The following is a 62,500-nucleotide window of genomic DNA, read 5'->3' as shown; positions in this document are numbered from 1 at the left end:
CATATATACCATGATGTTATTACAGTTGTGTGTAATGGTAGCTTCTTAGTAATGTGCAGTCCTATTTTATTGATTTAGCTAAAGCATATTCAAGAAGTATGCTAAATCTTATTGTAAAAAACAAAAAGGTTCATGGCTTTTGAAGATATTACTGCTTAAAAAATAATAAATAGAAATAAAATAAATAGATAAATAAAAATAAATAAATAAATAAATAAAAATAGATAAATAAATAAATAAATAAATAAAATAAATAAGTAAAAATAAATAAATGCACACTGTATATACCTATGGCTTATATTTGCTTCTACTGATTCATGATGCTTGGGTTGTATTGAGCAGCACTATTTTATCCCGTAGATGTTGGAAGATTCTCTCTAATGACTACTTTCCAATGTGGTTGCCATTTTCATATATAAACGTGTCTGCAAAAAGGCCATTCAGCTTCACAAGCCAGTTCCTGTTTACCAAGTACCGTCTGCCATACCCATTATAAATTGACGTCTGTGTCTTAATGAGGTGGCTATTTAGTTGGCCACAACAAAATGGCTCCTAAGGCTATTCAACTGCCTTTCTGCTGATGTGCCAACAGTTAGCTTGCACTGCGGAAAACAACATCAGGGTTTGCTTGGCGGGGCTTGAGAGGGCCCTAGTATCTGTTGGGAGGTTAGTTACTTTAGTTTAGGTTAGGTTAATAATTCCTCTACAGGGGGAAGTTCATTCTAATAAAATTTGTTTGTGTTGTATTTACAGTTGAAGGGCATCATTCATGACCAGCCATTTAGCACAAGTGTTGGCTAAATAGTTTTAGGACCTGTTTTGCAATCACTTGCTAAATATCCACAGTTTTTCCTTAAAGTTATCCATTGTATCCATGCCTACTACCTATCTACTCTATGCTCCACTAATATATGCTCCATTAATCTACTTTCCCATTTATAAACCAGTTTCAGCATTTGCTTGTGTGTGGTTGTTGGAGGAGAAAGAAACTGGTCTTGCAACTGGCAGTTTTAGTGTGTGGGCAGTAGAGTATGACAAGGTAGCAGGATGAGCCACAGGCATGAGGCTAAAGGTGTGGGTGAAATGAAGGCAGGGACTGTCATTACTGAGGAGGTAAAGCTATCCTGTGAAATTTCTCATGAGCAAGATCAATTTACTTATTTACTTAATTAGGTACTTATTTTAATTTTATATCATTAAGAGGACTGGTAGTAACCTATACACACCATCTGCTGTGCTCTAACTAGCTTCTCACCAAGGATGTCATAACCAGAGCAAACCAAACCACTCAAAATAGTAACAAATCATTTTAAACAAACTTGTGTAGGAAATAAGATATGGAGTGAGTCACTGTTTGCTAAGGGGGTGGGGGGATTCAGGTGATTGCTGTGGCTGGCCAAGTCTCTAGGTTAGCTTTGCCAAAACTTGTACGTACTGTTTAGATTACATGTGTTTGTAGCAAATGATGCACTGGTGATGACAAAATGTACAGCTTGGATACAGGCATCCTAGAATTGTTCTTGTGTTTAATATTTTTTCCCCATTAGATCAAATGTACAGAAGATGGCATTGTTATTACTATGATTTTATTTGGCTATTTCTTAGCATTCAGGTCTCAGTTTACAGAGAAAGCTTAGTGGAAATAGAATAGAGGCTTTTGTGTAAAGGTCAAAATTATTAAGTAACATTTGTATTGTCTAAGCAGCAGGATGTGTATGTGTGTGTGTGTGTGTGCGTGTGTGCGTGCAGCATGCTTGCTATTCATTCATGAACATCATGCTTGTCACTCAGTTCCCCAAAGGTGCAACACTTCCTCACCCAAGTTCCATTATTGATTTTTAAGCTGGAGTGGAGTCATGATGAAAGTGTTGGGACACTATTTCCATAGCAATGGAGTTTGCTGCTGATGTAATGGCTTTTCACTGCATTCAGTGAATGAATATCATTAAAAATGTTATTAAAGAGAGAAAATTGTAGTGAAAAATTTCTCTAATATCTGGTAGTGAACAGTTTAGTCTGTCACTGCCATGTGGAGGTGACAGGACTTCATCCATTTCCTTGCCTTTCTTCACTTCCTCAACATGGTATTAGAGAAGCTCCAAAAGCCCATATGAGGAGGAAGGAAAGACTGTGAAGCCATTGAAGAGTGTGTAGCTGAGAGGAGCCATATAGGACTGGGAGGGAGGAGAGAGAGCAAGAATTTGTTGTCGTTGCTTACTTCTTAATCCAGGTCTGAACAGCTTAAAGTAAAGGACAACATTGTAGTCAGAAATGCCGCTTTATATCTCTAAATACAACCATAAGAAGATAAAGGAGAAATTAGATACTGAAGAAGGAACATCTCTGAATGAAAATAATATGAACAATGAGGATAATCATTGTGACGATTTTCAGAATGACAAGAAACAAGCTAAAGGGGAAGAGGAGAGCAAGGAACATGGAGATGTCTCACCTGAAATGTTGATCAAGCATCCACTGCAGAACACTTGGACTCTGTGGTTCTTTAAGATTGAAAACAACCGAACCTGGGAGGACTGTCAGATGGAGATTGCAAGCTTCAACACTGTGGAGGACTTCTGGGCGTAAGTGTTTTATACTCCATTTCTGAAAGCACGAGGTAATATTGAAGGCTGGGACAAAAGGCCTTAATGCAAAACTGAACTAGGTAGATTATATGAATATTGAAAAGCAGTGCTGCACTATTAAACTCACATGTTGCAGGTTGTATATATGAACAAGAAATGAATCATTAATAAAGGACACTTTTACAGATTGTATAATCATATTGAGCCAGCATCACATTTGAAGGTGGGATGTGATTACTCCATGTTCAAGCAGGGCATTAAACCCATGTGGGAGGATGAGCACAATTGCCGAGGAGGACGCTGGCTTATCAACCTCAACAAGCAGCAGCGAGCCACTGAACTGGACAACTTTTGGTTGGAAGTGGTAAGTGTTGGTCTGGTTCAAGTTTTCAGTAGTTAGGATTATTTTCAGTTCATAAGAGGAAGATTATTGTGATATCAAATTAACCCTTTGTTTCTTTACAGCTTCTTTTGATGATTGGTGAAGCTTTTGCTGAGCACAGTGATGAGGTGTGTGGTGCTGTAGTCAATGTACGCAGCAAGGGAGACAAGATTGGAGTGTGGACAGCAGATGTCAAGAAGGCTGAAAGCATCCTCAAAATTGGGTGAGTTTTGCAATATTGAACTGTTTTATGCCTAAAAGAAATTATGCTTTATGAATTTTCTTTCCACCTCAGTATTTTATGTTATTCCACCAGGAGCCGATAGTACTAAGAGTATGAATGATGTGTGTGTGTGTGTGAGTGTGTGGTGGTTTGTCTGGGCCACCCCATGTGGGATTGCCAGTCTGGTAAATAGATAGATAGATTTTATATGTAAATAAATGTAGTTATTTTCTTTGGGAATCTATACAATGCATAAACATATAGATAGACATATACATTTTCATGAGTTCCTCTACAGGGATTCTTTTTACTTCTCTTCTCAGACATGTCCTCAAGGAGCGCCTTAACATCCCCCGACACGTAACCATTGGGTTCCAGGCACACAAGGACACCATGGTTAAGTCTGGCTCCACTGCCAAAAACAGGTTCACTGTCTGACACCAGCAGTGTTCCGTAGCCTCCAGTCTTGTACAGGTTTTACAGGCCTAGACACCAGCATCTTCCAGTCCTGGTTCACACAAACTCCCATGCCCGAGGAGAGATTTTTTTTAATCATTATCATTTGTTTAAACAGGAGGTAGCTCTCTCTCTCTCTCTCTCTCTCTCTCTCTCTCTCTCTCTCTCTCTCTCTCTCTCTCTCTCTCTCTCTCTCTCTCTCTCTCTCTCTCTCTCTCTCTCTCTCTCTCCAGATATTCACAGTTTTCTAGTATCAGAGAACAAGGCTTATTGCTGCATAGGGTAATTGTCACAGCACTAGAAAAAGGAAATTGGTGTACAGTATATAGAGGTAAACCTTTTTGCTAAAAACACTTCACAGTTTATATACCATATGTCTTACTGACATTAGAAATGCACGTAGATCAGGTGAACAAGGAAAGATTTATCATTGCTTTCAGGGAAGCTTTAGTTTCTTTACTTTGGTCTTCTCTCATAGGCAAAAGAGAATGTCAATGCAATTTTGAAAATGATTATAACAATTACATAAATATATCTTCACCTGGATTGTGTTTTAGTTGAAAGGGAAGCTGGGACAGGGCCACATATATATTATTCCTGTCATGAGTGATGTATTGAGAAATAGTTTCCCCTTGGTTCGGTAATGGCATAATGAAAATGAAAGCTTCAAAGTCAAGGGTTCTATTAACTGTAACTTACATTGATAATTAATTCAAGATTCATATAATATATATATATATATATATATATATATATATATATATATATATATATATATATATATATATATATATATATATATATATATTTGCATTCTTCAGGGACTGAATGAATGTGTTTGGTAGAACATAGAAAGGCCATCATAGTTATGCATTTCATCAGTTATATATTATGCAATCCTAAGATGTTTCTAATATGTCAAATGCAGGATATTTTCATAATGTACCTGTGTTGTAACATGTACTCCTGTAGTGAACCTGAGAGTGGTGACTGCTGGAACTGAGGGGAATGTTCTTTATGGAGAGGCATGAAAGTTGTGGTGTGTGGTGTGTGAGGGATCCACAGTGGTTGGTAGTGCTCCTGGTATGAGTGTCAAACAAATTACTGTGGGTCAAGATTGATTTAGCAATACCATGGTAGGAATAATAGATGGGAATTTGCTTATTATTATTATTATTTTTTTATTTTTAATCACATAATTGAGATGTATGAGAATGGTCTGTCTGTCCTGTGTACCACATATGTAATGTGATTGCTCCACGGTTGGCTTCTCAGATAACTTTGTTACCTTGTAACCTAGACTTTGTAGGGAAATGCATTTTGGCACGACTACTGCCAAAATCATTACTCTAGAACCTGTCCTGTCGCACCGAACCTTTAATTGATACATTGTCTTGTTATGTTGTTTGGAAGTGCTAATGCTGTTTGTTGCAAGTGTCCAAGCAGTGTTGAATGTGGGTGACCACAGTGTACAGAGACACTGATATCAAGAGCAAGATTTATACCTTGTTGCTTTTCTTTGGATATTAAGTGATCTTGGATCTTCATGTAATTCAGAAATTGAGCAGCCTTATATGAGGGACTTTCATTGGAGCCAAACTTGGGGTAGGTCACTGTGAATGATGCAGTGTGTAAATGCAGCACCAAATTAGGTCCAAGGAAATAAAACCTGTATGGAATGCACTATTGCAAATTGTTCATTACTAAGTGAGTGGCTCTGCTTCTATACTGGTTTCATTTCCTTCACTTTGGTGTCTCGTTATATAAACTGTTAAATTCTGTGATAGACCTTAATATTATTACATGTAAATAAGAAAGTTAATCAAGTTTGCTCTTGGGAGTCAACTAGAAGGCAGAAGCTTTTAGTTTCCTATATTTATATTTCTGCTTGTTTGCAAGCATTTGAGTTCAATGTTTTCACTAATTTTGTAATCATGCAGCTACTGTGTTTTCTATGAGCACATTTTCAAAAGACCGAAAATGTTTGTGGAGGTGCATGAGTCCTGTCCTGGAAGCATTTTATCAAACCTCTCTTCATTTTGCCTACAGTAGTACAGGAATGTAATGTCCTTTATATACGACACTGTACTATAGATCTGTAGACATGATGAATATGGAGTTGCATAATTGACTTTGAAGTGGATTACTTTCAAAGTGTTTGCTTAATAATGTGCAATTAAAACCCCCTGGCTAATTTGGTTTTGACTTTAGATTGAACTTGGTTGATAGAAGGAAACTTTTTGCTTATCTTTGATATGTGTGTGATAACTGGCTTCTAATATACCAACAGAATAAGCAAGTCACAGGCTCCATTTTCAAGCTTTACCATAGAACCTCTGTACCTTGTGATCTGAGCAGGTAGCTACCTCACTGTCCTGTAACGCTCCTGCTGCGGCGACTGTGGGGCAGCTAGTAAATCTGATCCAAATATGATGACCTGTTTTTCAGGGAGTCTCATAGAGAAACTAGAGGTGATCTTTTCCCAAGCCTTATTCAGTGTGACTTGGAAAAAGATGAAAAGATCATTTTTGACTTTTGAAATTTCAGAAGGTACTGCTATTTCATATAAAAATTGAAAATTGGAAAAAAATGTGTAGTCATAGATATCCTTTTGTAATAAACCTAGGTGTTATAAAATGTGTCTTATTAAACTTTTTTTTTTTTTTTTTTTTTTTTGTCAATCAAACTCATCACATGCAATACTTAGCTATCTTACATACTGTTATACTTGCTGACATATCCCTAAGAGTAGCCAAAAAGCAGGTACAGAAGCACGGACATGCACCTAATCACACCCTTAAGTATTTCCTTGCATCATGGCATGCAGAGATTCCCCGTAGCAGGCCACAGACCATGGCTCAGGGCTGCAGGCCACAAGCAATTTGGCGATGTGTGCAGCAGCAGCAAAAATAGTCATACATAGAAATAGTCGCAGTAGTAGCTATGCTGGTGGTTCTTGTTGTAGTAGTAGCATCATCATATTAGTAACATCAGAACAGGTAATATTGGCCTACCTACAGAGAATTATCAGAAGAGAGAGAGAGAGAGGAGGGGAGGAGGGGTTAAGAAGTCAGGACTGGCAGAGTGGCAGAAACAAACGGGATAAAAAAGTTGGACCTTCGAACTTCACTGGACGGGAGAAGTAGCGCGCTCTTCTATTCCTGTAACACGCTCCTTCACTCCTGCAATGTTCTCTAACCGCGCACCGGGTCTAATCCAGACACCAGATAAAAAGAAAAAAAAAAAAAAAACTTGGAAAACTGCACGGAAGGAAAGTAAGCGGGTTTAAGAAGCAGTGACGTTTGATGTGAGGAACAGCAGCACGGAATAGTTATTCATGGAAGAGCAGACCCGTAGCCTTTAGGAAACGCGAGATACAATTAGTAGGGAGCGTAGAACAGCAGCATACCTACTGGCCCTTACGAGGCTGTCAGTGATGAGATACACTACTTGATTTAAAGAGAGGTGTAATGGGCCGTAGGTTGGGGAGGCGGTGTTTTGAGATGCTTAGGACACTCGTGAGGACTACTTCCAAATACCACGGGGAGGTTTAGTCGAGTTCTCTTATGTTTTCCTCAACGGTGGTGCAGAAGCCTTGCTCATATATAAAAAAGAGTTCCTCGTATATAAGAAAGAGTTCCTGGGTTAGTAAAAGAGAAAAGAGGAGGAGGACGTGTAGCGCAATGTCCCTCCAACCACTCCAATCCACGCGTTTCTCTTACACCCTCAGTGGAAATTACCGTGATGCATATTCCTTTCTGGCGTAAATGCAAATATATGACTGCAACTGCCATGGCTGTAAACTGTGGAAGGAGTAAATTCCCCGTGCCAACATCGAGACTCGCAAGGGCCACAGCGCCACGTGCATGAGTGGCCCCTGGCTCACCCAAGGCTCAGTCACCCTCGAGCACCAGGAGGAGAAGGAAGTACCGTGCCCTGCTCCTCACGTATTTCTAATTCAACTCGCACGAATCGCAGGAACTCAGAATTTCGCACTGACAGTTTCATGATTATTTACAAGTCCTCGAAACACATGATGGTCGCGGGGTGCTGTGCCTGACTCCATGACTGTGTGACCTCGAGGTGCTTTCAGTGACCTAACTTAACCCTGGTGTGGTGGGTGAAAAGCGTCGCCACGCCCCTGCACCAGTGAGTGATGTTACGACGAGGGACGAGACTCGGGATTCCTCACTTCCTCTTACTGATACTACTGGGGGCGGCCACTGGTGAGAGAGAGAGAGAGAGAGAGAGAGAGAGAGAGAGAGAGAGAGAGAGAGAGAGAGAGAGAGAGAGAGAGAGAGAGAGAGAGAGAGAGAGAGAGAGAGAGAGAGAGATTCTATCTAACAATATCCATTGCTAACTTTTCTAGTCAACAACATCCATTACTAACAACATTTACGTGTAATAACATCTATTTTTCACAACATGCCCTATACAACACCCACTCCTAACAACATCCATCTTCTAACATTCAATCGAAATAATATCCATTCGTAAAAAATATATTTATCTAACATCATTTTCTACCCCCGCACTCTTGACGTTTTTTTTTTTTTTCTTCAAAGAAAAAAAAGTTTCCAACAATAATGGAATTCGTGGAAGAGGATACTGTGAGAACATTTGTGGAATTCGTGGTTTAACGAAGCTGAAGTGGACTCAATTCACACAAGGATTTTCTAGTTTCATGCTGTGACTGTTGAAATGTACTGCCACGCAACGTGCGTGTGTGTGTGTGTGTGTGTGTGTGTGTGTGTGTGTGTGTGTGTGTGTATGTGTGTCGTGACAGAAATCTGCATAGTTTTTTTCCCCTTTGTGAAATTTGTGATGCTTGCTTTTTTTTTAAACTAAACTGGCGGAGTAATGGAATAGCTATGCAAAACACACACACACACACACACACACACACACACACACACACACACACACACACACATCACAAAAAAAAAAAAAAATTACACTGACGACAAATCCTCCTCATTCTGATCCTCCTCCATCTGCGCCTCCTTCAGGGTGCTTGGGGCTGAGGGTGGACAGGGTGGAGGTGCCCCCGCTGGTGGTGGAGGGCGGGGAGGCGCAGCTGGAGTGCGAGTATGACGTGGAGGGCGAGCAACTGTACTCCGTCAAGTGGTACAAGGATGACAGGGAGTTCTTCAGATTCATACCTGCAGACACACCGTCCATACAGGTGTTCCGCCTTCCTGGGGTGAATGTGGATGTGAGTATACCTGTAGAAGTAGTAGTAGTAGTAGTAGGAGGAGGAGGAGGAGAAGGAGGAAGCAGAGGAGGGTTTTAATTTGAGTTGCCTTTTTGACTGACTGACTGACTGACTGACTGACTGACTGACTGACTGACTGACGTAGTAGTAGTAGTAGTAGTAGTGGTAGTAGTAGTAGTAGTAGTAGTGGTGGTGGTGGTGGTGATGTTTACAATTGCTTCAATTACGTTCTGGTTGCTGGAGAGAGAGAGAGAGAGAGAGAGAGAGAGAGAGAGAGAGAGAGAGAGAGAGAGAGAGAGAGAGAGAGAGAGAGAGAGAGAGAGAGAGAGAATAATTATGGCCTGGAAGTGAGAGATAGACGAAAGCATATTTGTCATTCATTCTGGCTCTTCAAGTGTGACCCTAAAAAAAGTGACCTAAAAGTGTGAACCGAAGAGTGACTTTTAAGTGTGATTCTGAAGTGTGACCCTGCGTGTGATTCTAGTGTGACCTTTAACCGTGACTCTCAAGTGTGACCCTCAAGTGTGACCTTCCCTGACCCTCAAGTGTGACCTCAAATGTGACCGATAGTGTAATTTTCAAGTGCGACTTTTAAGAGAGTGAGAGAAAGAGAGAAAAGTAGTGTTGTGTTTCGCTCACTTGTTTTGTTTTAATGATTTATGTCTGTCTCTCTCTCTCTCTCTTCTCTCTCTCTCTCTCTCTCTCTCTCTCTCTCTCTCTCTCTCTCTCTCTCTCTCTCTCTCTCTCTCTCGTGTACATAATGTTCCCTGTTCATCTTCCTTATCTTTCTATCTCTCCCTTTCCCTCTCTCTTTTTTCTCTCTCTCTTTCTCTGTGTTCATGCAATTTTCCATCTTTCTAACTCTATTCCATGTCACATATGTTTCCTCCCCCCCTTCTCTCCTTCCCTCCCTCACCCCCTCTACCCTTCTTTCACCTTGTCTCCGTCCCTCTCACCCTTCATCTCTTCCGCCCTTCCTGTCACCGCGGCTCTTTCTCCCCCCCCCCCTCCCGTTCCTCCTTCCCTCCCTTCCATCTTACCCTTCGTTTAACTTTTGTCTCCATCCCTTCCTCTCTTTCTTTCTTTCTTTCTCTCTATCTCTCTTTCTCACTGTTCTTTTTTTTCTTTTTTTTTCTTTTTCGTTACCTCCTTTCCGTGATTCTTCCCATCTTTCTTGTACCTTCCCTCCGTTGCTCTCTCTCTCTCTCTCTCTCTCTCTCTCTCTCTCTCTCTCTCTCTCTCTCTCTCTCTCTCTCTCTCTCTCTCTCTCTCTCTCTCCCTCCATTCTCCCTTCCCCTCTCCTGCAATTGCATTCCATCCTCTTTTCCTTCCTCATTCTTTACACCTCCTCCTTCTTCCTTTCCTCTCCCCTCCTACTACATTCCACCCTCATTCCCTCCCTCTCACTCCCTTCCCTTTCTCTCTCTCTCTCTCTCTCTCTCTCTCTCTCTCTCTCTCTCTCTCTCTCTCTCTCTCTCTCTCTCTCTCTCTCTCTCTCCTTCCTTTCTTTCTTTCATCGCATCTTCCTCGTCCCTTTAACAAATTTCTTCTTCTCTCTGTTCTCTCTGTTATTTTTCTTGCTCTCTCTCCTATTCACGACTTTCTCTCCCTATCTTACCTTTGAACCTATCCTCCTCTTCCTCTTCCTCTTCCTCTTCTTCTTCCTCCTTCTCTAACCTATTCAATCTCTCCTTCCTGCATTTTTTATCTCCTCCCTCACCTATTTCCTCTGTCCTTTCTCCATTTTTCTCCCTCCCTTACCTCTCTCTCTCTCTCTCTCTCTCTCTCTCTCTCTCTCTCTCTCTCTCTCTCTCTCTCTCTCTCTCTCTCTCTCTCTCTCTCTCTCTCTTGCAGAAGTCTAGGAGCAACAACAACCGTGTGGTCCTTCATCGCGTGTCCCTAAGGTCCTCTGGGAAGTACAGGTGTGAGGTGTCGGCAGAGGCGCCCCTATTCAACACTGATGCAGGGGGCGGCCGGCTGCTGGTCGTGTGTGAGTATGCGAGCACGCTACTGACGAAGGCGCTGTAGGAGGGGTGCTGATGGACGCGCAGTGAGTGAATGACGGAGGGATAGACTGATGGAACATGTAGATGGATAAAAGAACAGAAGGAAAGAGACAGGGGGAATGCAAGAGACAGGGAGACACAAGACAGGACAGAGGTTGACAGAGAAGATAGATAGATAGAAGAGATAAGAACAGGATAGAGACAGGGGGGAATGCAAGAGACAGGGAGACACAAGACAGGACAGAGGTTGACATAGAGAGGATAGATAGATAGAAGAGATAAGAATACGAGGAAAGGTGTTGGAGATTGAGAAAGTCGATGAATAAAGAAACAGAAAGGTAGAAATTGGAGAATAAAGGGACAGGGGGACACAAGACAGAAGGACAGAAGGTTGAGAAACAGAGAGGATAGATAGACAGAAGAGATAAGAAAAGGACAGAAAGTTGGAAAAACAAAGATGACAGAATAATCAGAGAGAGAGAGAGAGAGAGAGAGAGAGAGAGAGAGAGAGAGAGAGAGAGAGAGAGAGAGAGAGAGAGAGTTACTATGTTGCAATTAAGAAAGGAATCGTTGTATGGAAGAGGAAGGGAATTAAGGGAGGAAAAAAAAATGAGTAGAAGAGAGGGAGAGGGAGAGGGAGAGAGAGAGAGGGAAAGGGAGAGAGAAGTGATGCTGTGGTTATGTAAAATAAAGTATGCAGGGAGTGAGGGAGGGAGAGGGAGAGAAACGACAGTAAGAGGAGGAGGAGGAGGAGGAGGAGGAGGAGGAGGAGGAGGAGGAAGTGGAGGTGGAGGTGGAGGCAGTGGTGGTGGTGGTGGTGGTGGTGGTGGTGGTGGTGGTGAAGGGAAGAAAAGGGTGGTTGTGTGGAAGTTCTAAAGGAGAGAGAGAGAGAGAGAGAGAGAGAGAGAGAGAGAGAGAGAGAGAGAGAGAGAGAGAGAGAGAGAGAGAGAGAGAGAGAGAGAGAGAGAGAGAGAGAGAGAGATGGACACAAAGAACGATGGATGAAAAGACGGGAAATAAGAGAGAGAGAGAGAGAGAGAGAGAGAGAGAGAGAGAGAGAGAGAGAGAGAGAGAGAGAGAGAGAGAGAGAGAGAGAGAGAGAGAGAGAGGATATGCGTTAATGTAGAAGGGAGGGAAGAAGCGAAATAAGATAGACAGATAAACACATGAGGAGAGAGAGAGAGAGAGAGAGAGAGAGAGAGAGAGAGAGAGAGAGAGAGAGAGAGAGAGAGAGAGAGAGAGAGAGAGAGAGAGAGAGAGAAAGGAAAAACACAAAAGTCAAAACAGAAAGGGAGGTGAAGGAGAAAAACGGAGGAAAGACGAGAGAGAGAGAGAGAGAGAGAGAGAGAGAGAGAGAGAGAGAGAGAGAGAGAGAGAGAGAGAGAGAGAGAGAGAGAGAGAGAAAATGGAGGAAGAGGAGAGAATGGAGAGAGAGAAAAAATAGTAGAGAAAACATGAGAAACCGAGTAAGTGAAAGAGGGAGGGAGAGAGGGAGGGAGGGAGGGAAGAGAGGGAGGGAGAGAGGGAGGGAGGGAGGGAAGAGGAGAAGGAGGGAGGGTTTTCGTGGAGGAGACAGAGAGGAAGAAATGAAGGGGAGGAGGAGGAGGAGGAGGAGTGGAGAGAGTAAGGGAGACGGCAGAGAGGAGGAAATTGAAAGAGGGAAAGGAGGTAGAAAAAAAAAATAAAGGGAGGAGGAGGAGGAGGAGGAGAAGGAGGAGGAGGAGGAGGAGGAGGAGGATATAGTGGTGAAGGTGGTGGTGGTAAGAGTGACGTGAGAGAGAGAGAGAGAGAGAGAGAGAGAGAGAGAGAGAGAGAGAGAGAGAGAGAGAGAGAGAGAGAGAGAGAGAGAGGTCAGAACCATGTCACTATTTTAATTTCTTGACACACGGAATAATGAAAAAAAAAAAAGAATATTAAGACCAAGATATAATTATGATGAATACGATAAAGAAAACAAGACTAATAGAAAAAAAGGAAGAGATAAACAAGTAAATAAATCATAAGAAGGAAGAAAATAACTTGATAAATAGAAGAATAAAAAAAAAATAAAAAACTGCATTAAGTAAAGTATGAATGAATGAATAAAGAAAGAAAAAAAGGAAAACAAGAAAGAAAGTAAGACAAAGTAAACAAACAGAATACGTACATTACTAAATATTAGATAGATAAATAACAAAGATAAACCAGACAGACAGATAGACAGACAGACAAACAGGCAGACAGACAAACAGACGGACAGACAGACAGTTAAAACAGCATCGTGGCCACAAATTCAAAACAGTATTAGTTCTCCAGTTAATTATTCACATCGCATCTCTATCTCCCATCTTCCCCTTCCTCCCTTCCTCTAAAAATGGCTACTCAATCTCCTCTCTCACCTCCTCCTCCTCCTCTTCCTCCTCCTCCTCCTTCTCCTCTTCTCCTCACCATTCCCTCCATTTCCCTCCCTTCCCTTCATCTCTCATCACAACTACACCACCACCTCCTACTTCTTTTCTTCCTCCTCCTTTTCCTCCTTTTCCTCTTGTTGTTCTTCGTTTTCTGTTCCTTAGTCCTCCTTCTCTTCATCATTTTGTTGTTGTTGTTGTTGTTCTTCTCTTCCTCCTCTTCCTGCTCGTCTTCTTCTTTCCAGACACTCTTAAACTCTTAATATCCGAACACTTTACCCCCCCCCCTCCTCCTCCTCCTCCTCCTCCTCCTCCTCCTCCTCTTCCTTCTCTTCTCCAAAAGCCTTTCCATCATTTTTTTCTCCCCTCACCCCATCCTTCAGTCCACCCCTTTACGAGTCTCCCCATAACTTCTCTCGCCTCCCCTCAGTCTTCTCCCTTTTGTCTCCCCTCGTATGTTAAAATGACCATCGCTTCTGTTAATTGATTTTTTTTTTCTTTCTTCCTTTTTTCTTAAGTGTTCGTTAAAAGCTTGTCTTATTTTCCTTTTTTCCTTTTTTTTTTGGCTCCTTTTCCTCTTTCACTTTTCCCAGACAGGTGTTAAAAAGGTATTATTTCTCGGTTTAATTAATTTCTCTTCTTTTTTCAAACTATTCCCATCGAAGCTTTTCTTTATTTTATTTTTTTCCTTTTCCTTGTCCTTCTCTCCCTCTTCTTTTTTTTCTCAAACACCTTTATTTCCTTTTTTTTTCACTCCTCTCCTCTCTCTCTCTGACATTCTTCCTTACTTACTCTTTTCATTAACCTTTTCTCCCTTCCCACAATACTCATCTTCCCTTTCATTTACCCCTTCCTCTTTCCCTCTCCCCCATACTTACTGAAACTGTTCTTTATTTCCCTTTTATTCATCCTTTCTCTTTCTTTCTCTCCCAAACTCCCATGAAAACCTCCCCTCAACATACTCCCCTCTCCTTCTCCCCTCCCTTCAACACACTCCCCCTCTCCCTTCTCCCCTTCCTTCACCACACTCCCCTCTCCCTTCTTCCCTCCCTTCACCACACTCCCCTCTCCCTTCTCCCCTCCCTTCACCACACTGCCCCTCTCCCCTCCCTTCAACACACATCCCCTCTCCCCCCCCCTCCCTCCCTTCAACACACTCCCCTCTCCCCCTCTCACCTCCCTTCGCCACACTCCCCCTCTCCCCCTCTCCCCTCTCACCAAGACGCCGCGACACTCACCTCTCCCTCCCTCCCCCTCCATCACTCTTCCCCCTTTCTCCTTCCCCCTAAACGACCTTTCATTCTCCCATCACTCCGCTCTCCCTCCCCCAGACGCCCCTAGGAGTGACCCATCCATCTCAGGGGTCCACCGCAGGTACGCCGTCGGGGCCACGGTGCACGCCAACTGTACCGCCTCCCCGTCCCAGCCCGCGGCCGCCCTCACCTGGCTCATCAACGACAGGGAGGTGAGGCAGCTGCTTCTAGGTAAGGCCCGTGTTCAGAAACGCTTCGCTCTCTCACCACGACTATTTTCAAAGGCCACAGAGATATTAGCTGGGTTCTCAAGAGTGCTTTTGGTAATGTAGATGTTGTTCTCTCACTAGATTCGTGAAAATAGCTTTAAATACCCGTGTAGCTTCTGCTTATAGAGGCTTCTGAAAGTAGTGGAGGTGTGGCGCAGAAGTGTTTCAGAATATGGTCCTAAATGACGCACAGGTGAATTCCCTCAACGTAGATTTCTTCATGTAAATTGCACTTTAAAATTACACTTTAAAATCATCTTTTTAGAGTAAAAATCTTCTCATCTTGTGACATAACCTAACTTGACCTGGCCTAACGTAATATAGTCTAACTTAAAATAACACGACCTAACTTTACCTGACGTAGCAAAATAAAACCTGACATAACCTAACCTAACCCAACCTAAAATGACCTAACGCAATATGACCTACATTAACTTAACCCGACCTAACTTGGCCTGACCTACCCTGCTTTAACCAACTTAACCAAACTTTGCCCAACTTTACGTAATTTGACCTAACATGACCTAACGTAACCTTACCTAAGAGAACATAATTAATCACGGTGGGGAATATAACAGAGGGAAAGACAGACACAAGAATAAATAGATAAATAGATGGATAGATGGATGAATAGATAAACACACAGATAAGTAGATACACAGATAGATATTTATTGACACCAATTAAAACAAAGCAGAATAGATAACTGAAATAAAATAGATAAGATTACACTAATAACACCAATAAAACAACTGCAGGCCAACAGGGAAGGGAAAAAAAGGGGAAAGAAAAAGGGAAGAGGTACATTTGAAGACAGAAAGGGAAAGAGGAAAATGGGGACGAAAGAGTAAAAAAAAAAATGTAGACAGTAATGGAAAGAGGAAAAGGTAAAAGAAGAAGAAAAAGAAGACAAGTGAAGAAGCATGTATAAAGTAAGAGGAGGAAAGGGAAGGAAAGGGGAGATAGATCTATGGTATGAAAGAAAGGGGACGGCTGGTACATGTAGGGAGGAATATGGGAGAGAGAGTGAGGGGTGAAGACTGGAGGGAGAGTGTATGTGTACTTATGTATGGGTGGAGGGAAGGGATACGGACGGCAGGTGTGTGTGTGTGTGCGTGTGTGTGTTAGCATAGCCAGGGAGTACATTTTCTTTCATGCAGAGAAGGCAACCGCAACTTTAGTATTAATTTTTCATTTTCGTTGCGCGTTTTCTGTTTACCCTACAGCTCTCTATTCACGGCAGCCTCAAAGAAACCCTGGCAGTGCTGTAGTTGTCGCTGCTTGATTTTTTTTTATTTATTTTTTTTTACCCTTGTCTAGAGATGAATAGAGGAGTAACTGGAGAACTAAGTAACTAATTAACCAGCCAACTAACTCATTAACTAACTAATGAACTAATTGACCAACCAACCAGCAACCAATTAACTAACAAACTAACAAGTCAACTAACTAATTAACCAACTGGGTAAATAACGACTTCACTAATTAACCAATCAACCAGCCAGCCAATTAACCAGCTAGGTAACTAACTACTCCACTAATTAACCAGCAAACTAATTAATAAACCAGTCAACTAATTAATTAACTAACTAAATAACTAACTATCTAAATTAAATAAATAAAATAAAAAAAATATCCACAATAAGGATAACAACAAAGACAAAATGGACGAACAGAACGCTAAAATAAACATTATAAAATAGAAACAAACAAACAAACAAACAAACAACACAACACAACACAACACAACATTACAACCAAAGCCAACCAGACGAGCACCAAGATGGCGATCTCTTACCTCCACCTCCACGCACCACACAAAACACCAGACAACGGAACACCACCACCTTTACACCCACAACCACCTTAACCCTTCACTCTGAGCCACACCTGTATACCCTTCTCTCCCCCGTAAGGCTGAGGCGTCATCATTGGTGCATTACGCCGCTAACACCACCAGTGAGGGCCTGCACACCGCCATATTGGGACTCCACTTCCGCACGGTACCTGCCCACTTCCGCTACGGGGAGCTGAGGTTACGCTGCGTGGCCACGGTTGCAGCTGGCCATCGAAGACATACAACGGTGTACGTGCGGCATGGCCTACCTCAGTCACGCCCCAGCTGCGGGCTAACGGCCAGCTGTGACGGTGAGTCTGAGGGAACGGGAAGCGGAGTGTTTGTGGGAAGGGGAGGAGTATTAGAAGTTCGAGAGGACAAAGGATGTGTTAAATTGCCAGGGAATAAAGGGAGTGTGAAGGAAGGATTAAAGGAGTATTGAAGGTCAAGATTATAAATAAGGGGAGTGTGAGGAAAAAGGAAGGAAGCGCGTTGAACTGCAAGGACGCGGATGACTAGGGATGTTATGGAAAGGAGGGATGAGGGAGTGAGTGAGGGAGTCTGAGGGAAGGAGTGAAGGAGTGGAGAGGAATCAGAATAAGAATGAGGGGAGATGAGCAATGGAGTTTGTAGACTTATTAACAGTGTAAGCAGTGTTGGAGGACAAGGGAGTGAGTGAGGCAGGAGTAAAGGAGTGAAGGTGGGTGATAATGAGAGAGTGATCGAATGAGTACAATTAATAACAGTGAGGAAGACTTGAGTAACAAACAAAGGACTGTAGTGAATGAGTGTGAGGATGAGTGAGTGAGCGAGTAAAGTGAAGTGAGGGAGATGAGGCGATGAGTGAACAAGTGAATGAGTGATGAGTAAAGTGCATGAGAGAGAGAGAGAGAGAGAGAGAGAGAGAGAGAGAGAGAGAGAGAGAGAGAGAGAGAGAGAGAGGAGAGAGAGAGAGAGAGAGAGAGAGAATCAGTATAGCTATAAGTATTGTACACATACACCTCAATAACAAAGAACCCTGCCTTTTCATCATAAATTCCCTGAGGCAGTGACAGATCATTGCAGCAGCTACTAAGTTACCCGGTGGCTGCCCTGGGCCAGGTAATAAGCAAGGGCAGGGGGGCGTGTGTGGATCTGAATGGGAGTTTGAGCGAAGAGGCAATAGATGAGGGCACCACTTCGTCAGGTAATGCATTCTCGTCTTTTGCATATACCGGCAGAGGCGCCCTCCATCCACATCGGGTCGCAGTCTGGCCGTCTACTGTTTGTGTGTGAGTATATACTGACGAAGGCGCTGTAGGAGGAAGGAACATGCAGATGAGCAGCGGAGAGAGAAGGAGAGATATACAGATGAACAGAAGGAACAAAAATAGACAAAGGAATAAAAGGAACAGGACTAAGGACAGAAAGGGACAGGAAACTTGAAAAAACAGAACAGAAAGGACACATAGACAAAGGAAGAGAGAGACAGAATGGACAGATAACGGAGAAAGACAAAGAGAACAGATGAACAGAGGACACAGTAACAGAACCATAGAGGGGCAGAGAGACAGAGAAACAGAGTGGACAGAGGAATAAAGAGACATAAGGATAAAGGGAAGAGACAAACAGGAAGGACAGAGGAAGAACTTATTGTGTGCGTTAGTGCTAAGACAGGAATGATTGGTGTGGGGGAGGGGGGGGGAATTAAGGAAGAAAAATGAGAGTAAGGGAGGTGTGAGGGAGGGGACGCTGGGAGAAAGAAAACAGAGGCTATGATAAACAAAACTATGCAGGGAGGGAGATAGGGAGAGAAAGAGAAGGGAGAAGAGGAGGGAAGAAGTGGGTGGCTGTGTGTGAGGGAGAGAAAGAGACGTGTGTGTGTGTGTGTGCGTGTGTGTGTTGAGTTTATGACGGAAAACGCCACCTCTTCACGATAAATTCCTGAGACACGGTGACAGATCCTTGAAACTGTTACCCGGTGACTGCACAGGGCCCGGTAAAAAGGCCAGGGGGCGTGAGTGGGTGTGTGGAATGGGAGTTTGAATGGAGTGGCAATGGATGGGTTGCGCCATTCCCTCAGGTAATGCATTCTCGTCTTTTTTACCTGTAACTTTTCTAACTTCTCTTTTTTCTTTAACCCTTTCTTTCTTCATCTCTTTCCCTTTCTTGTAGAGTTTCTAGGCAAAATTCCTTGTAAACTTTCAAATTTTGTGTCTATAGTGAGAAATTAGGGTAGTTATAGTTACAGTAGTAGTTAACAGCAGCAGCAGCAGCAGTAGCATGTAGTAGTAGTAGTAGTAGTAGTATTAGCAGCAAGTAGTAGTAGTAGTAGTAGTAGTAGTAGTAGTAGTAGTAGTAGTAGTAGTAGTAGTAGTAGTAGTAGTAGTAGTGTAAAGGGGAAGAACAAACTGCAGCAGATCTGTTGGCCCTTACGAGTCTGTTTGTGATCACTCGCACTGTTTAAAAAATATATGTAAGGTAATAAAGGTGAAAAAGTAGTAGTAGTAGTAGTAGTAGTAGTAGTAGTAGTAGTAGTAGTAGTTACTGTTATCATTATGAATATAACTACTATTATCATTATCTTCTTCTTCTTCTTCTTCTTCTTATTATTATTATTATTATTATTATTATTATTATTATTACTATTATTTTTTCCCTCCAGGTACTATGGGATCGGTAGCTGTGATGGTGATGACCCTGCTGGTATAACACACACACACACACACACACACACACACACACACACACACACACACACACACACACACACACACACACACCACCTCAAGACGCCTCACCTTCCAAAGCAAGATGTAAAAAAAAAAGAAAAAAAATAATGCTTAAAACCTTACAGCAAACCGACAAAGAAAAAATTTAATTAACAACAACAAACTTCTCAAAAATAATCAAACTTCAAACCACGTACATTCTCTCTCTCTCTCTCTCTCTCTCTCTCTCTCTCTCTCTCTCTGTGTGTGTGTGTGTGTGTGTGTGTGTGTGTGTGTGTGTGTGTGTGTGTGTGTGTGTGTGTGTGTGTGTGTGTGTGTGTGTGTGTGTATGTGTGTATGTATGTGTGTGTGTGTGTGTGTGTGTGTGTGTGTGTGTGTGTGTGTGTGTGTGTGTTTGTCCTTCGATGAGAGAGAGAGAGAGAGAGAGAGAGAGAGAGAGAGAGAGAGAGAGAGAGAGAGAGAGAGAGAGAGAGAGAAATACACTAAAACCAAAACATAAAACCTGTTATTGAATTATTGATATATTTTTTTTTGTTTCTGTAAATCAGTGATAATTTAGAACATTAATTTCCATATACATAAACTGTCAATTTGTCTACTGATAGCTATGTATGTCTGTATGTCTGTCTGTTAGCCTGTCTGTCTATCTGTCTGTCTGTCCGTCGTGTCACGTAGAGCCCTTCAAACATTATAACGTTTTATCGATCCTTCCCCAAAAAGTTTCAAACGCACACCTGTATATTCCAAGTTGATTAAACCGCCACGAGCCGAGTCACCTGTGTTTACCTGATCTCATAAGCAACGGATTACCTGCCACTCGATCGCTTCCCTACACCTGGCAAACTAATGACGCAATCCCAGCCTAATTATTCCTCAGCTATTAATTCCCACGAGCTTACCTTGAAACTCCCGCCAACACAAAAAATGGGTACAATGCTTAAAAAGAATGAAAAAGAAAACGTAAGCGTAAAAAACGGGGAACATTAACTAAAATAGGTCATAAATTTTAACCTCCCCTCCCCTCCCTCGAGTCCTTTCCCCTCCTCCTTCTTGGCCATTTTTCTTGGATGACACATTCTCTCTCTCTCTCTCTCTCTCTCTCTCTCTCTCTCCTCTCTCTCTCTCTCTCTCTCTCTCTCCCTCTCCCTCTCTCTCTCTGTCAGCGAGGTGATACACGACCTCGAAACAGTCAAGAACTTCTGCAGTAAGTCTTATATTAGTGATTCCGGCCCGCTCGTAACTCTGACTAGTTAGAGAGAGAGAGAGAGAGGAGAGAGAGAGAGGAGAGAGAGAGAGAGAGAGAGAGAGAGAGAGAGAGAGAGAGAGAGAGAGAGAGAGAGAGAGAGATTCTTTAGATATATAGCCTTCCTCCAGCAACCAAGACATGAGGCGCAGGGAAGAAACATATTTTTGCTTAATGTCCTATGAGGATGGGGAGGAAGAGGAAGAGGAGGAGGAGGAAGGGAGAAGGAGGAAGAGGAAAAATATTTCCTGGAGTGTAATATTCGTCTATATGCACACTTAGTACGTGCCAACGCATTCATTGTCTATAAACAATACATAAAATTGATTATTCAAAAGATAAAAAGGTAGATAGCACACACACACACACACACACACACACACACACACACACACACACACACGATTGATTCTACAGTCCTAGGCTCTGTCGTATTCTGAAACGGTTTGCTCTCTCGCCGAGACTATTTTCAAAGGCTACAAAGATCGTTAGCCGGCTTCTCAATAGTATTTATCCTGTTAATACTGTAGAGATCTTGATAATCTGTCACTAGAGCCATAAAACATCCTTCAAAACCCGCATAATTTCAACTACAGCCTTTTGAATGTGGATATGCGGCGCAAGTTTTTCAGATTATGTCCCAAACTGTTCACTTCCATTCCCCGTCCTCCGTTTTCTTCCACTTGTACTATACATGGCAAATCTAATCTATAAATAATGCAGTCTTATATACCTGGAAGATGATACACTTAATATCTGTTAGTCATTACATTAAATAAGACTGCGAACATAATGATAACTAGTTGTTTAAACTGTTAAAATGAAACGTAGTCCCTGGGTTTAGTACTTTTTTTTCTCTTAATTGTGATATAATGAAATTCTTAAAATATAGTACTACATTTGATTACCTCAGGAAGAGAGAGAGAGAGAGAGAGAGAGAGAGAGAGAGAGAGAGAGAGAGAGAGAGTGTGTGTGTGTGTGTGTGTGTGTTCTCAAACATTTCATCTTATCTCGAGAGGCTCCAGTGGAAGTTCTTGGTGTTTACAAGAGTGCTTTAATGTTATAGTTTAACATAAAATCTGCAACAAGAAAAAATACCCATGAGAACCTGACCAATCTATAGGTAGTCCTTCTAAGAACCCAAAATGTAAGAATGGAAGCCAAAGACACTCTCTCTGGTCTGTAATAAATAAATAAATAAAATAAAATAAAATAATAAGGAAAATAAACAACCTTGAAAACTCCTACAAACAGAAATTATATAAAGAAACTGAGAACAGCACGCCCTTCTGGTCTCAAAGGTTCCTCGCGCGTCCTTATTTCCTCGAAGTATCTCCTCGAGTACCTTTCTTTCTTATCTTAGTCTTTTTCTTCGCAATCCAATCACCTTCATATCCATTCATGGCTTCCCTTGCAATTTGCGACTCTTCATTTCTCCTCCGACAACAAAACCATTCTAAATTCTTGCCTTCTGACTTTCTTAAAAACTGCCACGACTTTTAAGGAGCCCATGATGTACTCATTTCTCACCCTGTCCTTTCTTGGCGGTCCGCTCATCACTTACGAACCAAGAGAATCAGTAATGGAAGGAAAGGAGAGGATGAAGAAAGACTAACAAGACTTCCACTGGTCTATTCTCTTGTTTATATACGACACAACTCACTACTCACCTCTCTATGGGCCTTGCGTGAGATCTGAAGCTTTACTTGAATTCCAGATGCAGGATATTCACCAACGTATGTGCACAATTCGAGGTCACGGAAGAACACGTGCACTGGTAGGCTTGTGTTTACTTGCTCCTGATGACGTAACGATGCGCTGTTGCTGAGAGCCTTTGATCCTTTCATTGCTATCTGGCGCATCCATCCTTATCATTAACTACTCTGAGACAATTTTACTCTAATCTCCAATCCATTATGCTGGCTAGAAATTGCATAATCTATTTTTATTATTATTATTATTTTTTTTTCTTGTAGATGCTAATAGGGATGTCGCATATTGCTCTTGAACTGTTGTATATTGCAGTAAAAAAGTTTTGAGAATTGTTATTAGTTTATTTATCCATTTTGTTATTATTATTATCATTATTATTATTGTTATTATTATTATTATTATTATTTATTTTCACGTACATGATCATTTGTTTATTTGTTAATGCTTATTGTAGCTTTATGTAGTTTGGATATAACTATCACGCTACCTTGTTAACTTATTATCTTTGAATAGCTGTTTTTACCTTCTTTCAGACAAGAGGGGAGGTACAGTGCATTACCACAAGACGTAATGTTTAAAGAAAAAAATGTATAGGCCAAGACTTTTACATGATATGCACCTACAACAATGGAACTTTTAAAATATACACACAATGAAAGGATAATCTTAAATATTCATATATATATTCTCCTTTCACTCATATCCATTCTTTTATCGAATGATTTCTTATCATTTTCTAATTTGCAAGATAAGAAAAGCTTACCGATTTTGCAGCAGACAGGCTACTGTCTATCTGACCTGATATGTTGCATTAGCATACTTCTGTCATAGTTTAGGCTACTAACACATTAATTAAGCAATACTTTCATATTCCTGCTATTTTCTTCATACATCTATGCCTCCATGTACTCTTGTGGACATAAAAAGAATAAATAAATAAATAAAAATAAAATAAAGTATGTATTTGGCTTTACAAGTCAGATAAGGTAACTATTTTAGCTTCCCAACTCTATTCTATTCATAAAAAAAAGATAAATAAAATGAAACAAATAAGTCAATAGATAAAAGGCTTGACGGATTACAAATATCCACAAAACACTCATCTCATTAAAATAAGGAATGTACAACGATGGCATTTATGACAATGCAGGGCTCTCAGAGGGATGATTAAGAATGCATTAACAAAAAAATACTTTATTGAAATAGATTAAGACATTTATTCTACGCACTCACTACTACTGAGCTCTAAAGGTTTTCCTTCATTTGAAACTCTGGTGAATAATGAGTGAAGAGACTTACAAAGAAGAGTGAGGTGATGGTGATACACTTGCCTCTCCCTCCCCTCCCTGTTACAGGGCCTCCACCCTAAACCATCCAACTAAACATCTAATTGTCCTCACATTATAATCCTTGTCACACTCAGCTTCCCTAATGCTGATAAAAGTACATATTATTTTATCAAAGACCAATCTGAGGTTCCCAGCAATCCAAGCCACCTCAACTGGTTTAACACAATGGAAAAGCACTCTTTACCATTATGAGGCATTGGCACCTTTTCTGATTGACCCTCATCCTGCTGTGGTCTGTTTAGTAGCTAATTCAACACAAGTATTATTTACATATATTCACACGCAAAAAAACTAGGTCGTGAAGTTTCCATTGTACCCAGCTTTGAAATTTTCACTTCTGATTTTGCATTTCTTATTAATTTTACACAATTATTCCAAATTATGTCCTCAAAAGAGAAGGCAGACAATACATCAGAATCCAGCTTTTCGAGTCAGGAAAAATGTGCAATTATTTGTGCTCCTCTCCTACAGCTAAATTTTAAGAGGTACAATCAAAAGTTCTAAACTATTTCTGCTGCAAATGAGCTAACAGTAACATTCATGAACCTGCAAGCTGAGTGGCATCTTGCAGTCATCATAGGAACCTGGGCTGCACATTTTTGTGATCAAATTCACAGAATCACTTCCCATGACTTATTTGCCAGATCTGGCACCCTGCAAAGTTCTCCTCTTCTTAAGGTAAAATTCAGGATGAAAGTTTGATGTTTTGACACCATGGAAAAAAAGATCCAGTGCAAATAGTAGACAGTGCTTGACAAATTAAAAGAAGAGAATTCCTAGGTAGCATTCCAAGTGTAGCAGAAGTGCTGAGAGTGACAAGTTGAATAATTTGAAGGATCTAGGCACAAGTTTCAATCAGGTACGGTCTTTGCTTTTCACAGATGTAAAATTTCCTAACTTTTTGATCGCACCTCATAAGCAAAGCTGTGCCTTCCCTGGGCTTCAGGGGTGATGGGGAGGAGCAAGCTCTCCACTCAGGTACACCAAACATGCCTGATGGAGAAGATCTATTGTAACACTCAAGTTTCTTTAATGTGAATTGTGACACAAAAATTCACCCATAATAAAGTATTGGCAAAGTATTACATGTTAAAATGGATACTCTTGGTCTTGGATGATGTTGAATTAAGTAAAATATCACATTTGTTCTCTGCTTTTTCTACAATACTTGAAATTGGTGTCCATTCAATTCCAGAATATTCTTCAGGTTGTCTTTCCTTTCCATCTCAGTGGGAGAGGTAACACTATCTCATGATCCTTAACTTCATAAATCGTTATTGGGGTGCCATGACTCATTCAGTTAACAAATACATCTGACTGTTTCATATTCTGATTGTTAGGAACCTTTTTCTTCTTGCAAACTTTGAAATCTATGTACCTATTGTGACCAATTTTTGGGAGTAATTGCCTTCCTAATATTATTCTTTACAATGGCTTGGTGCTCCAACACTTTCACCTTAGTGAGTACACAAAACACTTGACATCCAAAAAAGACAGATTCCTATGCTGCCATAAAGGCTGACCCAAGACCTGTACTAATGCAATCCAGTGGGTCGATGTGACCACCATGCTGTGTGCTAGTGTTCACATCAACTCCTGTGGCCAAACTTCACAACAAAACCTCGGGCAGAAGCTGTGTACAGGAATTGTGGCTAGACCATTGCTATGATGCTGCTACACTTCCTGAGGGGGTATAAAATGGACAGGTTCTTTTCTGTTAAACTGCTCAATATTCTTCCTCCTTGCCTCAACAGCTTACCATGTCACAAAAGGTGCATCCCAGTCTCAATCTATGCTCAGAGTAGCAAGCAAAGAGCTGGAAAGGTTTATATTCATTTATTCATTTATATGAGAATATGCACCACTCAAACTGCAGTCCTTAAGTGCAATCATATAAATAAAATTGAAACCCCACAGGGCATCACAAACTACAGAAGAATATTACACATAGATGAATGGCAAAAATCCAAGCCATGAGCTAGCCAACCCACACATTCTTCCTTTCCCACATTCTCAAAACAGACACATGTAGATGTCAACTCAAGACAACACCAATTCCTCTAGTAACATGATGTGCTCATCTGTGTGAGCTTGCTGTTCTCTCCTTCCACAAATGCTGGCCAATATCACTCTCTTTCTTAAGCTTTCAATCAAGTTTTACAGGGAAGAGGAGAGATGCAATGACACACAGGGAGCTTGAGTGTGTGTGTGTGTGTGTGTGTGTGTGTGTGTGTGTGTGTGTGTGTGTGTGTGTGTGTGTGTGTGTGTGTGTGTGTGTGTGTGTGTGTGTGTGTGTGTGTGTGTTTGCACATGCATAAACCATTTTCCGGAATGGATGTATGCACTTAAAACTGGAAAAAACTGGAGTAAGGTGGAGGTGGAGAGGGAGATGCCTAAGATATATATGTACATGAATGGTTCTGTGGCAGAGCAGCAGGTCATGACAGGCAGTGGTGGTGAGTGCAGCATCATCCTCTGCTGAAGATACATGAAGCATCTGTTCTGCTGGCTCTGCTACTTGTGGCAGCAAGGATTTGGAAATGTTTTGTTTAAAACTGAGGACTTCTGTATGTGTGGTGTTGGGGTGACAAAGGTGTGTGATGGTGGTGACTTCTTAGGAGGTCTGGGCTTCAAAGGTCCCTCAGGCTGGCTGGTGTGTTAGCAGTACACACTGGGCTACAAGAATAAGCCAGGACTAGGAAGAGAAATTACAGAAAAGGGAAGTTAGAAAGAGTTACCTGGTTATTCTACCTTTGCACGACAAATTATTTCCCCTGATAAACTTCAAAGCTGTACTGTTAAGTGAAGAATTCTGAGCAAGTTGAAGATTCTGCCTTTATAATAGTAGCAGTTCTTACTACATGATCTCAGGAAAACAATAGTGTTTCAAGCAAATAATGCTGCAACTTTACACATTGCATCATCAGTTTGATTAATTTTGGAAAGTTATAAAAAAAAGTACACATTCTGTGTACTGTATGTATGACCAAACTAGAGAGAGAGAGAGAGAGAGAGAGAGAGAGAGAGAGAGAGAGAGAGAGAGAGAGAGAGAGAGAGAGAGAGAGAGAGAGAGAGAGAGAGAGAGAGAGAGAGAGAGAGAGAGAGAGAGAGAGAAATATAGACACACCAGAAAGCACCACCATTACTGCCCTCATTGCCATCACTACCCCACCCCACCACCACCTCAACCACCTACAGTCCCCCTGGGTGTTAGCTCCTCAACAGGGACACAGGGCTGAGGTCAGCTCCCGTATCTGGCATGTCCTCATCATCTCCTTTGGATCCCTCATGTAGCAGGATGTACTCACGGGAACTGTACCCAAACTTGACCACATCCTTCTCCAGCAGCTCCACGAACTTCTTGGAGTCAATTCTGCGGTTGTTGACAAAGGTCCCATTGGCTGAGCCCAGGTCCAGGATGTACGGCTTGACTGTGCGACCTGTGGAGTGGAGGGGGAATAGGGATGAGGATAACAGTTAATCTCAGAGCAGCATTGGGTGGTCCATGGAAAGACGAGATAAAATAAGATAAAAACAACATAAGCGCAATGTGATGTAAAAAATAAATAAATAAAATAATCAGTGAATAAAAATAAGCATGGCAAGCATCCCTGCAGGTCAAGATAGAGCAATCCTTTCTACTAGTTAAATACCTTATGTCCCAGGGGGTGACAGGCCTCTCCCAGCACCAGTGAAACAGAAAGTTCCACTTCCCCCAACATGTCCCCAAACTGAAGCACTCAACCAACAAATTCCACATGCTTTAGGAAATAATCAAACAGTCACCACAACAACATACTCCATGGGATATTATGTATGCATATATTATTAGACCTGTCCTTAGACAGATCCCTATTTCTTTTTGGTGCCCTTGCAAATGCATATTAGATAAAAGATGAACAGTCTTGACTGCACATTTCTCATATCTTTACAGTGGCTGTGCAAGCTAATCTATAAAGGTGAAAACAATGAGACAATGGAAAATATGTTATGTGTTTCACAATCAAGCTGAGTTACAAAGCCTATGAAGGGAAGGATTGTGGGTGCTAGCTTATTTACAAAAAAGAACAAAGGAGATAGCAACAAGATACAACTAAAAACCATATAAAGTTACATTACACATGAATCCTAACCTGCCTTACCTTTTGTCCCATCTTCCCTGTTGTAGGAGACAAGTCTGTACTGGAGGACGGCGTGTTGCTTGGAGCAGGACGGGTGGTCAGTGGGGATGTCAGCCACCTTTCGGTCCCTTCCAATGAGGTAGGCACTCTGGCGGTGCAATGGGAGAAAGGGCAGCTCCTCATCCCCCTTGAAGATGTACCTGTAGGAAGGGTGCAGGAGACAGTGGTCATGGGCTTCAGAACAATAAAGAGACAGACTGAGGGACGGACGAATGTGATGCATGGGGAGTGGAGACGTGATGGAATGGTAATGAATAAAAAGACATGAGTGATCTGAAGATTTAATGGTAAAGAGTGAAGGAAACTGAGTGGTGAGGGGCATGACGACACTTGATATCTTGGAAAATAGTATATCCACGTGTACATTCACTATTGTCAGTATCAAGACACACACACAACCACACAGCCTCACCATCGCCACCGTCGCTTGGGCTTCCTGGCCTCGGAGGGCTGTGAGTACTTGATCACCACTCCATTATACATGTTGGTGTCCTCTGCAAGCTTCCCTGTCACTGAAAGGTTGGGCTTCTGTCGCTCCTCCTCTCCCCCTTCAAAATTATCATTACCACCACCATCACCACCACCAGCACCACCATCACCACCTGGCCCCCAAGTAGTCCTACAGGATATTGGAGAAAAAGAAAGAATATTACTTGGTGTTGCATTCATATTAAGGAAAATTATATCATAAGAGGACTGCACGAAGAAGCAGATTAACAATATTCTTACATAATTCAAATGAAAGGTTTACCTAAAATGACTAGTAATATATGGAGTTTTAAACCGACATAGAAGAAGAGATACTAAACATACATGCTACATCCACTCAATCACAGTAATGTAAAACAGAAATTTCACTGGGTAAGGAATATAAGCTTTGGCTCTTCCTTCTGTCTTCTTCCATCATTTATTCAAGCATTTCTGGTATGAGTGCCTGACGATAATGATAAAACTAGCAATGATGACAGTGGTTACAAGCATGATGCTGCCCATTACAGTGAGAGACACTACTTCTTCCCATGCACCTCACCTTCCATTTTCTGAATTTGCAGTACTATTAGAGTTGTCCCAGGATGACCTGCTTCCCGTCTCCTCCTTCACTCTCTGGGTGGGGCGCACACTCTCTTCCGCGTGTTGCCGCCGCCGCTGCTGTTGGTGCTTCTGTTTCCTCCCCCTGCTGTTGCTCTCCTCATACTCCCCATTCCACCCCTCGCTATCCTCCTTCTCCAGGCCGGGCTCTACCTTGATCCGCCGGTTGATGTCAGAGGAAAGGGAATCGTCCTCGTCATCCCATTTGCTCTTCACCGGCCTGCTGGGAGGATGATTGTGCCAGGGAGAGAACAAAAAATATACTATAAGGATATAAGAACAATGTGGTTAACTATGGATTGAAAAGCTATCAGTTTCTGTCAAAAAAAAAAAAAAAAAAAAAAAAAAAAAAAAAAAAAAAGGAAATTTATGTAGGTTTATTTAATAATGGTTATCCTAAGGGAACTGCAGTTTACTCAAAATTAATGCTTCAAAAGTATCCAACAAATTATATGATAAAGCAACACTTCTATGTAGAGGCAATGATGAGACCAGAGGTGGTTATGTCTTCCTGAAAATAATGGATGGCATCAATAATTGTATATATATATTTACATCAGAATCTGGCCAGTACTCACCTAGCATCATTCCTTCCCTTTTCTCTACTCCTCTTCTCCTCTTTCCTGTCCTTCCTCTCCTCTCTAGGGGGCCGTCGCTCCCTCTCTGGCTCTAACCTCTCCCTGGCTCTTCTCTCGTCTACTTCTCTTCCTTTTCTTCCGTCCAGGGGGCGCTCCAGGTTCCTCCCGTCACCACCCCGGCTGCCGCGCTCCTCACTGTGGTGGCGCCGGTGACGTCGGTGTTTGTGTTTGTGCTTGCGATGGTGGTGATGGTGATGGTGCTTCTTCCTCCGGCTTCCTGAGCTTCCACGATGCCTCCACTCGTCAGGGTGTTCTTCCACTGTGTGCCTTGCCCTCTTCCGCTTCTGTTGCTGCTAATAAAGGCAAACGTTATGACCTTTTTTCTATTCTGTAATTTGTTCCACTCAGAATGTTCATGTAACACTGTATATTATTTATAACTAAGATAAATATAAAGCAGATTAGCTCACCTCTTCTTCATCTTCATCTTCACTAGAGTTTGCCCTCTTGCTCCTCTTTTCTCGTTTTACTTTTGAACTTTTCCTTTTGACGTGCCGCCTCTGGCGCCGCTCCTCTTCACTGTTGCTACTGTCCCTGCTGCTGCTGTTGCTGGAAGATGGGGAGTCGCTGGAGCTGGATGAAGCATCATCATCTTCACTAGATGGAGCACTGTCATACCCTGTGTGGTACTCCACCTCCTCTCGGTAGTCTTTTTTGCTCTGCTGGAAAAAGATACAGTGAGGTACTCAGCATATGACATCAACATGCTACCCAACCAAAAATAATATTTATTTCTTTCACTTTGCTTACAACAGCTAACTTAGCAAACAAGTAACTCATCACTTAGGTGAGTACAAAATTTATGTGTATTTTGAAATTTTACTGGTACCACTGTTAATGGTACACACTTTGCTATGCACTGTAGGGTAAAAGGCACTGTTTATAAGTGTTTTACTTCATTTTCATGTGACCAAGAAATAATAATAAATAAACAAATAAATAAATAAATAAATAAATAAATAAATAAATAAATAAACAAATAAATAAATCTTTGGGATTTTAAGAATAAGAGAATAAAGGCTTGTTATGTGATTGCTTTTTGCTTCCAACTGCAATTTTGGAATTGATTAAGGCCAAAAGACAGGTTCATGTGGGTTATTCAGTAATACTTGAATATATACTTAGACAACCGGATGTCTTACTAGCCAGGGAACAAAGCTTACACAATGCCAAGACACACGCAGGCACATGTGTTAACACCACAGCTACCATCTCCACTCTCTGATGTGTTATGCGGGATGTTACGTTAAATTTTAAAAAGGCCCTTGAACGTCTGCCTCTAAGAGATTGGTACGGGACAATATTGAAACTGATAATATGCAATGTGAATGTCATTGTAGTGATGGTAGTACACTGCATGCTATTTAGGATAAATGTGGTATTCTGAGGGGAAGAACCATTCTCTTTTCTTAGGAGAGAGAAAGAAGAAGAAAAAAAAAAAAAAGACAAGAAACCGTCTTTGATGCAATTCAAACTACATCAAATCCAAATCTATCATCTTTGATGTAATTCAAAAAAATATAAAATCCAAATAAATCATTAAAAATTTCATGATGAAGTTATCTGGATGTAATCAAGTAACAGTTAACCAGCACTTGTAGCAAGGAGCCCACTTTTCACCTCCCAGCCAGCACGCAGTGACGTGTGGGGAGGGGCACGGGGATGCCTGACAGCCACACCACCACCCGGAAGGGACCTTGAACTGGCCTCTGTGGAGAAATCATTCTTCCCATCTATATACTTGTGAGCTACTTCGTGCTTCTACCTCCCTCACTAGGAGCAGTGCCTGGAGCCCCTGGACAACCCGTCCAGCCCAAGGCATACAGAGGGCCAGCAGCACACACACCTCGGCAGGCACCTGGCACACCAAGCCTGGCTGCTCGTCCCTACTTTCCCCTTTCCTTGCACAGCAAACCTGCACCCAGGCACGTATTCAGTGTTTGAATACATCCTGCCGCGTTATCAAAAAGAGCCAAGATACATTACCTTGCCCATCTTGACGCCGGATACCTCACACAAACACACACTGTTACCCCCATCAGCCTGCCATGTAAACAATGTGTACACCTTTGGCATCTCGTATTTACCTATTGTGTTTTGAAAAAAAATCAAACAATCAAAAATACAAAACATATAAGGAATAAAGCAATATTTAATTAAAACATGTAGTAATAGAACAAACAATTTGGTGAGATTAATAAAAAAAAAATTTCATATATGTCGATTTCATAACATATTTGAGACGCAGATGTACAGTTTGTTCGATGATCATATGAAATAGTACATTATCATTAAAATTTTCCAGTATATAGTTTTGTATCAGGAAAACAAGCATAGCTAAAGTTTAGAAAATAGTTTAGCCCTGCGGTCTTTACCTTGCACCACAACAAGGCATAACCCACAGGCGCTCTCTTCGCTGAGCCACGTGCATGCTGTGGCTAACCCTTACACTGCTGGATCATGTTTCCTGCAATCACATAGAAGTTTTCACACACACATTTTGTACCACAGTGTCTTAAGTAGTTCTGACAAAATTAATCTCATATCTTTTTTCATCGTATCCTGGTGGTAAAGTTTCTTTTATTTTTTTTTTTTTTACAGCGCTCTAAATGCAAAGAAAAGCTGACCGGAGGAGTAAAATGCTTATGTACAGACCATCTCACCTCAAGCAACGTTGTCAGGAAACACCAGAAGGAAAGGCAATGCAATATTTCATTCAACTGTCCGTAAAGTTGAAGATGTAATTCACCATTTTAAGTGGGGAGACAAAGATACTTATTGAGAATTCACGGACAGACTATGAAGACAAAAAAGCATTGTGGACTTTACCGTGTAATTTTTTAATGCACCTCTTATATTGCTAAAGGCACACATTATTAGGCGACCCCCGTTTAGAAATGGGACTAGCTGAGGAGAAGACAGACATTAAAGCTGGGAAAGTATTTGATCTCTCTAACCTGTCCGTATTTTAATGTCATACAGTGTTTTTCTCATATACTTGTAGTGTTCTGTAAGTCTCCCGTTTAAAAGTGCTGATGTATCAACCCCAGAGCAGAGAAAATTATGCAATAGATACAAATATTTTTAGAAAATCTAATCTCAACACAAGTTGCTCTTATTCCCACTAAAGGTGCAGAGTAGTTTTTTGTTGCCCTTGCTCTGTATAGGGAACACGCACACACACACACACACACTCTGCGAAGAACATACATATTTTTTTAGATAATGAGAGAGAGAGAGAGAGAGAGAGAGAGAGAGAGAGAGAGAGAGAGAGAGAGAGAGAGAGAGAGAGAGAGAGAGAGAGAGAGAGAGAGAGAGAAACGTAGGACTTAATTAACTTTCAAAACATTTATTTATTTATTTATTTATTTATTTATTTATTTTTTTTTCTGCAGCGTAAGGGAAGTGGACGGAGAATGAAAGGGTCCTCACAGGTAAATCGTTATTATGAAGCTCCACAGCTTTAGAAAAACGAGGCTAAGTAATTAAGAGGAGCCATTTACGTCTACCTGTGAAGCGCCAGGTGCCGCCCGACGGGAAAAAGTACTGTATTGGCCTTGGCAGTATTACTATTATTATTGTTGTTGTTGTTGTTGTTGTTGTTGTTGTTGTTGTAGTAATACTATTGCTACTACTACTACTACTACTACTACTATTACTACTACTACTACTATTATCTTATCACTTGCCTGGTTAAGGTTCACGTTTCGATTAAGTTGCAAAGGTTTTCTGTTGTGATCGAGTAATATTTGCTGCTTCAGTTGAGCAAGAGTGTGTGGCGTGTGAAATGTTGTGTCCTTCTCATACGTAGATTAGGGTACATGATGTCCAAGTGTTCTCCAAGAGGGTATAACTGGCAATCTTGAGTTCAGTGCGTGCTATTCAGAAATTACACACACACACACACACACACACACACACACACACATTAAGAAATCACGTCCTTCGAAAACAACATGTAAAAGAAAACAGTGGTAGTAAATAAAATGAGTAAATAAATAAACAAAACTAAGAAATAAATAAACACTTCTTTAAAATCGTATACCAAATGACTAAATTGAAAAAAAAAAGTTCTTACGATATTATATCAAATGAATAAACAAACAAAAATATATGAAGAAAAGACTTCTTAAAACCTTCTATTAGACCTACACACATACATTGCGTCATTTCCCAGAACTAATCAAGTTCATCAGTTCGTCATAACACCATTTGGATTTCAACAGGACGAGTTAAGTACAAGAACACACGTAGTAATGTACCTGATGTCTGTGGCGTGGGGATAAACACACCTGTGTATTATATCATAACAAGGGGAGGGTACAGACCGTGCAGTACAAGATAGAGAAGAACCATCTCACCTGCCCAGTTCCCACACCATCGTCTTACCATGAGGACCTTCGCGTGCCTTCTCCTGTCCCTCCTGGTGGCTTCCTGCTGCCTCCTGACGTACGGTAAGTCCTGCAGGAGCCTTTAATTGCTGCACCGTCAGTAAATAAAAGGATGCTCACTGGTGTTTACTTAATTTCCTGGTATGGCTTTTCAACCTTAGAGCAGTGGTTCTCAAACTCTGGCCCATATTCTGAGACGCTTTGCTCTCTTCACGACTATTTTCAAAAAGCACAGAGATGATTAGCCGGGTTCTCTAGAGTGTTTCTCCTGTTAATAATGAGGAAATTTTGGTAATCCCTCACTAGAATCGCAAAACACCTTTAGAAACCCGTGTAACTTCAACTATAGGCTTTGAAATGTAGTGGAGGTGCCACGATGAAGTGTTTCAGAATCCGGGCCTTTGTTGTTTGGTGGCGCAGCAATCTCGGACCGTGACTGCGCATCAGTCCAGTAGTCAGTGTAGTGCAGGCTTACTGAAAGGAATAAATTGAAGAACACATATCTGGCTAGGAATATTTAGGCTGTGTATAGTTTGCGAGTCACTAGTTTAAAGTATAGTACTGAAAACAGGGAAAATAAATTAATGAAACACCACTTACATGTATAGCAAATAGAACGATTTTGCAATTAAAGCGTTTTAGTGTTTGCAGTATCAGTCTATTCAGTACTTAACTATACGCTCGCTCAAATAACTGGTATTGTGTTATCATTTGCTGTCAAAGGAATAATGAGGATTTTTTCAGTTCTACTTTTTTTATATATATATATATATATATATATATATATATATATATATATATATATATATATATATATATATATATATATATATATATATATATATATATATATTTTATCTTAGCATGATATTTTATTGCATATAAGTTGTTTGTATTATGACGCACTTTAGTTTTTCATTTCTTATTTCTGTTTACATGAATGGTTGAATACTTTTGATATGAATAAGTTTTAGGAGAGAAAAGAAGAAAAGGAGGAAAGATGAGATAGATAGATAGATAGATAGATAGATAGAGAGAGAGAGAGAGAGAGAGAGAGAGAGAGAGAGAGAGAGAGAGAGAGAGAGAGAGAGAGAGAGAGACAATACAGTAAAATCCCTCTTATCCGGCATCAACGGGACGGCCGACATGCCGGATACTTGAATATTGCCGGATACTTGAATAGAAGTGAAATTATGTCCACAATCACCACCTACACTCACGCATCTTACCATAACAAAAAAAAAAAATATAGATACATCCCTAAGGTTTCCGATTTCATTTGAGAGCTACAGGTGTGACGAGGACTGGCAGATGAGATTAATAACGGCAGGTGTGAGCTATTTTTGGCTGTTTTCCTGCTCAGGGTCAAGTCTTCATAAGCCTGCGAAATGCGACTCAAGTGTTGGTGTTATTTTGGATGGTAAGCGAGTTTCAGTCCCTTAACTAATGGGATTCAATTTGATGGTCATATTATTATTTTTTCTTTTTTTCCTGCCTGGGTTTATTTATACTCTTGCAGATTGTTGGAGGATGTTTTGATTAAATTTTGAAGAATTGAAAGTCAGTGCGGGGGTGGAGGTTAAGAGAGAGGAACAAGTTTTGTAAGGAAAGCTTATTCTAGCCTAGCTTTTACTTATGGCTTCATCAGAGAAACGGTTATGAGAAGTCAATTTGCCTTACTATAGCTGCGTCTCTCTCTCTCTCTCTCTCTCTCTCTCTCTCTCTCTCTCTCTCTCTCTCTCTCTCTCTCTCTCTCTCTCTCTCTCACTTCTTCCCCGAACTTGTCTGAATGTTTCTTCCAGATTAGTTTAGCTTTCGAGTTCTTCAGAAAAAAAAAACTGTTATTTTGGGGAAGTTTATTCCAAACCAACTTCGCTTTTGGCTTTTTCAGAGCGAACTATAATGAAATAGGTTTATTCCCGAATAGTTTCGTTTTTGTGTTTTTTTTTTCGGGGAAACTGTTAAGGGAAGAGTTTATTGCAGACTAGTTTCGCTTTCGTTTCCTTCTAGAGACTGACATCTTAGTGGGCCGTTTTCATGAATTTTTAAAGCGCTTGGCTTGTACCTCTCTTGCATGATGAGAGAGAGAGAGAGAGAGAGAGAGAGAGAGAGAGAGAGAGAGAGAGAGAGAGAGAGAGAGAGAGAGAGAGAGAGAGAGAGAGAGAGAGAGAGAAGTTGCAGAGAAAAGGGGAAAAGAGAAAAGCGGAAAGGTTGTAGGGAAAAAGGAAAAGAGAAGTTGCAGAGGAAAAAAAGAGCGAAAAGGCAAAAAAGTTGCTAGGAAAGGAGGAAAAGCTGCAAAAAAAGAGAAAAAAAGGAAAAAGTTGCAAAGAAAAGAGAAATAAAAACGAAAAAGTTGCAGAGAAAATAGGAAAAAAGATAAAACCTACAGAGAAAAAGAAAAAAACGAAAAAAAAGTTAGAAGAGAGAGAGAGAGAGAGAGAGAGAGAGAGAGAGAGAGAGAGAGAGAGAGAGAGAGAGAGAGAGAGAGAGAGAGAGAGAGAGAGAGTAAGAGACGAAAAAGATACAGAAAAAAAGAAAAACAAAAGAAGAAAGAAAATAGGACACAAAATTTTAGGAAAGCACACCTTCATGTCGCGCCGTTGGTCAGCAGCAGCAAGCCTAACTGCCCCTTCTTCTCCCCAGCCCAAGAGCCTCTCATTCCGGTCCTGACCACCGACACCGCGGCACCAGTTGGAGCTTTATGACCATGACCTTGTGTAAATTTTACTTAAACGCGTGGCTGCTGACAGTGTGCAGGCGGAGAGGATCTGGAGTGCGGGGGAAAAAAAGACGTTTCCTTTTAAAACCGCGTCTCTCTTTCGCCTAAAATTCCATTGGGAGTAAGAGAAAGGTTATTATTGGTGAGGAAAACTATTGAACTTCATCCTCGTTCCTCTTCCAGGTTAAGCTGAGTTTGATAATAGAACTTTAGGATAAGAAGAGGATTGTCACTAGTGGGGAAATGATGGTAAATATTCGGTGACTGAAAGGAAAGTGTGGTGAATGAAAGTAAGGGGAAAAAAAAATATGGAAAAGAAAAATCATTTTCAAGGTATTTTTTCATTCTTATTACTAGTACTGCTACTGCTACTGCTGCTGCTGCTACTACTACTACTACTACTACTACTACTTCTACTACTACTACTACTACTACTACTACTACTACTGCTGCTGCTGCTGCTGTTGCTGCTGCTACTACTACAACTACTACTATTCTACAACCCTCTTCCTTCCTCACTATTACTTCTACAATAACAATAGCAACAACAACAACAACAACAACAACAACAACAACAACAACAACAAACCACTACCACCACCACCACCACCACCACTGCTACTACCACTACCAACTCTCCTCTTATCCTCTCTCATCCCTCCCTTAACTATTCACGTAGAGGTGGCACAGAGGGAACATGAAGATGGCTAGACGTGTCCTTTGTAACTGGTAACGGAAGCTGACACGCATTACCGCGGCTGTTACTGAGAGGAGAGGAGAGGAGAAGAGAGGAGGAGAGGGAAGCGTGAGAGGAAAAGGAAGCATGAAAGCAGCATACCTATTGACCCTCACAAGGCTGATAAACAACACTATAATCTTACGCAAGAGATGTGAGATAGTGAAGACGAAGGGAAGGGAAGGGAAGGGATGGAAGGAAGGGGAGAAATGCATGAGAAAGGAGGGTTATGAGAAAAAAGAAGGGATGTAGGGGAAGGAAGAGATGCAGAGAAAGAGACGACTGCAAAGAAGGGAGGGATGGAAGGGAAGAGAAGGGAAGAGAACGAAGAAATAAGGACTAAGAAGGAAAGAAGAGATGTTTAAAGGGAGGGATACAAGGGAAGGAAGGATTACAAAAGAAGGGAGGGTCGGAAGGGAAGGGATGGCTGGTAGGGAAGGAATGACTGCTTGGAATGATAACTAGAAGGGTGGGAATGATTCTAAGCGAAGGAAGAGCTGGGAGGGAAGGGATGGAGGGAATGCAAGGGAAGGAAGGGCTGCCAGCTGACCTTTCTGTTGAGACTGGCGCTTCAGTGGTCTTTTTTTTTTTATTTTTGTTTTTGCTGGTTTTGTTGCTATTGGCCAGTGCCCCCTCTCGCATAAAAAAAGCTTGACCTCTAATTTCCTCGAGGCGAGTTTAAATAAGATATGCCTGAGAGATTTCCCACATTGTTCGCTTAGATAAAGCACAACACGCAGAGAGAGAGAGAGAGAGAGAGAGAGAGAGAGAGAGAGAGAGAGAGAGAGAGAGAGAGAGAGAGAGAGAGAGAGAGAGAGAGTCCTTTTCATTTAAATCTGAAGTCAATATAGAAAAGAACGTGTCGGAAAGAATACAAGTAATACGAATACGTTGTTAGGTTTGTCTGGGAGTGTTGTGAAAATGAACAAATATAGGAATAATTATAATTCAATATCGATTTTCGTTGCTGGTGTTTGTTGTTGTTGTTGTTGTTGTTGTTGTTGTTGTTGTTGTTGTTGCTGCTGTTGTTGTTGTTGCTGCTGTTGTTGTTGTTGTTGTTGTTATAATAATAATAATAATAATAATAATAATAATAATAATAATAATAATAATAATAATAACTACCACTACTACTACTACTACTACTACTACTACTACTACTACTGCTGCTACAACAGCAACAACAGCAACAACAACAACAACAACAACAACAACCACAATGCAAGGGGTCAGCTGAAAACAGGCGAGTGGAGGAGGAGGGAAGAAAGGAAGGAAGGCAGGAAAGGCGAACAATAACATGAGAAACGATATATTATTAAGGAATGGTGTGTCCCTGGTGCGGCTTCCAAGTCAGAGAGAGAGAGAGAGAGAGAGAGAGAGAGAGAGAGAGAGAGAGAGAGACGATCCTATTCTGAAACGACTCGACTACTTTCATAAAGCTCCAGTTGAAGTGACACGGGTTTTTAAGGCTGTTTTTACTGTTCTAGTGACAGATCAACAAATTTTTTACGCTATTAACAGGAAAAACACTCTTGAGAACCTGGTAAATCAACTCTGTGACATTGAAAAGCGGTCGTGATGAGAGAGCGGAGCGTATGAACACGGGCCGGAGGAGTGTGGGGAGGTGGGGGGAGGGATGGTGTTGCGCAATGAAAGATAAGAGTGAGAGCTTCCTAAGATGTTCCACGCACTGAGTCTCCTGACGCGCACTTTGAAGCTGCAAGATGAACGGATGCGCATATTAATTAATGAAGGGCAGCAAGAAATGACAAGTTTTGGGAGTGAGATGAAATAGATAAGCAAAATAAATAAATGAATAAATAAACAAATAAATGAAAAAAAATAATAATGATAATGATAGCAAAATAACGAAATAATCAGATACGTAAATAGATTAGATCAATAAATAATATCAATGAAAATAAAATAAACAAATGAATAGATATATGGATAAATATATAAGTGAATAAAGTATAATAAGATAAATGAATAAAATAACTAAATAAATCAACAAATAAAATAAACAGATAAATAAATAAAATCGTATTACTACGAGAGAGGGAATAGAAGTTAAATCTTAAGGAAAAAAATAACAAAACCTGATAGAAAAAAAAATAAAGAAATATATACCTGTACGTACATCTAAATGAAGAGAATATATATATAAAAAGAAACAAAGAAACAAAAAACCTTGGACAAATACACAAGGGAAATTTCAAAGGAAAGAAAATAAAGTGAAAGTTGCAGAAGATTGAGACCCGTTGGAAATGCAGAATTCTCGGAGATGCAGCCAGGTCAGGAAGTATTTACTGGGGCAGATGACGTCAAAGAAGGTGACTTATAGGATATTGTGCACGAATACGAACGCAATACGCACTTTAGGAACAAAGGAATAGGAAGCCACAGTAAATGGTTCGTTCTTAAAAGAAAAGTAATAGTAGGATCTAAAGATGATTACTCAGAAGTCTTGCAGGTTCAGGATAACGTCTTGATTTAATGTTTTCTTGCTTTCTTTCTCTCTTTTCCTTTTTTTTTTACCTGTGTAGAAAAGGAAGATAATTTGCTTCTCTTTTAAATATCAGGAATGGAGTTCTCCTTGAAGAAACGAGGGATAAAAAAAGAAGAATGAAATGAAAAGAAAAGGAGAAAATGTATGAATAATTGTAAGGACAGATAGATAGATAGATAGATAGATAGATAGATAGATAGATTGATAGATAGATAGACAGATAGATAGATAGATAGATAGATAGATAGATAGATAGATAGATAGATGGATAGATAAATGGGAACATAGGTAGATAAGTAGATAGATAGACAGATAGACAGATAAACATACAGATAGGTAAATTGATAAATAGATAGACCGCTAAATAGATGAATGAACAGAGACAGACAGATAAAGAGATCTACGTAAAGGGGGACAAAAATGTAAAAAGAAATATGACCGAAGGGAACTTTAGCAACACAAGATTACCTGAAACTGATCTTTACATACACACACACACACACACACACACACACACACACACACACACGACATTATACACATAACTCAGTAACATTACAAAAAGAAAATACTTTGAAGAAAACAATTGAAAAGCACATGCACTGAAGTCCATTGCATATATTCTATCTTAATGTTCTCTCCTTCCCTGTGCGTCTGTGTGTGTGCAGGTCAAATTCCCAGGCGTTTGGTGACCAAGACCTTGACACTGAGCAATGGCCTGGACTGGGGCAACATGGGGCCTCTAGAATACTGCCCTGAAGGAAGCTGGGCGGCCTACATGCAGGGGAAGGTGAGAGAGAGAGAGAGAGAGAGAGAGAGAGAGAGAGAGAGAGAGAGAGAGAGAGAGAGAGAGAGAGAGAGAGAGAGAGAGAATAGTGAGTCATAATAATAATAATAATAATAATAATAATAATAATAATAATAATAATAATTAAGATGATGCCTGTTTTCATAATTAAAGTAGCGTTCTTGATTATTTCTAGAGCAATTTTCTTTATGGTAAGGCTTTTAACTTAATTGTGACTAAGCTTTCTAATTTTTCTCCTCCACCTTATTCTTTATCTCTCATTTCTCTCTTTATGTTTCTACTTCCCCTCTGTTACCACTACTACCACTACTACTACTACCACTACTACTACTACTACTACTACTACTACTACTACTCTTGAAACCACCGTCTCCGCAACCACGACCACCACCGCCACCACTACTACTGCTACTACTATTACTTCACCTCCTACAGTTCGAGGAATACTCCTTTTTGGAGACTGACGAGACCGCCTTCAACGCCCTCAGGCTGTACTGCATCACCCACGAGGAAGCCTTGACTGGTTTTATTGTATCGACAGAAGGCGAAAAGGGAGAGTGGCAGGGTGAGTAGCAGAGAGAAAGAGAGAGAGAGAGAGAGAGAGAGAGAGAGAGAGAGAGAGAGAGAGAGAGAGAGAGAGAGAGAGAGAGAGAGAGAGAATGGGGGAAGGAAAGAAACAGTCGTGAAAACAAAATAATACAGAAAAAGAGGGAGAAAATGAAGAGAAGGAGGAGAAGAAGAAGGAGGAGGAGGAGAAGGAGGAGGAGGAGGAGGAGGAGGAGGAGGAGGAGGAGGAGGAGGAGGAGGAGGAGAAGCAAGGACGTAAATAAAAGAGCAAAGAAAATAAGAATTTATAAAAAAAATCCTCAATTTTGTCTACATTTTCTCTGTAATATCGAAGGAATCTGAAGTTTTTTTTACCTCTGGACAAAACATGCTGACGAAGGGACCTGGAAGAGGAAGGAGGGAAGACGGAGGAGGGAAGAAGGGGAGGAGGAGGAAGGAGAGCAGAATGGTCGAGGCAGATGTGTACGGACGAGATGCGTTTCTTAGGGAATAACAAGAAGGGAAGCAGGAGATAGAGGAAGAGGAAGAGAAGGAGAAGAAGGAAACAGATGAAAACGAATAAGAAGAAGAGGAGGAAGAGGAGGAGGGAGGCAAAGAGAAGCACGACTAATAACACAAAATGAAGAGGAAAAACATTAGATGTGTGAGGAGGAGGAGAGGATGGATGGAGGAGTAATTTAACGGAGTAATGAAAGGATATGAAAGTATAAGGAGCCATGATGATGATGCTGGTAATGGTGGTGCACGGTGATAGTAGTGGAGAGAGAGAGAGAGAGAGAGAGAGAGAGAGAGAGAGAGAGAGAGAGAGAGAGAGAGAGAGAGAGAGAGAGAGAGAGAGAGAGAGAGAGAGAGAGAGAGAGAGAGAGAGACTATAAACATGAGGTTTTTAAGTCTCCATTATTTTTTTTTTTTCAGTTCAGTTAAGTAAACAAATCAGATTAATCACTGTTACACTGTTGTGGGAAAGAACACAAGGCAGTGCAAAAGAGTGAAGAGCGTGACTGAGTTCTGATTTCAGCTGCACGTAGATGAAAGCGTAGTTGTGACAAGTGAAGGAACACAACCAACACCTTTGCTACCTCTGATACCTCTGCTCACCAACAACTGACGGATCAACCCTACAGTTTGGCGAGGCCCTGAATTATGACTCGAAACAATACAATACATGAAGCTTTTTACACACACACACACACACACACACACACACACTTTACATATCTGAAAAATCACAGCAGTACATTTGAAGCACACACAACAGAAAGACGATAGCTAAGTAACCGTACTCCTGCAGAAATGAGATCATGTCACGATAGCTTCCTGACATCCATGCGGGCGAGGGTGCTGCCGCCGCAGGGAGCTCTGGCTGACGATGTAGCGGTGCAGAACATGCAGCTGGAATGTAACTACGGCCAGGAGATCTTGACAGTTATAGACGGTGCCTACGCCAAGGTGAGAGAGAGAGAGAGAGAGAGAGAGAGAGAGAGAGAGAGAGAGAGAGAGAGAGAGAGAGAGAGAGAGAGAGAGAGAGAGTGCGTCATAACCAATGTTCGTTTTTCTTTAGTTTATGTGATTTTTACTCTCTCTCTCTCTCTCTCTCTCTCTCTCTCTCTCTCTCTGTTTTATGTCAAGTCAGTTGGTAAAGAAATATGGAGGGAGGGACACGTGCTCTTTGTTTGTGTATTATTTTAGTCTGAGGTTAATAAGATAGTGTGAAAAAACAGCACTGGGGACGGGGGAAAAATTGGCTTTGTGGTCGCTTTTCACCTTGCTCTTCTTCTCCTACTTTGTGGCCGTGTTTGTACTGAGAGCCACTGGGTAAAGAAAATAAATAAAATAGCAAGGGTCAGGATGAGCCAAGAAATTTTGAGTTTGAATTTAGTTAACGTCAATTTTGTTTATATGAGCTTAGTTTAATCAGTGCAGTGATTGTGAAGAAATGACTATATTGGGTTTGGCCTATACCGCGTGATGCTGTGAAGTTATGCTGTGACGTGTTGCTGTGCTTATGTGATGCTGTGATGCTGTGATGATGTGATGTGATATCATAATGCTGTGATGTAATGCTGTGAGATTATGATTATGTGAAGTGATGTGTTTCAAATTAGCTTTAGTTCAGGTGCTATGATCCTGTACTATGCTGTGGTGCTGTAATGCTGTGACGTGTTTCAGATTCCCCTGGGTAATTGGGGAGAGTGGTCAGCGTGTCCCAAAGACTCTGCCATCTGCGGGATCCAGGTTTGTGTCTCCTCTTGTTACTACCTGCGTGTTGAATATTAACAGTGTCATCTCATACCTTGACTTACCATTGCATTGTTAATCCCCCCTCTCCCTCTCTCTCTCTCTCTCTCTCTCTCTCTCTCTCTCTCTTGCTTTTGCTTTGTTTAATTCATGCCATTTGTATTCTTATCACAAAACTCGCTCATCTCCTTTTTAATCCTTTTAATCGAGCAACCTTTTCTCTATTTCTGTCCTCTCGTCCATTTTCATCTATTCATTCTTCTGTTTCTTTAAAATTTGTTTTTCTGTGGTTTTATGTAATATCTTAATTTTAATTTTTCATCATATTCTTTTTGTCTTCTCTTTTCCATTTCCCTCTCTTCATTCCCCCTAACCAGCTGCTTTTTAATAGTTTTTTTTTAGTGTTGTTTTCATTTACAATTTTCGCCTAGTTTTCCTTTGTTGTCTTCTCATTTGCTCCCTATCATATGGCTCTTTATGGTTTCATGTGCTTTCCGTTTTCTACCTCACAGACCCGATACAACAAACCTACGATCGCTGTGGATGATGCAGGCGTGTCTGACATGCTCTTGTTCTGCTGTGCCCTCAACGAAACCGCCACCATCACCAACTAACAAGTGACCTGCTTATTTACTATACCTACAAGTGTTACATGCCCTCGTTACGACGCTTAAAATATCATTAAATTTATAATATTGCAAATCTTATAGGAGAACTTCAGTAAATAATTGCTATGTAATTTCTCCAGCCAATAAATCTTAGACATACGTTTTAAGTTAAGGAAAGGTGTATTGTGTAGCCTAAGAACTTTCTCTACTATGCATTCTTTATTATCAGGAAGGTAGATAATGGATTCCTGGCGAGTTGTGTACAGAGAGAGAGAGATAAATAAATATATATATATATATATATATATATATATATATATATATATATATATATATATATATATATATATATATATATATATATATATATATATATATATAAGTTCTATAGAGACGAGAAATAGAAGAAAGAAGAGAAAAGAAAAAAAAAACACGTTTCATGAGCGCTCAAAGCCATGACAGACATTCGGAGAAGTGTATCCAATTGCCATATCATCCTTGCTCTCAGCAATACTTTGTAAAACCAGAAGGGAGTGGGCGTCTGTTCCCGTAAGTGAGCAAAGGAGGATCTGATTCTATTTTCCTGTTGGTGAACCGGCTTCCCTCAATCATTCAGTTTGGCCGCGAAAGCCTCTTGGAGTTACGCGTGCAAGCCTATAGAAATGCTCTGTAAGTTCCCAACGGGGACATAAAAAGAGTGCTGTCATCCGAAGATACTGTTGTACCAGCTGCGTTTGAAGCGTTCCGAGAATAAAAGTTTCAGAAATGTTGGTGCATAAATTACGTCAGTTTTCCAGAGTTTATAGATCCAGAAAGATGGGAATACGTAGGCACCCCGAGCTCTCTCTCTCTCTCTCTCTCTCTCTCTCTCTCTCTCTCTCTCTCTCTCTCTCTCTCTCTCTCTCATGAATACCACCACATAACCTGAAGCACTCCCCATAAAGCAGGTCCATCAACACACGGTTCGCCTTCGCATCGTAACGGTTCAAAGGAATTTTAGTGTCTATCTTCGAGATAATTCGGCGAGGCTACACACTCGCAACTCCAGCTGGAAATATGTACCTTGTTTATATATGGGTTTGTTTATAATTTTTTTTTATGACTTTGTACATTGTAAGGTTTATGGGGGAATCAAGATACACACGTCTGTAAATGTGCTCTTGAAGACAGGATATATTTTTTGCTTCATGTTTTAGTTTCTCATTTACCGAAAACAATAGCTAGAATAAATATAACGAGAATGCATCGCAGATCTAGCCTAAAATCATCGAAGAAGCTGTGTTGTATTATAATACATACAGTACTATAAATAAAAAAAAAGCGTATCTTTATTCAGCAACAAAATAATCCTTATAACAACAACAACAAAAGTTCTTTACATAGTTAAGCAGAGTATATTAATAATTAAAACAAAATAAACTCAAATATAAAATAATTAAAACAGCAAAAGAAAAAAGTATTTTAGATGAAAAAAAAAGAAGAATGCCGAACTAGAGCAATACGAAAGCACCACAAACCCATAGACTGCCAGTGTCACGTGTAGGATGAGTGAGTGAGGGGGTGGCAGCCATATTTATGGTCCCCTTGGCCCCAATAGGAACACCTGGGCCTGGGTGAAAATACCGGCGCAGCATGGATAGCAGGAGTTGGTAAGTAGGTCACTATAGATGGGGTATAGGCAGGGTATGAAGGACTATGAATGATGGGCTGGTTAGGCTGTGGTAGGAAGGCTTGGCAATTATTTTATTTATTCATTTATTTGTATTCTTAGTTGTTTGTGAAGTACCTGAAGGAGTGTTTCTTGCACTGGAATACTGTTTTTTTTTTTTTTTTTTTTGATAAGGTATGGATGGAAAGAGTGAATTGTGAAAGTTAAGGTTATAATGTGTAACTTTCTCTCTCTCTCTCTCTCTCTCTCTCTCTCTCTCTCTCTCTCTCTCTCTCTCTCTCTCTCTCTCTCTCTCTCTCTCTCTCTCTCTTACTGATAGATTTAGACATGTTTTGAATATTCTGATGACTGTTTATTGGCAAAGAAGAGTGTTATTTTTTCTTCGTGGAGGTTGAGAGACGGGGCGTGAGAACTTCGTCAACAAATCGTATCACGGGAGAAAATAATATCAGGATTGAGGGTGGAAGCCGTCTGTGTTAGATTGTATGTATAATATGTACGTATGTGGGAAAAAAAAAGTTTGTATGGAAGGTACGTATGTGTAGAGTGTGTGTATGTGAAAGAAAGTTGAATGTACTGTGGTGTATGTATGTATGTATGTATGTATGTAGGATGCAGATACTGTATTATGTTTGAAAATTATATAGATGTGTATTTTTTTGTGAAAGGAAAGTAGGTATGTGAATGACAAGAATGCATACAGTGCGTGGAAAAAAATATACGAGGAAGGCATGTATACAGAAATTGTAATAACATTCAGGAAGACATGTATATAAAAATTGTGATTGACGTTCAAATGAAGGCAAAGTTATGAGTAGCCTATACATCATTATTTCGAAAGTTATGTATGTTTTCTCACCCCGTTGCCTGTGGGACTGCTAAAATTACAGCATCGAACGGAAAAATAGTGTTGAATATTCATATTTTTAGGGAGTGGAACAACAATAACCCAGCAACGATATTGTGTTATTGGAGCTATTAATTAATATTTTCGTGGATCGGCTTTGTGTTAATCGTGAATTGTTTATGTGCAGGGTGAGTGAACTACCTACAGCTGGCGGAAAAAAAAAAAAAAAACTAAAAGTATGTTTATTATTACTACCATTCTCTCTCTCTCTCTCTCTCTCTCTCTCTCTCTCTCTCTCTCTCTCTCTCTCTCTCTCTCTCTCTCTCTCTCATCACATACACAAAACATCATCATTAATACTCTTAGTTCTTGAAATTAATGAACTGAACATTCGGGTTGTATGAAGGTACTTATGAATTGCAGTGTGCACGGCCTACGCGTTTGTTTGGTAATGAAAAGAATATGCCCGTAACTTTATGCTGAGAGAATTTACCCAAAGTCCAATAAGAAATTCTTTTGCAGTTTTTGAAAGAATATCTATAGCCTAGTGAAAAAAAAAAAAGAAATACTCTTAGCCTTGGAAGAAATTATTTAGTCCATAGCCTTCTCAGTAAAGAAATAATTCATCTGCTGTAGTCTAGCCATGGAAAGAAGAAGAAGAAGAAGAAGAAGAAGAAGAAGAAAGTCCACATCTCATTTGTGAAAGGAAGTTAGTTTTTTTTTCTTTAAATTTAATTCAGGTTCTTTCCAATCAAGTAGACAAGCATCATCACCAATAGGTTCTTTTGGTTCAAGAGAGTAAACAACACTGACAAGCCTCATGTGTGCAGCAAAACAGACAGCATTTGGCAGGCGTTTGATGTGCAGCCTAGTGAAAAGGAGAGAGAAAAAAAAAAGTCAGAAAGAAAGAAAGAAAGAAAAAATAACTGCATTGACAATTCTCAGATCTGTAGCTTGGTAAAGAAAAAAAAATATTGATATCACTGACTCACTTTTTGTTTCCTTTCGCTTTTTAAATAGGCAGACAAACAGGGCATGATTAGACATTTGTGTTCTTTATACGCTGAGTACGGATTCGACAGCCAACGGGAAAAATGGTATTAGTCTTTTCTTAACTTTTCATTGGTACTTCTAGTATGAGAAACCATTTCTTTTCAAAGGATAGTACTTCGTTATTGATTGTTTTGTTGTACTGGTAATTAACTGAGTGTGAGTAGGCCTAGTCAACAGGTTATTATAATATGTATCGTTTTGACTGATATTTACAGTACAATTCATTTACGAATAGAATTAGTCTTTTGTCATTGATTGTTTTGTTATACATGCATAGGTAACTAACCGAGTGTGAGTAGTCATGTTTATTATAAAATGTATCTTTTTGACTGATACATTACAACAGCCCATTTACGAGTGACATTGCTCTTGTGTTATTGCTCCCCAGTACTGCACACAGGAAGTAATTACCTTGATTGTCTCATGGAGGTTTTACCGGAAGCAAACTCAGGCAGGTGACACAGCCAGATGAAAGGGAAAAGTTAAATACTGACCCATTCATTACTTAACTCCGGTCTCATCATAGCTAGCAGGTTTATCATAATGTATGCACAGCCTCTCACACATGACTTGACGTATAATTCAACGCCAACAGCCTTTCGTAAATACATAATCTCGTATTTATTTATGTATATATATATATATTTTTTAGATCGGATACACATCGAGTTGATTTTTTTTTTCCTTCTAACATCCACGTTGAAGAGATTTAATTTTCAGCATGTAAAGAATCCGGCGCACTTCGGTAACAGGTTCGTACTCAGGTTCTGACACAGTAGTTTATTTACAAGCAGTGTGTGTGCACCTACGTAATCCGGTGTAGACACGAGTCATGTGTATATTTACCCAACGCGTGACTTGTGTACGTTTTCTGTTGATATCGCTTACACTATTGTTTGGATGCGGTCCCGTGTGTACACCAACCTTGGGTACTGTGTGTGTGTGTTAGAGAGAGAGAGAGAGAGAGAGAGAGAGAGAGAGAGAGAGAGAGAGAGAGAGAGAGAGAGAGAGAGAGAGAGAGAGAGAGAGAGAGAAATGCAACTGATTGAAGCTGTCATTATTAACCTATTATTATTATTGTTGTTGTTGTTGTTGTTGTTGTTGTTGTTGTTGTTGTTGTTGTTGTTGTTATCATTATTATTATTATCATCATCATTATTATTATTATTATTATTATTATTATTATTATTATTATTATTATTATTATTATTATTATTATTGTTATTATTATTATTGTTATTATTATTATTATTATTATTATTGTTATTGCTGTTGTTGTTGTTGTTGTTGTTGTTGTTGTTGTTGTTGTTGTTGTTGTTGTTGTTGTTGTTACTATTACTATTATCATTGTTGTTCATACTCAGAATTACAGAATTGTTCTCTCTCTCTCTCTCTCTCTCTCTCTCTCTCTCTCTCTCTCTCTCTCTCTCTCATACATCAAAGTACAGTAAAATCCCTCTTATCCGGCATCAACGGGACCGCCGACATGCCGGATACTTGAATAGAAGTGAAATTATGTCCACAATCACCACCCTACACTCACGCATCTTACCATAACAAAGATCAGCTGATCTAAATCAGCAGCTGATCTTAATCAGCAACTGATCTGATCAGCTGCTTAAGTGTAAGCACAACACGCTTCCTCTTTTCTACAACTTTAGGCATGATGAAGGCGTCAGGCGATAAACTGCACACGCGGGACTGTGTCATTGAGTAAACACAGTGCAGTGGGCCGCGGGTAGCGAGGAGCAGTGCGCTCTGGTGGCGAGGGGACAAAGTATGCCTCGCGCGGGAATTTTAATCGATTTTATGAGTACACATCGATTTTTTATTGATTTTAAGGCTCGGGGAAGAATGTGCCGGATACTTGAAGCTGCCGGATACTCGAATGCCGGATGAGAGGGATTTTACTGTATTCCATGCTACCTCTCTTTACTTGTTTATTTATTTTTATATTATTTTATTTTCATGCCTCCAACACAACAGAAATTCTTCCCACTGCCTGTCAATTTTCTCACACTTCACGTCACACACACACACACACACACACACACACACACACACACACACACACACACACACACACACACACACACACACACACACACACACACACACACACACAGCTTATCTGACATCGGTAGCTCATTGTCGGAGTGGATGCCGTTTCGTCACTATTTTAACTTTATCCCCCCCATGAAAGTTTAGGGGAAAAGGTTGGATTGCATTGAAGACATTTAATCATCTATATTTTCCTCGGGGTAAGAGTACGTGGAGTCAGTTTTGTTGTTTTTTGAAAGTTCTGATTCTTTCTTTATTTTCTATTGCTAGGAGTGGGTTCTTACCTCAGTGTCTCCCTGGTAAGTGAATGTCGGCGTACGTGGGTCGTTGTTAATTAAAAGCTGTCGTGCATAAACAAGGAAAAATATGTTGTAGTCTGTCACTCTGTTAGATTGAAAGTAGCTTGTTGTAGAAGTGGAAAAGACTCGTACGTACATTAATAGTTAGTGTGGAAAACGTATAAGCTAAGGGAAACGTACTTTAAGTGAAAATATCTCGTAGATTAAAAGAAAATACAAAAAACGAGAAAAAGTTGTTCGTACATTAATAGTTACTGTGAAAAATACATAAACGAAAGAAAACGCAGTGTAGCATAGACTCATAAGTAAGAGAGTCTGTAGGTGTAGTCATCCACTCTGTTACACTGAAAATATCCCATTGTATATTAAGAAGAACACAAGAAGAAGACGAAAAATCTATCATACATTAGCAGTTAGTGAGAAAAACGCTTAAACTAAATAAAACAAACCGTAACCACGCACTCCATTACGCTGCAAATGTCTTAAAATTTCCCCCACCCTCTCTCGTGTTAATGATGCCAGGAAAACAAGAGAGACAGGAACTTGCAAATCGTAGAAATCTTGGCAGACATGAAAGGAACCAGGAAGAGAGCTTGTTGAGGAAACGTTGATCATATTAGCTGATGCCCTCGTGTGCTTTGTATTTTTCCAGTTGCTGTGTCCCTTCATCCCAGAGCTTATGTTCTGAGTGGTGCAGTAATGAGGGAGATGCAAACCACGAGTGTCGGCCAGGCGTCTTGCAATGAGAGGTGTTCCAGGATGTCTCTGCGGGATGAGTGCAAGGAAGGAAAGCACGGGATGAATAGGACCTCAGGGGCTTAGGGTAAAGGTGTCCTGCTGCATTGATGTATTTGTCGGTACTCGTGTGTGTTTGTCTGTGTTTTCTCTCTTCGTTCATTTCCTCCCTGTGTTTCGAATGAGGTTAAGCTGTGGGTCATTTGGCTGAACATATTTTTCGAGACGTGATGAATCGAATCTGTGTATTTTGTGTATGATTTCTTTTCGTGCATGGTATATAATTTGTTTTCTCTTCTGTCCGTCCATATCCTCTTTGTTTTTTGAATGCGGGAAGTGTGAGCCATTTCGCTACACCTGCTCTTCGTGAGGCGAGTCCAATGTATAGTGTTTACTCTGTGTTGCCGCCGCCGCCTCCGCCTCCGCCACCAGTTCGGCGCCCCGCAGACAGCCTGTGTAAACAAACTTGCCAACAAACACTCGGTATCGCGCGACCTGAGCTGCTTCCATGAGGTTGCTTGACAAAATAGCGGCAGAAACGAGACCAGAAAAGAGGGAAGAGTGGCCCCAGTGATGAAAAAACTGACCCACAAGTTTATGAGTTTGTTGGTTCTTGTGTTTTATCTTTAATCCAACTTAAAGACAACGTAAGAGAGAGAGAGAGAGAGAGAGAGAGAGAGAGAGAGAGAGAGAGAGAGAGAGAGAGAGAGAGAGAGAGAGAGAGAGAGAGAGAGAGAGAGAGAGAGAGAGAGACGGACATTTGTGAGTGGAGCACCGCCCCCTCCTCTCCCTCCGACACACAAATGAGACACTCCACACACGAGGGCGGATATGACAAGACTCTTACAGGGTTAATAAACAGAAAGAGAGAGAGAGAAAAAAAAAATAGGAAATAAACATCTCTGACTTAGAACACCCGATTTTTAGCGAGAGGAATCATACGTAAAATTCCCAGTGTTTTAAAGGACAGGTTAGAAATCAAACAATTTTTTTTTATATATATATGAGGGATACTGGCCAAGGACAAAAAAAAAAAAAGCCCACTGAGATGCTAGTCCTATAAAAGAATATAGAGCGGTAGTCAAAAATGGTGAACTGTATTATGGTATAGGAGTTCTCTTTATTAGCGAGACTTGAACTGAGCCTCTGTGCTGAAGGGAACATCCGTAATTATTGTGTATGTTTGCATTTCGAAAGGTTATTTGTGGAAGGCTTGTATGTGTGTTAATGTATACTGTGCGTGTGACCTTCAAAACACCACGAGGATTTAGAAGTATTTTAGCTTGGGTTTCGCAGTGTCTAGCCATGTTAAGAAGTGGTACATAGGGACCCCTTGTTGCGGCGCCAAAAATAATCACGGGGCCGCTACCCACAGTACTTCAGGCTGCCTTCTGTGTGGGAGTCTTATTTTGGTTCGCACTCTGTTTGTGGTCTTAGCGATCTTGAGAAGCGGCGACACGACCTTGCTGTAGCGGTGCCAAAATAATCAGCCAGTCAGTCATCTATAGTGGTCTTTTATACTGGTGTTTTATGTTGTGTGTGTGCTTTTTAAGGGTTGGGGGGACGGGTTACGATCTTAGGAAGCGGTATAGTGTATGGTTTGTTGTTGTGGAGTTAAGGGTTATCAGTAAATCATTCGGTCAGTCAGTCAGGCAGTCAGTTCTCCTTGGGGTATTTTAATTTTTGCTTGTAGTGTTTAAGTTTTAGGGTCTTGAAAAGCAGCGTTATATTATCCCGTTGTTGCCTTGTTGAAATGGTCAGTTAGTCAATCAGTCAGTCAATCAGTCAGTCAATGAATTAGTCACTCATCTTTTAATGACTTCCCGTTCGAACTATTGCAGTGTTTTAGGTTTATATATATAGAACCAACAGCTTATACGATTAGTGACCATGCACAGTGGCGCCGTGAGTGAGGGAAGGCATTGCTCACACACACACACACACACACACACACACACACACACACACACACACACACACACACTGAAAACACCTTACGTCTCATCACCTTAATCCTGCAGGTGAACGAACCACGGGGGAAGGAAGGAACAGCATAGTTAATTACCTACAACATCACTCGCCAGTCTTCCTGCCTTGCTTTCATCATACTGTTTTCAAGAGTAGCTATTTTTTTTTTTTTTTTTTTTTACCTGCCAACTTTCTTGTTAATATGCAGATTTTTGGGGACAGGTTAATTTGGCAGGTATTGTTGTAGAGTTGGATTCTTATGTACCTTCGTTTTCTTTCATTAACTGGCTGTCTGTATACTCTCACACTATATTGTAATGTTTCTTATGTTGTCTATCCCTTATTTTATATTATTTTTTGGGGAGCAACGAGTTAATGTGGCAGGTATTGTCGGAGGCTCAAATTCTTACCTTTATCTTCTTCCTTTAGCTGGCTGTCTCCATTCTGTCACGCCCTGTTGCAATTTTGTTTGTCATGTTATCTATTACTGTTTCTTCCCTTATAATTTCTTTTATTTCATTTTTCCTCTATTGTTACAGCTCCTCTGAACTTGATAAATGCAGGCTTTCCCCATCCTGCTGACAGCCTACTTTGTCCTATTCTGTCTACCTCACCAATGCAAATGCTATTGTGTCTTTAGTCTCTTATCCTTTCACTGGTAAACGCTGGAACCCTCTGCCTGTTTCTATACGTACGTGTTGTGATATTCAGGTCTGATTTAATCTTTGCCTTGCTTACTGCCTCTCCTTGCTACTTTAGTCCTTCATATTGAATAGCATCGCCCTCTCTGCTATCGCTCCTGTTTGTTCAGTGCCAGCCGCAGCGCTGCTCTTGCTACCAGTGGAGGATAACACACACACACACACACACACACACACACACACACACACACACACACACACACACACACACACACACACACACACACACACACATACACACGCAAAATACCAAGCTTATGTAAAGTGGAGGCGGAGGAGGAACGAAAAAAAAAAAATATGAAAAAGATAAGTGGAAATATATCATGAATGAGAAATACAGTATGGAAACACACACACACACACACACACACACACACACACACACACACACACACACACACACACACACCGTCGTCCTATCCTGTTGTCGCTGCCGCCCACACTGATCCCCGTGTCCTGTGCGGGATTTCCCTGAGGCACGCCGTCCCTCCCTCTCTCTCCCCGCTTCCAGGAGCCGCTTTTGTTTGTTTATCTCAGTTCATGTCTAGCCGGCGGGTATTATGGCCTGTGCGTATGTGCACACACACACACACACACACACACACACACACACACACACACACACACACACACGACCTGCCCCATCTGGTCTATACCCCGTGTGTTCCTCCCCTCCCTACCCCTCACCACCATCACCAGCACCTCTCTTTCTCCTCCCTTCCAGCAAGTACCTCCTCCTCCTCCTATCACTTTTTAAGTAGTATTTCTGATATTACCTCCTCTGACCCCTCTTCCTTCTCCTCCCTCCAGCTCTTCTTTCTTTCCTTCCACCACCTCCTCCTCCTCCACCTCCCCCTTCGTCCCCACGACTGCCATCACAGTGCCTATCAATCCCTGCCCCTCCCCTCTCCCTCTCCCAACCACCCACCATGTAGGTATATACGGCCATTGGTGATGATGACAAGTTTGCCGCCTACGCTACATTCCCCAAATATTTTTGTAATTAGGACGAACTAGAACTCGCGGGAAACTATGAATGGTAGCACACCCACACATTCCCTGTGCCTCCCCGTGCCTCCCCGTGCCTCCCCCTTCTTTCCTTCCCTCACTCTCCTCTTCCCGTTGCCCTCGCCCCCCTTACTCCCCGCCACCCACACTCCCAACCTCTCGTGCACATCCTCTTGCGCCATTAATTGTTGCAAAAGCGAAAAAAAAAAGAATAAAAGCGTGAACATGCTTTCGGTTCTGAAATATATACATATTTCAGTCAGTCTTGGAAATTTATAGCGAAATATGGAAAGATTCAGGGCTGACCTCGTATACACACACACACACACACACACTGACACAGACGAATTCAGTTATTACTGTTAAAGGCTTCTGTATTTCCACCTTCCTATGACTTGAATTCTTTTAAAAAGGGGGTTTCAAGACACTTATCCTTCAATTTTTGACTACCGCTTTGGACCCTTTTATGGGACTGGCATCTCAGTGGGCATTTTGTCTTTTATTAGATTTTTGTTCCCCTTGGCCAGTGTTCCTCCTACGTAAAAAGGAAAAAAAAAGATTAATTGATAAGTGATGTGTAGGACGTCCGGAAATGTGTGTGTGTGTGTGTGTGTGTGTGTGTGTGTGTGTGTGTGTGTGTGTGTGTGTGTGTGTGTGTGTGTGTATTAGCTGCAGTGCCACAGGAATCAGCATCTTCGTTTTGGATAATTGATTAAATTAAAATGGTAATTTCGTCTCAAGCCTTGCATTAGGTAACAGAGAGAGAGAGAGAGAGAGAGAGAGAGAGAGAGAGAGAGAGAGAGAGAGAGAGAGAGAGAGAGAGAGAGAGACCGACCGACCGACCGACCCAGATTTCCTACTTCTGACGAGGCCACATCAGGAGCATAACCTTGAAAGACACTTAAGGGCCACTCTCAACCTTGACTCAGTGGAGGAGGAGGAGGAGGAGGAGGAGGTAGTGAGTGCTGAGTGACATGGAAGGAGGGTGGGGGATATGCATTGAGTGCAGAGCAAGAGGAGGTGGCCTGCATGGTATGGTGTGTGGTACAGAGTGATGAATAGAGTTGGTGTGGTGTGTGGTGTGTATGGTGTTCATGGGGGGAGGCAGCCTGGGAGGAGGAGAAGGAGGTGGAATAAGAGGAAGTTTGTGCATAAAGAGAGTTAACCATATGTGTCCTAACTCACTGTTTCCCCTCTCCCTCGCGGCTCTTTGAACCAGTCATTCTGTTTCCCCTCTCCTGCAGGTGATGATTACGTCTCTAGGGTGTGTTTGCGTGTCGCTCTCCCTAATGCGCGTGACTTCCCTCTGTGTAAGTAACGGCGGTGTCTGTGTATCGGCTCTGCTCTTGTGTTCTGATGTGTTAGCAATGAGCCATACCTTTATTCCCTTTTGTTGGAATATTAAAGTTTCTTGTTTGGCTTTTTGTTTTTGTGGTTGTTTTTTTTGTTTTGTTCATTTTTTTTTTTTGGTGTTAGTGTTAGTAGTATTAGTGGTGGTGGTGGTAGTGGTGGTGGTGGTAGTAGTAGTAGTAGTAGTAGTAGTAGTAGTAGTAGTAGTAGTAGTAGTAGTAGTAATAGTAAGTCCTCTTCTTTCTATAACAAGAACAACAACAACAACAACAACAACAACAACAACAACAACAACAACAACAACAACAACAACAACAACTACTACTACTACTACTACTACTACTACTACTACTACTACTACTACTACTACTACTACTACTACTACTACTACTACCACCACCACCACCACCACCACCACCACCACCACCACCACCACCACCACCACCACCACCACCAACAACAACAAACAGGCTGGCGGCACGAGGGAGGGAGGGAGGCAGGATGAGTGGCTAGCTGGCTGGGTTGCTGGCTGGGTATTGCACACGTGTCGGCTTCAAGAGGAGGAGGTGGCCAGAGCTGTCACGTTGCCACTCCGTTAATTAAAAGTCCTGACCGCAACGACTGGGTGGCTGACTGCTTGGTTGTCTAGTTCCCCTCCCTCTCACCTCTCACCTCTCACCTCATCGCTTCTCTCATCCCCGTCCATTCTGTTGTAAGAGCGAAGGGGAAGTGCAAGAGATGGAGTATATGTAAGGGGTGAAGCCTCTCTTAATAATCAGTCCCGTTTAACACAGTTCCAAGGACCATATTCTGAATGCTTCCGGGCCTCACTTCCTCAGCTGTCAAAAGGCTCTAGTTGAAGTTACACGAGTTTCTAAGGGTGTTTTTACGGTTCTAATGACAAATAAACAGGATTTCTATATTATTAACAGGCGAAACACTCTTGAAAACCTTGCTAATCATCTCTGTGGCGTTTAAATATTGTCGTAGCGAGAGAGCAAAGTGTTTCTGAATTAAGTAAGTGTATTCTTCATGTTAGCTTGAATCAGTAATTATTGACAAGGTGAAGGGATGAATTCTGTCTCAGGAATATTTCTTGGTGTTTAGTTTTGTCAGTTGTCATCAGTTATATCTATGAAGGGATGAATATTTTTTTCTCTCTCTCTAATGGGGCGCAGTATTACACCACTGGTTTCCCTCATAAGCCTCATTATCCTCGTGGAAGTCTGTTTTGTCACTTACGGTCTCTCTGGTAATGATTTGGAAGGAGTGTCGAGTGTCCAATGCGCGGAAGTAGATATTTAATTGCCACGAATATTATCAGTAATTCCTAAACCACATTCACGAACGTTTCTTTTTATATAGACTGTTCAATAAGGGTGTGTTTATATATGTTCATGCATGTGTACTTATAAATATCCCTCAATAATTCTTTAACTTAATTCACTAGCGTTTCAAATATGTACAATTACATAAACGTGTATATAGATTCATACACGTGTTGTTTTCATGTATATTCCCCGTGTTAACGTGGACGGTACTCGTGTTCTGTGTAAATACGTATATCTATGTATATTGCACTCGTGTATTGCTAAGTATACCATAAGAGTTCTGTATATAGTCAGGCTCAAAGATCACGTAACATCCAACATTTCTTTCATTTTTGTTTAGTTTCCCCTCAATGTTAAGTATCCCGATATTTTTTTTTTATGTAAGAGAGACTGGTCAAGGCCAATAGGATTATATCAATGGTCTATTTTTTTTTTTTACTTATTTATTTAAAAGGAGACTCGAATCATGGAATTTAAGTTTGAGGGAAACTGAGATAGATAGAGATAGACAAAGACAGAGATAGAGATAGATAGAGAGAGGGAGAGATAGATAGAGAGAGATAGAGAGGGAGAGATAGATAGAGAGATAGATAGAGAGGGAGAGATAAATAGAGAGATAGATAGAGAGGGAGAGATAGGGGGAGAGAGAGAGAGAGAGAGAGAGAGAGAGAGAGAGAGAGAGAGAGAGAGAGAGAGAGAGAGAGAGAGAGAGAGAGAGAGAGATAAAAGCGGAAGTGAATGTAGAAAATTACTCATCTGACTACAACTGTACCCAAATTCATGTCAATAAACTGTACTCATGCATTGTTAAGCCCCTGATTCTCCCTCTTCAGGTCAGCGCACCGAGATAAGGGTACTGGGGTGCTCCGGGGGGCGTCCTGTGGCAGCGTGGCGGGATACGATGGGCGCTTTGATGCTGTGGTGAGTGAATGAGTAACAGGCTAGTATGGTGTCAGCTGTCCAGTGTTTGTGGTGAGTGTGATGAGAAAACCGTGATCTTGTATGTATGTACGAGTATGTGTGTATGTATGTGTTATGTGCGGCTTCTTTCTTCAGTTTCGCTTGTTATTTATTCAGTTTTCCTTTTGTAGACTCTGACTCTTATCTGTTATTCATCTATTCATTCAAAACACATAGGGATTCATCTACTATTCACACACACACACACACACACACACACACACACACACACACACACACACACACACACACACACACACACACACACACACACACACACACACACACACACACACACACACACACACACACACACACACACACGAGGTCATTTCCTCTGAACCATCTCGTATAAACAAAGACAAACATTCACAAGGTCAGCTTAGCATTATGGGAAGTTACCAGATATTTATGTTCCCCTTCCGAGGACATCGCTGCGGCCTTGACGGGGGCGCTGTAGAAGGCTTTTTTTTTCCCCCCTTCTTTGTAATGTTTTCTGGCTGTGTATATTGTATTGTCATTCCCTTAGAGTTGTTTCCAGAGAGAGAGAGAGAGAGAGAGAGAGAGAGAGAGAGAGAGAGAGAGAGAGAGAGAGAGAGAGATGTTTCATACAGGGACTGCCTCATGTACGCTTCTTGCAACTTCTCTTATTTTCTTATCTCCTTCCTCCTCCTCTTCCTCCTCCTTCTGTTTACTGTATCTGTCTTATCAAAGCTCCCACTCAATCTCTAAACCTAAGCGTCTCCATAAACTCAGCCTTCCACACCACTTTTTACTAGACTTATTGTACGAGAAGAGGCGACGTAGCTTCAGTTTATCCTCAGGCAAAATCTGAACGTGAAAGGCTGAATAGATTACTAGGTATAAACACTGTAAAGGGATTCTTATACATCTTATTGTGAATGTTTATGAGTGGGAGGTTTGTGACGATGTGTTGTGTATTATTGTATAGAGAGGATGTGTGTGTGTGTGTGTGTGGGTGTGGGTGGGTGTGTGTGTGTGTGGGTAGGGATATAAAAAAAGTGTGTGTGGGAGGATGCGTGGGTAAGAAGGTGGTTGTTAAAGGAAGGATCATAATAATTAATTTCTTTTTGCTACTGGTGTTTAGTAATCGTTGCTAAAGTGGTGGCAATGTGTGTGTGTGTGTGTGTGGAGTTTGCAATTGATGGGTTATCTGTGTGTATGTGTGTGTGTGTATGTGTGTGTGTGTGTGTCCGTCCGTCCGTCCGTCCGTCTGCATCAATTCACACAGCTTCACCTGTCTCCTGTCCTTAGAAAAACACCCCTGAATTCACCTTCCACACACCTGTAATTAAGGCTACCCCACCTGTATTTTTCGACCCTTGCGTAAACATGAGCTTTATCGAATTCCACGGCGGACATTGTGACATTACCTGGTGACTGGAAGGGATTGCAGCGACATGAATTACTGGCGAAAGATAACAGATAAGATACTGATAAAACATGACACACTAATGACACGAAGACATTCCAGGTCACCAATAGAAAAAAAAGAATAAGAGATAAAAAATAACCATAGCATTTATAAACTTACAGTAATTTGAGTATAAGTAATAGTTTTATATATCGAAGGAAATGGAAAAAAGAGTTTGACGTGTTACAGATTCATACGGTAAATGATGATAAGAAAAACCGTATTATCACTTAATTAACCGACTTGACGTCCTTTCTGGTAACTCTGATAAGATAACATGATAACTTGTGTGCATGTCTGTATATGTGCGTGTGTGTATGCCGTCAGTCTGTCAGTGTATTGTGAGTAGAAGTGTTTTGAGACTACTGCCTGCTGTGTGTGTGTGTGTGTGTGTGTGTGTGTGTGTGTGTGTGTGTGTGTGTGTGTGTGTGTGTGTGTGTGTGTGTGTGTGTGTGTGCAGGAAAGCTTTACTTCTCTATGTGATGAATTGTGCGTCGCTTTCATGTCACTGTATTGAGGACGTGAAGAGAAAGAGAGAGAGAGAGAGAGAGAGAGAGAGAGAGAGAGAGAGAGAGAGAGAGAGAGAGAGAGAGAGAGAGAGAGAGAGAGAGAGAGAGAGAGAGAGAGAGAGAGATGGAAAACAGACTGCACAAAAAGCAAAATGGGAAACACACACACACACACACACACACACACACACACACACACACACACACACACACACACACACACACACACACACACACACACACACACACAAATCTATCTCCTGTACACCTAACATCGAGTGACTGAAAAGAGACCCCCCCCAAAAAAAAAAAAAGTAAATAAATAAATAAATAAGAAAAGGGAAACCAGTGTAATCGGAACCAACTTAACTCGGAAATGAGCGGTGCAAACTTGCCCTGGTGAACAAGTAAAGCAAGAGAACAAGTACAAACAAGTGTAAAAGCTGGATGATCCTCAGTAAACAGTGTGACCGCCGCGACTTTGTGATTTTAAGGCTGGTCAGATTAGCTTTCTCTCTCTCTCTCTCTCTCTCTCTCTCTCTCTCTCTCTCTCTCTCTCTCTCTCTCTCTCTCTCTCTCTCTCTCTTGCTCTTTGATTAATTTCCTCGTCCTCCTCATCTCTTCATCGGTCGTCGTCGTCTTTGTCGTTGTCATTCTATTCCTCTCTTCTTCTCCTTCTCCTCTTCCTGTTATTGGTGTTATTGTTTTTACATTTTTTTTTCTATTCCTAATGATTCTGTCACTACTATTGCCATAAAAATCTTGCGAATAGTCACATATATTTACTGTTACTACTACTACTACTACTACTACTACAAATAACCCTATAAATTTATAATAGTAACCATCGTAAAATATTGTAGTGTAAACATTGTAAAAAAAAAAAAAATAAATAAATAGGTTCCAACAATGCATAGAAGATTCCAGTAGGCCTATAGGCTCCAATAATATCAATGTTCTAATAATGCGAGAGGCCCCCACTGGTGACCCTGCGGTGCCATATTTGATCACGACTTTGTTGGTGGAGGTCGTCACGGTGCTAACAGCTGCTACTGCATTCCCTAACCTGCACTTGTGGCTTCGTACCTCCCAGTATTGGCGCCTGTTGTGTTCATTGCGGGGTATAGCAAAACCTCACTAAGTCGGATTTTAGTAAGTCGACTCTGAAAGGAAAGGGGAAGAACTGTTGTTATCATTCATGCATTCCTCTTCTTTATTCGCGTCTTCGTTCTCCTCCTTGTCTATTACTTCGTTCTGTCACCAGTTTTCAAGCATTACAGTACTCCTTCTCCTCTTCCTTCTCCTCGTCTTCTTGTTCCTTCTATGTCTCCTGTTCTCTCTTGTACTCCTCCTCATTTTATTCTTTGTATTCATTCTCATCCTCGTCCTTCTTTCTCCTTGTCCTCATTCTCGTTCTTGTCCTTGTTGCTTTCCTTTTGTTTTCATCTTTGCCCCTCCTCCTCCTCCTCCTCCTCCTCCTCCTCCTCCTCCTCCTCCTCCTCCTCCTCCTCCTCCTCCTCCTCCTCCTCCTCCTCCTGTCTCATTGACCTTCTCACCTGAACAACGAACACAAAGGGTTGTCCAGTGAATATTCTACGCACGCAGGATTAAATTTATCGTTTCTCCTTCAGTAAACCAGCCAACGGGGACGTGTGTGTGTGTGTGTGTGTGTGTGTGTGTGTGTGTGTGTGTGTGTGTGTGTGTGTGTGTGTGTGTGTGTGTGTGTGTGTGTGTGTGTGTGTGTGTGCTCGCTTCTCTATTCTTTATTGATGTATTCGCTTATTCTCCTCTCTATTATACATTGACTGTCAGTCTGTCTGGCAGCTTGAAATGCAGAAGTGAAAGCGCAGAGCAAGGAGGAGTTAGAGGGCGGAAAACAACACTGAAGGACAAGGAAACAAGGAGGAAAATGAGTGAATGAGAGGGAAAGAGAAAGGACACAGTTTACAGAGCGGAAATCAGACGAGATGGAGTGAATTTTCAGTGAGAAGAAGAGACAAACAGAACTCATTAAAATTTCACGATACGAATGAAATAAGGTAACGGGGTCAAAGGAAAGGAAAGAAGATAGAAGAGAGAAAATACCGGAAGAAGCAGTGTGTATTTTAAAAGAAAGGTAAAAAGAGAGAGAGAAAGAGAGAGAGAGAGAGAGAGAGAGAGAGAGAGAGAGAGAGAGAGAGAGAGAGAGAGAGAGAGAGAGAGAGATACTCGTAAACAGAGATAAAAGGACGAAAAAAATAAATAAGCAGAAAAAAACGAATATAAACAAGAAAAGAACGAAAAAAAGTGAATAAAAAAACAGAAATAAAGAGAAGGAAAGAAGGAAACTAAACTGAACTGAAAAAAATAGACAAAACAGGAAAAAAGAGAGAGAAAACGCCAAACAGAGTGAACTTAAAGGAGATACATTAACCAGCAGGCATGTTCAGAAAGGTGGAAACAGCGACAGTGGTGATAACGG

The 62,500-nt window shown here is 41.0% G+C and overlaps 5 protein-coding genes across 11 annotated transcripts in view; 4 read left to right on the top strand and 1 right to left on the bottom strand.

The window, feature by feature from the left end:
- The window catches only part of LOC135089695 (eukaryotic translation initiation factor 4E-like), a 7,660-nt gene extending 1,377 nt beyond the window's left edge, over window positions 1–6,283 (top strand). Inside the window, exons 2-5 of the mRNA XM_063985618.1 lie at window positions 2,395–2,582; window positions 2,772–2,949; window positions 3,051–3,190; window positions 3,514–6,283. Coding sequence (XP_063841688.1) covers window positions 2,395–2,582; window positions 2,772–2,949; window positions 3,051–3,190; window positions 3,514–3,628 — 621 coding nt within the window. The 3' untranslated portion in view covers window positions 3,629–6,283. The remainder of the gene's footprint in view (window positions 1–2,394; window positions 2,583–2,771; window positions 2,950–3,050; window positions 3,191–3,513) is intronic.
- Window positions 6,284–6,416: 133 nt separating this feature from the next.
- LOC135089694 (uncharacterized) lies at window positions 6,417–20,095 on the top strand. Its single transcript, XM_063985617.1, has 7 exons — window positions 6,417–7,872; window positions 8,656–8,861; window positions 10,716–10,851; window positions 14,586–14,719; window positions 16,693–16,924; window positions 17,834–17,884; window positions 19,258–20,095. The coding sequence occupies exons 1-7, from the start codon at window positions 7,803–7,805 to the stop codon at window positions 19,302–19,304; spliced, it is 876 nt and encodes a 291-aa protein (XP_063841687.1). The 5' UTR covers window positions 6,417–7,802; the 3' UTR covers window positions 19,305–20,095.
- Window positions 20,096–23,458: 3,363 nt separating this feature from the next.
- LOC135089691 (smad nuclear-interacting protein 1-like) lies at window positions 23,459–31,652 on the bottom strand. 6 transcript variants are annotated; one of them, XM_063985611.1, is made up of 7 exons: window positions 31,524–31,652; window positions 29,948–30,196; window positions 29,478–29,830; window positions 28,841–29,122; window positions 28,223–28,429; window positions 27,772–27,950; window positions 23,459–27,069 (listed from the first exon to the last, which is right to left on the bottom strand). In XM_063985611.1, the coding sequence occupies exons 1-7, from the start codon at window positions 31,611–31,613 to the stop codon at window positions 26,840–26,842; spliced, it is 1,590 nt and encodes a 529-aa protein (XP_063841681.1). In that variant the 5' UTR covers window positions 31,614–31,652; the 3' UTR covers window positions 23,459–26,839. The 6 variants fall into 6 exon arrangements, with proteins under 6 accessions (XP_063841681.1, XP_063841680.1, XP_063841683.1 ...); XM_063985610.1 differs by having other exon boundaries at window positions 29,948–30,199; window positions 31,524–31,631; XM_063985613.1 differs by having other exon boundaries at window positions 28,841–29,119; window positions 29,948–30,199; window positions 31,524–31,631.
- A 2,180-nt stretch (window positions 31,653–33,832) lies between these two features.
- On the top strand, window positions 33,833–45,019 carry LOC135089692 (vitelline membrane outer layer protein 1 homolog). Its single transcript, XM_063985616.1, has 6 exons — window positions 33,833–33,991; window positions 40,561–40,682; window positions 41,136–41,265; window positions 42,559–42,716; window positions 43,437–43,502; window positions 44,018–45,019. Exons 1-6 carry the CDS (start codon window positions 33,928–33,930, stop codon window positions 44,117–44,119), a joined length of 642 nt encoding a protein of 213 aa, XP_063841686.1. The 5' UTR covers window positions 33,833–33,927; the 3' UTR covers window positions 44,120–45,019.
- A 14,824-nt stretch (window positions 45,020–59,843) lies between these two features.
- The window catches only part of LOC135089690 (sucrase-isomaltase, intestinal-like), a 58,434-nt gene continuing 55,777 nt past the window's right edge, over window positions 59,844–62,500 (top strand). The window contains exons 1-2 of one of the 2 annotated variants that reach the window (XM_063985609.1): window positions 59,844–59,871; window positions 61,852–62,500. The exon at window positions 61,852–62,500 is cut by the window's right edge and continues 138 nt beyond it. In XM_063985609.1, coding sequence (XP_063841679.1) covers window positions 62,461–62,500 — 40 coding nt within the window. In that variant the 5' untranslated portion in view covers window positions 59,844–59,871; window positions 61,852–62,460. The other variant, XM_063985608.1, reaches the window with a different exon arrangement.

Source organism: Scylla paramamosain, chromosome 33 (genome assembly GCF_035594125.1).
Source record: "Scylla paramamosain isolate STU-SP2022 chromosome 33, ASM3559412v1, whole genome shotgun sequence".
NCBI lineage: Eukaryota > Metazoa > Arthropoda > Malacostraca > Decapoda > Portunidae > Scylla > Scylla paramamosain.
This window is presented reverse-complemented; position numbering and strand designations above follow the sequence as displayed.

What these genes read in the sequence shown, in the direction of transcription:
- LOC135089691 (XM_063985610.1), bottom strand. Translation starts at nt 31,613, where the DNA reads ATGCCAAAGGTGTACACATTGTTTACATGGCAGGCTGATGGGGGTAAC. An exon ending in GCAAATTCAGAAAATGGAAG is followed by an intron (nt 28,430 to 28,840) that starts GTGAGGTGCATG and finishes AATATCCTGTAG; the next exon opens with GACTACTTGGGGGCCAGGTG. An exon ending in CAGGGAAGATGGGACAAAAG is followed by an intron (nt 27,070 to 27,771) that starts GTAAGGCAGGTT and finishes TCCACTCCACAG; the next exon opens with GTCGCACAGTCAAGCCGTAC.
- LOC135089694 (XM_063985617.1), top strand. Translation starts at nt 7,803, where the DNA reads ATGTTACGACGAGGGACGAGACTCGGGATTCCTCACTTCCTCTTACTG. An exon ending in CGGCCGGCTGCTGGTCGTGT is followed by an intron (nt 10,852 to 14,585) that starts GTGAGTATGCGA and finishes TCCCTCCCCCAG; the next exon opens with ACGCCCCTAGGAGTGACCCA. An exon ending in GGCTCATCAACGACAGGGAG is followed by an intron (nt 14,720 to 16,692) that starts GTGAGGCAGCTG and finishes CTCCCCCGTAAG; the next exon opens with GCTGAGGCGTCATCATTGGT.
- LOC135089692 (XM_063985616.1), top strand. Translation starts at nt 33,928, where the DNA reads ATGAGGACCTTCGCGTGCCTTCTCCTGTCCCTCCTGGTGGCTTCCTGC. An exon ending in CTGCTGCCTCCTGACGTACG is followed by an intron (nt 33,992 to 40,560) that starts GTAAGTCCTGCA and finishes GTGTGTGTGCAG; the next exon opens with GTCAAATTCCCAGGCGTTTG. An exon ending in CTGCCATCTGCGGGATCCAG is followed by an intron (nt 43,503 to 44,017) that starts GTTTGTGTCTCC and finishes TCTACCTCACAG; the next exon opens with ACCCGATACAACAAACCTAC.